Source organism: Argopecten irradians, chromosome 1 (genome assembly GCF_041381155.1).
Source record: "Argopecten irradians isolate NY chromosome 1, Ai_NY, whole genome shotgun sequence".
NCBI classification, from domain to species: domain Eukaryota; kingdom Metazoa; phylum Mollusca; class Bivalvia; order Pectinida; family Pectinidae; genus Argopecten; species Argopecten irradians.
In genome coordinates this window covers 1946595-2018683 of record NC_091134.1, presented here as the reverse complement: position 1 = coordinate 2018683, position 72089 = coordinate 1946595, and the positions used below count along the sequence as shown (strand labels likewise).

The 72089-nt window shown below is 33.2% G+C and overlaps 3 protein-coding genes and 3 long non-coding RNA genes across 6 annotated transcripts in view; 4 read left to right on the top strand and 2 right to left on the bottom strand.

The window, feature by feature from the left end:
- LOC138309318 (uncharacterized) overlaps nt 1–5212 on the top strand; it is a 9329-nt gene extending 4117 nt beyond the window's left edge. The window contains exons 2-3 of the long non-coding RNA XR_011206249.1: nt 1221–1397; nt 4867–5212. This is a non-coding gene — a long non-coding RNA (uncharacterized lncRNA). The remainder of the gene's footprint in view (nt 1–1220; nt 1398–4866) is intronic.
- A 10574-nt stretch (nt 5213–15786) lies between these two features.
- On the top strand, nt 15787–16842 carry LOC138309312 (uncharacterized). Its single transcript, XR_011206247.1, has 3 exons — nt 15787–15894; nt 16231–16280; nt 16746–16842. It is a non-coding gene; the product is annotated as an uncharacterized lncRNA (long non-coding RNA).
- Nucleotides 16843–18275: 1433 nt separating this feature from the next.
- LOC138309304 (uncharacterized) lies at nt 18276–24052 on the top strand. The gene is made up of 5 exons (XR_011206239.1): nt 18276–18301; nt 21292–21318; nt 21884–21958; nt 23247–23297; nt 24029–24052. It is a non-coding gene; the product is annotated as an uncharacterized lncRNA (long non-coding RNA).
- Nucleotides 24053–28308: 4256 nt separating this feature from the next.
- LOC138309294 (excitatory amino acid transporter 1-like) lies at nt 28309–32109 on the bottom strand. Its single transcript, XM_069250475.1, has 5 exons — nt 31949–32109; nt 31110–31343; nt 30166–30360; nt 29770–29904; nt 28309–28618 (listed from the first exon to the last, which is right to left on the bottom strand). The coding sequence occupies exons 1-5, from the start codon at nt 32080–32082 to the stop codon at nt 28459–28461; spliced, it is 858 nt and encodes a 285-aa protein (XP_069106576.1). The 5' UTR covers nt 32083–32109; the 3' UTR covers nt 28309–28458.
- A 9664-nt stretch (nt 32110–41773) lies between these two features.
- On the top strand, nt 41774–43432 carry LOC138308683 (uncharacterized). Its single transcript, XM_069249720.1, has 2 exons — nt 41774–42210; nt 42966–43432. The coding sequence occupies exons 1-2, from the start codon at nt 42111–42113 to the stop codon at nt 43430–43432; spliced, it is 567 nt and encodes a 188-aa protein (XP_069105821.1). The 5' UTR covers nt 41774–42110.
- A 2023-nt stretch (nt 43433–45455) lies between these two features.
- LOC138314878 (receptor-transporting protein 3-like) lies at nt 45456–71752 on the bottom strand. Its single transcript, XM_069255481.1, has 4 exons — nt 70776–71752; nt 56543–56687; nt 48364–48534; nt 45456–48006 (listed from the first exon to the last, which is right to left on the bottom strand). The coding sequence occupies exons 1-4, from the start codon at nt 71135–71137 to the stop codon at nt 47842–47844; spliced, it is 843 nt and encodes a 280-aa protein (XP_069111582.1). The 5' UTR covers nt 71138–71752; the 3' UTR covers nt 45456–47841.
- Between the last annotated feature and the right edge of the window lie 337 nt (nt 71753–72089).

Genomic DNA, 72089 nt, shown 5'->3' with positions numbered 1-72089 from the left:
CTCTATGATTAGCAAAATACCAGGTATCATAATAAAAAGAAGATTGGCAATAATTTACACCTAACCGTCAATTTATACATCAGTTACGACGTCGATTTAAAATATCGTATATATCGTATTTTGATAAGTTAAAAAAATTACTACAAAACAATTACTTAGAATCCCAACTTAATGTCGCTCTTCTAGTGCTAGACGGTGATACAAAGGGTCACATGTATGTGTATTGGAGGACACTAAAACATAAACATAAATAAACAGCAGATTGAAAAAAGTATTGTTTAAAGAATTAGAAATGATACTAAAATAAAATGTATATTTCAAACAAAGTGAAAAGTACAATCTTTATATGAATACTAAGTGGACCAAAAAATTGATCATTTTGGGTGATTAAATATGAAAAATAAAAAAAATGTTTTGATCTAAACATAAATTATGCACCATATGGATTCTCGAGAGTTTACTTACACATGATTAAACAATTTATTGAAATACATTCCTCAGGCAATAGAAAAAGTGAGATCTGTAGTATCCAATGCAGAAATACATTTATAACCTAAATCAATAAATATAAATGCCTAGAAACTGCTCATTCGTTTGATTAACTGACCAATGCAACGCCATGACCGAAATATTTACTTATATAGCTGCGTGTAAATGTCAATCAAAATTCAGATCTTGAATAGCGAACTTGTATGAACCGAGAAAAATATGTATCCCTGTCCGGTGGTGTTGATAAAAACCCCTTGGTTATACAGACAGACAAGGTTAGTGGTATTAACCTATTTAGGTAGGGCCACTCCCGTTATCTTCATTAACGCAATCAACCAAAAAGACATTGGCTTGTTTGTTGTTCGCAATTAATGTCCACTTTGGTTTTTTTTTCCTGTGTCCACTACCTCATGGTCACTATCAATGATGACCGATTGATAGCTGATATGACCACTCTTTTACAATAGAAATACATAACAAGTGAGAGGCTCCAATCAGGGTAAACCTACTACAATATACAATAACAAACAAAACTTACACATTCATACAACGTTCTAAAATTAAATACAAAATATTAAAATCTTTCTTACAATTTTGCAAAAAAGTTAAAGCAATACTTTTCAATAGTTTTCAAAAAGAAGAAGAAGAAAAAAAAATTTTAGCACGAAGAATTAGAATTTCCCCTGTTTGGAACCCTTATTATGGAAAGTATTTTTGTGTGATTTTTTCAGAAGCTATAATAAGAGGGTGATTTGGTGTTTTGTCGACATTTGAACACCAGGACGGCGATATGAAACACTTGCTGGCGTGCAGCTTGCTGTTGGTGACAGTTCTGTCCCTAGCCACAGCTAGACTTGTACACATGAGTGAAGTATTCGTTCTCATGTCCATCATGGACCCTGACTGGGGTAAGTCTTGTCAACTTTATTGTTATATTGCCTACACATATTATATATGTATTCAGGAGCAACATAACAATACTTAATACATTGTCATTGATGAGCTAAAACTGTCTTTTCAAACGCAGCATAATCTGCCGCTAGTAGTAACTTTGTATTAGTCTATTTTCTGAGTAGCTTCATATACAAAGGAGAAAACGACGTCATTTTCTCAAAGAATGTAATGATGCTATAGTAGATACTTATGTATCTCTTTTGTCAAAAACCATAGCTAAAGAAACGCATCCTAGAAGTCATTTTCTGCTCGTTTCCTTTAAAGATGCTCCACCGTTGACAAACGGTATTTATTCCTATCAAAAACAGGAGTAGAAGAATTAGTATTTTTCTTCAGTTACAAAAGTTACTTACTTTATACCATTACCACCATTGGAAAGTTTGAGCATATTATTTTACTTCAAGTTAAAATTACAAAAAATGATTATTTGCATCCCGACCAAATTCAGTGGCACTATATTCTAAATGGAATGAATTACTGACTGCGCATGCACTTAAGGCAAAATAAATTACTTTATATTATTTTTTGTGCTAATTAGACACATATATACACGATTAAACACCAATTGTTCAAGTGATTGATATAATTTATGCTCTGTCGGCGGTGGAGCATCTTCAACATTTCCACATACCTGTGCTCACAAAATTTGACTTTAGAATTAAACGATGTCGTTAATGGATGTAACAACACGTAGAAAGTCATGTGCCACTAAGGGAAAGGAACTAGCTTCAAAATAAGTAAAGAAGGAATCTTGTATTTTTTCTTTGCTATTAAATATTTGGAGTATGATAATCCTTCTACAGTTGTATATCCGTTTTCGTTAATAAATGACCAATTAGTCAAATACTTGTAGAAGATTAGTTACATTCCTCATACTAAAGTCAGATCAGAATGTAAAGGCATGGATTCAGTCCGCCTTAAAAATAGAAGATTTACCTATCTGGATTTAAACATTTCTCAAAATGTTCCTAAAAAATCTATATGTATTTTAAATATTTGCATATTCCTGTCTGTCTTTCTCTATAAGAGTATAAAATCACCAGTAAACAATTTCACATTTAAACAAAACTTTTCACTAATATCGTTATACACAATATAAAGACACCCACCATTGAACCTTGCGGTACACCTGCCTGAATGGTTATCCATGGAGATCTAAACCCACCGATAACCACTCGGTATCCTATCCTGTTAAAAATTTTTGTTTCCCGCTAATACCACACCCATGTTTACCAGTAAATTATTTGTTTTCTGTTATCCTACTGCCAATGGTTTTCTACGTGAACACATTTACCAATAACTTCTTCATTCGTTGTTCTGTATTCTATAATGTGATGTAGTTGATATACGCTTAGTATATACTACCGCGTATTTAAGTTCATCTTGAGTTCTTTTATTGTACACAATTTTTTGTTTTTATAATTTTTTTTCTGTGTTGTATAAGTCTTGTTCTGTTTATGAAAAATGTTTGCTGTTTAGAGACCACCATCTAACATATAGTAAAACATGAAATGGTCGTGTATAATTTTTTGCGTGGTTCGGAGCTTTGAAAATATTTCTTGCTTAGAACTATTTGTGGTCAGCTGATGAAGCAAATTAAATTGACTATAATGTATAAAACAAAATTCGTTTCCACGAAAGAACGAAAATTGACGTTACCTAATAATACTAACACAAAACTCTTCTTTACACAACACTAGCAAGATACAAAAATAAAACGTGTTTGCGAAGAATGAAAATAGATTCGCTCTATATTCATTCTTCGCAAATATTTTTTATTTTTGTATCTTGCTAGTGTTGTGTAAAGTATGAGTTTACATTAATTTACGTTATTAAGATCTTTTATTTATTAAGATCTTTTATTTATTAATAATCGCTCTATTTTTTTTTATTTGTATTCACTCTTTATAATATCCGACATCAAAGTTATGAATGAAAACGCGTTTACTACTTGAAGTCTATCACGCCTTACCCGATCCTGCCATTCTAATTTCCTGTAGTTGTAATGGGAAATACCTTACCTAATCTTTCTATTAATTGACCTGATTTCAAGGTAGAAAATGTTTCAAAATCGAATGACAAAATTACGTCTGTTCCTATCGGTACACAGGCAATATTTTTTCACATGAATTTCACGTGAACCGGGGCAAAAAAGTGAATTTTACGTCAAAAATGTGAAGAAATATTGTCTGTGTAATACATAAACTTCTAGCCCGAAAGGAGCAATGCAATAGTTGTTGTTTAATACCATTAAATACGTAGCTGTTTTTACAGTCTATTGGTCTTTATTATTCTCTTCATTGGACCCTATGTGTGCTAGGACATGGCTTTGCAAAGGTGAAGTGTTGATGATTTCTCATGTTCCATTTTTTTATCATCTTACGCGTGACTGATTGAAGGTGTGGCTCGTTTACTTGTCAGCCTAGCATTGTGACGGTTCGATGACCACCAAGGAATAACACCACGATGCTAGTGATATGTATTTTTATTCTGGCTATATCAAGGATTTATAAGTGATATATACGTCCTTGGGCTATATCTATGAATTCAATATTTTGATACGCTTGTTCTGTAGAGTTTGATCCATGACATAAGGTTTTGTATCCACTATTTAATTGCTGACATGAATGTAACTGGTACATATAAGGATATAATTTATGGCAGCTGGAAGTTGCTGTTGTTGCTGTTTTTGTTGTATTAATTAACTGATAGTCAGATAGCTGTACCACACCACCGTGCTCGGCTATAATGACAATTATAATTACATACGACAATATCATAATTATAATTAAATACGACAAAACGTTGACTTTAATCATTATATACATGTACAATATCATAATTATAATTACATACGACAAAACGTTGACTTTAATCATTATATACATGTACAATATCATAATTATAATTAAATACGACAAAACGTTGACTTTAATCATTATATACATGTACAATATCATAATTATAATTACATACGACAAAACGTTGACTTTAATCATTATATACATGTACAATATCATAATTATAATTAAATACGACAAAACGTTGACTTTAATCATTATATACATGTACAATATCATAATTATAATTACATACGACAAAACGTTGACTTTAATCATTATATACATGTACAATATCATAATTATAATTAAATACGACAAAACGTTGACTTTAATCATTATATACATGTACAATATCATAATTATAATTACATACGACAAAACGTTGACTTTAATTACCATATACATGTACAATATCATGAAGATGAAGCAATGTTGAAAAAGACGTTTCTGGAACTCAGCCACAGTATACTACCTATAAAATAACTCACTAATGAGCACGCCGCAGCATTGCTGTTTATAGGAAATCGTAGGGGAACTGTGCAAATGATAACGTTGGAAATTCAATATTTTTTCTCTTCAGGTAATCGGACCAATTCTAACGAGGTGGCCTGTAAGGTGTGTCTAGAGGAGGATAACTTTATGTGTTTCAACCAATACTGTTTCCAAGGCAACAACTGACCGACTACACCCTGAACGAACCAACGATTCAAACCACTCATATATTTCTATTTAGTCTGTGGTGGGAATCTCATGCCGATTTAATGCAACTACGAAGAACAACGAGAAACTACGTACAGATTATTGTTGTTTAATACCAAATGAAACAATTGAACCGGTTTCGGGAAAATCTCGATTAATTGGTTGAAATTTCTTTGTCTATAATTGTTTGAAATATAATTTCATTTGAATAAATGTTTTGTTTATTACTGTTTGTTTTAGACATGTGTCAAATTGGTAACGATTATAAGGCCATTCTTCACCCTAAACATTCCTATGGTTCATTTGTTACTGTCTTGTGACATACAATAAAATGCGTCGAAATAAGAGAAGTGATCATGTGTGTGATTCCAATTGGAAAAATACAATCTATGTGTAAAAGTATTAACAAGACATCTTAAAAGTACACAGTTGATGAGACAATATGTTGCGGAAGAGCAAGCGCGCTCTGCCTCATCGACGATAACTCCGATCAAAGTTCGGTGAAATCTAGATTATCATTTGTCACCAATGAACCAAGAAGTAATTAATCGTCAAGGATTGTTTTTTTATCGCGTACAATATTTATCAAAATATGTCACATGCTGAATTTTATTTTTTGTTCAGGCACCGCAAAGGTTATTTAATATTGTAATACCTATATACTTGATGATATACTGAATCAAAGATTCGTCTCCCATTTGGTTAAGTAAAATATACAGCATTTACAATTATAGGGTGGAAAAAGGATAACGTAGAAACTTTATGATAAAATATGTTAGATGAAGGATTGCAATTAATAGCCTATCACAGTTCATGGGCTGATGGGCTTTGTTGAGTCGTCACAAAACATAAAGATATCCTTCAGCGTAAGAAATAGATAAAGCGAGCTAACTCTAAGGGCTATTCACAGTTGCATATTTCTATAACATGTAATTTAATCCATGGATACTTCAATATTACCGATACTTTCTACAGTTCATTTATAAAAAAAACATTTATTATAAAAGTGATAGTTAACTTAAATAATCAAGCTCCAATAAGTAAATAAATAGAAGATCTAAAATATCAATACATTTTGACTACATTTAATGGCAATGAACGGGAATAAGCCGCACATGCAGTGCACCCTTTCCATTTTTTTTGTTTCAGTAAACGCTTGAAGAATGATTTCCTTTGTATGACTAATGCACATTGCTCGACAGTGAGAAAGAACGAAAGAAAAAACCCGACAGCTTGTCGGATGATATTTTGATCAATTGCATCAAGCTACCTAAAAGCAGACAGATAATAATATACTTATAAAACTGCGATATTGAGTGACCATAAAATAGAGAAAGCTGCCAACGTTTCATGTTATTCCGTAAAGGACAAGCTGTAACTAGTACACACTAACCTACGCCTTAGTCACCTAACCTCAGGCATGCGCGCCAAACTGATAACAATTTGTTAGATGACTAAACGAAAGCCGTCAGATATATATATTATTGTCAACTAAAATAATAATTAGAAATGTACACCTCCCAGTGGACAGCACCATGTAACGCTTGATCCAGATGACTAGATTAATGAATAAAATAGGTTTTGTTTATTATAATAAGATCATATTAAGTCACATTGGTCATTTAAGGACGGTCTCCAATATGCATGTATATGGTGTCTTGCGTATGTGTGAAGTGCGAAGTGCGTATTTTGGGGGACTGTGATATATTTAATTCATGCTGTGTCGTCTTGTATAATGGAGCTCTTGCCCTTTTTATAGTGGTATATCACTGAAGCTCCTTTGATGCCTATGTAGGAGCAGAAACTGCCACTTTTTAAGACTATGGTGTGTCTCGGCCAGGGGTCAGAACCTAGAGCATACTCACAGGGGTGAACGCTCAACCGAAGGCCAAACGTGAGGCGGTGTTACGGGATACGGAGGGGAATAATAATGTAAGTTAGGAAGAAGAGAAACGCACTACCTACAGGGCCATATGTTAAATAGAGATTCTGTATATATATGTATTGTTAATGACATCCAATATCAATATGAACTTTTGAATGTTAATGTGCAAGCACATATCAAATACAGATATATAACATTATACGGTAGTATTGCTATGCGCGGTATTTAAGGATTAACTTGAATATATTTTTTATGTTATGGAGATATAACACAAAATCTGAGTGTACTCTAAATAAACCGCGAAGCGGTTTATGATGAGAGTACACTCAGAGTTTTGTGTTATATCTCCATAACATAAAAATATATTCAAATTAATCCTTATAATTCAATTTATCAAAGATAATCTCTTCAATATTCAAAATTCCTTTTAGGACTATTTTGTCTATCGAATCATTAAGTCGTCATCTCAGCCAATCAGAAGCAACGTTACAAATGGCGACGCCATTTTTTCCTTTATGGGCTGATAAAGTAAATTTTTAAGCCAATGAAAATGCTCGTAACAAGCAAAATTGAATTATAAATTGATCATCACAAATAATCAAACTTCGAGTTATTTGAAATCATGGACGAGTTGAATTTAAAGGATGGTTTCAAGTTATAGGTTATGCCCATTTTGATTATTTATAGGAATATAAAGAAGGCATTGTATCAATCCAACATAAAAAAATAAAATAATGAAAATAATGATAATAAAAAAATATATAAACATGTACATTGCATATTGATGTGACATTCGGAATACTACGCATAATATAATTACACAATAGATATCTATAATCTTGACAAACGGACCTATATTGTAAAATAAGCTTACTTTTATCAAGTATTTTGACATGCCTTCAATTAATGGACCCGACTTTAGTATTCAATCAGTATTATAAAAAATCACAAGCTTGTATACAGTCTTATTGCATCTTATCAACATGCAATAATGAAAATATGACATAAAAACACATTCTGCATGCCTATAGATAAATCCATTGGAAAATGAATCACTTGAAAACATAAAATTTGAGTTTTTTTGTAAGAATAAGATATTTGGAACACGATTTCAGTTTCCTATTTGATATATTTGTATGATCAAATTCTAACTTTTCTTAACCCCCAACCTCCGACTTACGTAATTTAAGTGCTTTAGATTTGGTTGTTTAATCGTTAATCGTTATCTCACACATTCTATTTCAAGTCAAGGGTGATAATTTATTACTCTAAAATCTAAACCCAACCGTTGCCCAAAAGATGTTTGTTTTACAAAAATCTTCAAGACAATATGTAAGTATAGAAATCAAATTACCATGACTAGTTAATTGTACTTGGGATTGTAATGTTACATACACGCAATATGTCGCGTATTATAACAAAATCACTAGAAATATAACAAATGGAATATTTAATATTTTTCATTAATTATACGTTGCGTTAAGAATCTGATTTATATAAGTTGACTGCACTATAGATCCAGGGTATCAGTAGGTCGTATACATGTCAGGCATCATAAACAATGTATATCTTTTTTTATTTATAAAACAGCGTTTAAATCAATCACAAATGGAGTATAGTTTCCCTGGATTGCCGTGAGTTTTCATGTCTTGTTCTTACGCTTTGTGCAAATAAAACGTCTCAATGATATATGGATGCTTACAATGAAGTGAATCTGCGTGCTGTCATTTTGAACTATTGCATTACTGTCTTATAAACAACATGTTATTTACAAAGGAAAGTGCGAAATGTCTTTTAATTCAGTATTGGTATATTTATTTAACTTTTTCGAACCTTTGTGATATCCACTTGTAAGACAAATATCATCTATTGGTATTATCGGTATTGAAGTATCATGAGTAACCTGGCACACACCCTCTCTCATTCTACTGGGATTACTGACGAAAACACTCATAGAGAAAAGGAATAGTCATTGCTATCATTAAGCTATACATACATTTATATATATATTACTTTGAATAGGCGAATATTGCGATTGATTTGGCTAGACTCTGGGGGGGGGACTCTTTTTAAGCATTTTGAAATAATGAGCTAGATATGGATAGTATAATTAAGACGCGGTAAAACCATTACATTATTACACTATGATTCGTTTTCCTACAAAGATGAATAACTATTTTTCTAATATTGATTTTTTAATAGGATTTCATTGTAATGTTGAAAATGGAATAAAAATAATATTTTGGTGTGCATTGATTTTTTGGGTTATTGTGACCCAATGATAACTATTTGTGATGTTACCCGAATTTCATTGACTTGAACATCCACACGACAAACTAAAGCAATAAATATGAAATTCGCAGAATTGCCAAAACAATATTTTCTTTTCTTAAATTATCACTCAACCAACATATTATTTATGCTCAGAATAGCAATAAATGATACCCTACCCACTGCATTTTGAAGAAAAAAACCCACCTTTTTTTTTAAATTTTCACATAAGTCCCCATTACTAACTTTTTCAAATATTTTGAAGTTCAAGAGAAAAAAAGGTTGTTGTTTGTAAAACTGTCGTAAAATAGGGTGTCGGTGTGCTTATTTTTTGTCCTGTTACAAAATGTGTTATTTTTCAGCATTTCTTGCTAAAATTTCCAATAACTTTAATTTTACTGAATCGTAAAATAAAGATAAAAGGCTATAATTTCACACTTAAATGCTTAATATTTTCATCAGAGTGAACCTTGAAAAAAAGATCTACAGAAAACAAAAAACCTAATATAGCTTAAATTTCGTCACACGGACAATCTAAGTGAAAATTATGAAGTTAAAAAGGCAAAATTTTGCCTCTCAACTTGTTATAAATAGAAAAAAAAATTCTTTGAAAATCACGAAAACTCATAGACATCTGAGAGTGTAATATGACCAGAGCACACCATTAACTAACTCTATAAATAAATATCAGTTCCATAGAAATAGAAAAAGATAATTACTGCTGTCGAAAGATAGGTTCAATAATACAAAAAATGTATAACATAGCAGGACAGAAATACAAAATACTTCCGTCACTGCAAAATATATTGTTTGTTTCCAATAAATTGTGCTTGCATTTTCATTGGCTTATAATCACTTCAATCAGTATATGAAGGAAATCTAACGTTGGCGTTTTTCATTGATAGATCAATTTGGTCAGAATTTTATTTTATGGGGGCAGCGCACAAGAATCTGTGTGTACTCTATTGTAAATGGGGTTATAAATCCATTCACCCACATTTACCCACACAACCATAAGTCAATCCATCGATATTCATCGTGATATATGCAGACATAGTGGGTATAATGTGACCAGGAGTGGAAAAAAAATACAAATTCCCCTTTGTCATTCTTGTTAACGTAGAAAAATTACAAAAGACGAAAGTTTACGCTAATTACGCGGAAACTATTCCAAATACTGCGAAAAATTTAACTACAGGTAAATATAAGGTGCAAGTATCTTAAAAAGAAGGAAGGGATATACTTTTATAAATTGTAAATAAGCCGGTGTCCCTGAGGTAAGACGTTAGATTTGTACCTGATTCCCCTATTTTGTATGGTCGTTAAAGGCAACCGACAGATTGCACTGCCCCCAACATTCTACTCATGGCATATTAATTTGTGTTACATATAACATTACATTGTATGTACATAAACTGTATGTATCAAGACCTGATGCAGGTAGAAGTTAGAGGGTCACATGTCCCCAATCATATGTATATATAGTTACAATGTTCTCTAATAAATTAATATAACTAAATCCTTACTCTTAATCTCAAGATAAATTATTTAAGCAGTCCGTTCCATGCGATGTTTTTTGTATGACTTAAGATCCTTAGTTCGTTATCAAATATTGTTTTTGCATTAATATTTTTACGTTTTTGATCACTGGTATGAAATGCCTTATAAATTGAGTATCCTATTAAGGTTAATAATAAATTGGTTTCGTAGTGTGCTGATTAGTTAATTTTATATTCAGTTATGATGTATTTAAATTTCTTCCAATTTACTGTGTATCCAAATCCGATTGTTTTAATTGTGTTTTAGATGGTATTATGTTATGATATAGTTTCCATCTAAATATTTTATGTTGATTATCTTTTAATTGACTGAAAACAAATTTCATAAGATCTATACATTGTTGTGTATATTCAATATCAAAGTCCCTTTTCTATAATTCATTAGTTATAGGGAGGATGAATTTGTTTGAAATTCCTATTTCATGTATTTCTTTATTTTTTTAGAAATGAAATTTCGAAGAGGCATGGATATTTTTTTTGAAACAAGGAATATTTTGCTTGATGATTTACCGCTGTTTTTACTGGGTTTTTACTAATTAATTTTCTTTTCCATTTTGTTTGAATTGCTGTTTTTATTTGTGTTATTTCACTAATGCAGTTTCGTTTATCCAATAATTTAGTGTTTAAATAATAACTTTATCTATCTTCATTTCTTCATTAATGACGTCGTCAACTGTTTTATCTGCCCAAAATTTGTTAATTAGTACTTTATTATTTATTTTGATATTTTTGTTCCCCCAAATAATCTCTGTTCGAATATCTGTATAGTTTAAGCACTGTTTTTTACTACCTCCTCCTAATTTCAACCACGAATACAAAATTGATAGAAGTCAGGAATATTATTCATATGTTTAGGAATAATACCTATGTTTCCTATATTCATTTTAAATATGAGTAAATTTTGTTCGAATGTGTTATCGAATGTGTTATAAATTGCTTTGGGTTTCCAGTTCTCGTTAGAATCACTTGTTAATCGTTTAACACAAATGTTTTGTTGTAAAATTTTAACATATCTATGGTATTATTTAGACGTAAATTTTAACAGTTCTCACATGTTAGTATTTTTTTTGCCCGCCTCTTGGCGCCAATTGGGTTTTCTGTGCAAGTGAACTTAACTCTCAATAGACATGCGCGAATTCATCACTACTCTAATCTGTTCAAAAACTTGTTCAGATGTGATTTTGTAAATTTAAAAATATATATTTTTTTCAACATTTTAGACTGTGGACTTTTGAAAAATGATTTATGATCAGAGATAAATCTGCCGAAGAATGATTTTGTAAATATTGTGCAAACTCTTTTGACTGGTTCGCCCGTTGTTGATATAATGTAACTGGATGGGGTGTAATCGGTTAATTATATCTAACACATACTCTAAAAGGTATCGTCTCCGATTTTACTGAATAAAAACGAGTTTTTAGGATCATTTATATTGATGTCACTACACATCCAAATGCTAGTAACATGTTTTATGTTTAACTCCTAGACACAAGCAGGGAGTAAATCAATCGACACAATGTTCAAAAACATTGACAATGTATCGAAACATGATCTACTTCAGATGATATTTCCATCTATAAATTTTGAATTGTCTAGGTGATACTTGTGTTGAATACCCTCCATACGATCATTAATCAAACACCTGTATTGACTCGGCACCTTTTTTCCAAAAAACATGTTAAACATATCCAGAATTTGATTTAGTAGAGTCTTACGTTAAGTATACCGCACAGGAAGGTGTAAAATACCCATAATTCAAAATCAAAAGATAAGTTGTATACAATAAAATGTGGCTTTAAGGTTTTCGTTTAAGAGACGACCGGAGTTCTGAAATAAAAAAAAAAATATCATAAGCACAGGTGGCTACAAGAAATGTAATGAATGCTTTCCGACCGTTTGTCTTTCTTTTTTTTTAATTTGGAAAAATGTATATTTCTATTTCATCAAGAAGATCGCCGGAAAAAGTTGTTTGTGAGCACAAAGCTAAAGCTCATCAATTATTACAAAAGTACGATTCCAAAAAGAAAGAAATTCTTGCATTTACTAGAGGATGCCAATGATACCATTTCAGTGACATAATTCTTCTAACCTACTACAAATGTATCTGGGATACCAAGTAGCGATTTATGAATAAAAATACTTGCATCTTCACGATTCTTAAAAGTCCCTATTTGAAAGACGATTTGTTGAAGTTATTTCTACGGTATTAGGCTGATGACGGGTTGGTTATATTAAAATATCTGTTGAATTTTTATTCCGATTATAAGAACATTTACGTTATTCATATATTCTTCATTATGTCTTCAAACATTTTGACAGTTATCTTTAAATCAAACATCGTATAGAATATCACCTCGAATCGCATTGTGTGAATTGACTTAAATTGACATGTACGATATGTATTATGCCCTGTTAAATGAGGATAAAGTCACAGGATGAATAATACTTGAATCAGCCTATCCTTGTAAACGTCTCTTCTACCTTTGTCTGTATTGTAACATGATATGATGCCACAGAGAAAACGTACAGGTCTTAAACAAGAATTACGTACTATTGATCTCAATCGTCTTTTTAATAATGACATAAAAAAGAAACAAATATCAAAATTTGTTTTCCATAACGAGGAAGATGACTGCAGACAGTCATAAACACTCAAATTTTTGTTATCTAATTTGTCTGCAAATCACAACACAGACCAGACTTGTATTCAATACTTACACACTTACGAAATGTAGTTATTTCATACATTATTGTTTTGTTATCTAGATATAGGAAAGCATTTTTGATCTTTATAAATATATTGTGTGCTGGTGAAAATATTTTTTCATTTAAAAATAAAAACATTTTCAACGGCGTTTACACATTTTATATTACTATTACAATTTGAACCAAGTAATCTAGTTCATTCGTATAGAGTCCTTTAGCGCTTCAAACCCAAATGATTTTTATATAAAAAAAATAACAATATATTATATGAATTTCTTTGGTGTGGCAAAACAGACAAAATTAGACGTGATGTTATCATTAAGTCATATTAAAGAAGGTGGGTTAATAATGATAAATTAAAATCATTTATAACAGGTCTCAAAGGCAACATGGGTAAGGCTGATTTATAAAGATGATGCTAGTTGGATGCACATTGCAGATAAATATATGGATAAATTGTCATTAACGAATTGTGGACTTCAAAAACTCAAAATCAGTTTGAAAAAATGTACAAAATTGTTTCGGAAAGATGTTCTTGAAGCATGGTATAATGCAATAGATAGGTCTAATACTTACAATGATAAAATATGTGAAAATCCTTTGTAGTATAATAATAACATCAAAACAAACAACAAACCTGTTTTTTTTTTACAAAGAATGGTCCAGGAAAGGAGTAATGTATATGTATGATATTGTCAAAAAAGATGGAACTTTTTATAGTTTTGAAGAAATTTCAACAAAAATATGATAAAAGATCCAACTTTTTTTACATTTCATGGTATTATTAGAGCAGTAAAACACTTTATAAATAGTAAACATGAAACTTTCTCTTCAGTAATCTGTTGACCAAACATACCATTAAGTTTGAAAGTTATATCAAGAAATACAAACGGGACGCAGGACATTTACAGAATCTTGTGTATAATCACACAAAACCCACATCACAAAGAAAATGGTCTTTAACTTTTAATATCCAGGAAAATCAATGGAAAAAATGTATGTAAATGTCTTTAAAACCACTAATTGTACAAAGCTAAGATGGCTCCAATACAGAATCAACCATAGAATTTTAACTACAAATACGATATTACATAAAATGGGAATTAAACCAGACAATAGATGTATATTCTGTAGAAATTTTCCAGAAACATTTGACTATTTGTTTTGGGATTGTGACAAAGTTACTAATCTTTATAGTGATTTAAAACATTTAATTAATGCTAATAACATTTTTGTTGATTTTATTAAACAGGAATTTATATTTGGAAAATTCTGTTTTTTTATGCAGACTTAATAGTAGATAACCTTATTTTACTATTGATCAAGTAATATTTGTTTAAAATGAAATGTTTAGAAAAAGATATCAATTTAATAAGTTTAAAAAATCATATACAATTTGAACATAAAGCTCATAAGCAGATGATAGTTAAGCATAAGGCTTACCATAACAACATTGAGCTACAAAATAATCTTGAAAACTGGCTTAACATATGGTCTTAATATCTCTATGATGTTGTTTTGTTTTACTAATTTGAATTGGCCAATGTTCAAGTAAACTCTGTTATAATTAGCCCGTGTTGAAGTTTTCGCGTAACTCCATATTGAAGTGAATTTCTTTTGAACTATCAAAATTCAGTTCTCATGATGCTGATTTGATAGTAGATAACCTTATTTTACTATTAATTAAACAGTACTTGTTTAAACCTACAACCATTGTAACATTAATGACGAGTGAAACTTGGGATAAACTTGTGTCAAAATAAAACTTGGGATATATATACTTGCATCTATATTTGAGACATATATATATGCATGTACATAATTACACGGAATATAAAATGAAACCTTTGTGTGCTGCTAAATAAACTCCATGTTCAAACTGTTAACTATTTAACCATGTGACAGAACAGTGAAATATATAGCCCCCTCCCCATTGTGGATGTGTTGTCCTTATAAATGTGTTTGAGAGCGAGTAAGTAAAGGCATATAAAAAAGCCAACCCAATACTAATGTTGAGTTGTCAAATTCTATACAAATGGATATGGTTGCATGCTTATAAGTTTGAATGTACATGCATTGTACATGTAATGTGTTGTTGATAAAATTGAAATTGAATAAAAAATTGTTAAAAAAATATGTCCTTTAGGATATCGAATATTTATATGAAAACCGCTGAAGAGTGTTATGCCAATGGTTTGTTAAAGTATAATCATAAACACAGAAGCAAGCATGGTTACTACGACATGGAATGTAAACGTGTTAAATCTGAATCTTACAATACCATTGTAAAACACGTGGTACTATAAAAGTGCGTCTTCAAGTGCACAAAGCCTGGCTACAATAAATTCATTTCTGTCACGTGGATGCGTCGCTATAGGTACAATAAACACAACTTTCGTCAAAAACCCTATAAAACGTCCCTTACCAACCTCCAGGACAGAGCGTAGGAACCATTCGTTCGACAACATACAACCGCTCCCAGAAAGAGGTAAGTCTAGCAGCATTTTTGCACTTTGAAAAAAAAAGTTGAAAAAAGTAAAGTACAACATTGTACCTTATTAAATAACTTTGATTTTACATGCGCATGAGTTGTAACATAGGACTACTGAATTTTTAATACGAGTGTTTCTGAGCAAAGATGAAATCTCGAAACACATCCATTGTCATACAAAAATAATAAAACAAGTTTTGGATCCATTACATTAAACATTGGAATAAGAATTAATATAAAAAGCAAGAAAAATGTTTTAGTATCAGTTTTGTTATCTATATAATTACATATTCAAAATGATACAATAATATTTATATGAATTTTTTTTATCAGGATGAAGATTATTCCTTCGGTTTTGTTGGTGGCGTTAACCTATGGCCATGGTTCGTATACATTTTAATAATCATCAATAAAATAATTAGTGTTATTTATCTAGTGCATTACGTGATTTTCTCATTTGTTCGGGACGAGGATAATTGATAAATTATTACTTTTCCTAAAAAAATCACTTAATTCTTTTATTAGATTTGTTCATTTTCGGTGACGTGAACTATATCGCATGTTGATCTACTGATTGTATAACAATAAATCATTGATTTTACATTATTACTTGAAAATAAAACTTTCTGATTGTTTGATCGAGTTAGAGTTAAATTGCCACTGCTTGAATATCCAAGCCGTAAAATGGCATTTCATGCAAATTTAATAAAATTATTCTACTCTCTGTTTCTGTAAGGAATCGTATCAATCTTCCTTTAAATTGTAACGTATGTTGTAATGAAAAGACTGTGCTGATTCATACATTGTTTTTATATTTGACATATTTATCAAGATAGTATTTTTCATAGTCAATGGATACATCTGCTTAACCAGCAAGGACTGCCAAAACGGTCAAACATGTCAACGCGGATGTATCAAAGGCACAGGTAAGATTATATTACATCATGAAACAAAGGCGTACACATTTTGTCAGTGCAGATATTATATATCATCAACATATACATTGTACATGCTTTTTGAGAATTTTGAAATTTATAGTTCTTTTAAAGGCCCATTACCTTTCCGGAGCAAAATATAAAGATTTCTTAAAAAACATTAATAACATCAGAAAAATGCGTTACTGATGACCTAAAATAAGGTTACGACACCAAACATATGCAAGATTTCCTGCGTAATATATGAAAACAGTGGAGAGTCAATATGCTGTTTTGCCGTCTGGCGCAGTGATAGTCAACTACCGCGCGGTATTTAGGACGACGGCGGGAAACATAAGACGACCCGCGTTATGAAAATAAACATTTTATTTATTTTGATAAAATCGTTCACAAGATAATGATAAAAGTGGTGTTAACGGTAAGTTAATAATTTATAAGACTCTACTAAATTATCGATCTTGTTTTACATTCCCATTTTAAAAAATTAAAAGCCGTTTCGGAAAGGTAGTGGGCCTTTAATCAATTGATTTTAATTTTACAAGTACAAATAAGAGCTGAAAATGATTTTTCGCAGTACTGCCTAAAATCATTATACTAACACATATAGTGAAGTGAAATGAGTACATACGGTGAGACCATGAAAACAAATTGTGGTCTACAAATTCACTTTACATTTTTAAAGTCTTATTAGTAATTGTAAAGTGATTTCTGATTATATATTTCCATCTTAACATATATATAAGTCATAAAAAAAGCAACAATTTCATAGTACATGATAAGGCATTTGAAGACATTTGAATGAATTTCACGGCTTACTTCATCAAACCTTATTGTTTTCAATAGATTAATGAAGAAAACTATACAGGCATATATAACTTAAACGTCAATTCGTGATATTAACATACTTTGGTATTAACATAAGTATGCAACAATAAACGTAATCTGTAAATACATTTTGAGTATGAAAGTAAATGATTATCAGAGAAGGAACGGTTTACCTTTTAATAATGATACTCACTTGGAGCTACATGAATGTAGTTTATAACTCATAAGTGCACATATGCAAATAACCATTTACAAATTAAGTGTGATTTAAGATTTTATTTTTTCCTATAAACCTGCTAAATATATCAGTTTTTAAATCTAATATTTACATTGCAAAATTCACTTCACAATCCCCAGAGTGTGAATCTATTCGACGATACATGGTACTTAACCAACGTCATTTTTGTGTTCTCGAAATCGACGTATTATAACCCTCTTGATTTAGGTCATTACATGATTATATCGACAACGAAAAACATCGTATCGTCCTCTTATTGGTATAACCATGTATTGCATCATAAAAATACATTGAATAGAAGTATAGATTTTTACTCTCTTGTGTTGCATTTTGAGCACCTGACAACCGACAACGTGCACTGGTAATTGCCCAGATCCAGGGAAAGAGTGTGGCTGGTCATGCAAAGGTAAGCTGTGTTTCCAAGCAATTGTTTGATCCTCCCTTATAGTTCAAAGGGGTAAAAAGTCTATTTGATACTTTTAACCGGAGAAATTATTGTTTTAGTCCCCCATCGATTTTTAAAATTTTGTATCGGTGAAATATTTTATCCTGCACCATAATATTATTCAAAAGCATAGTGTTCTAAACAGAGTGCAGGCAATTTAAAATCATACTGGTAATTATTCATCACAGTTTTTTTCCAATGGTTCACTTGAACTTTTTAATTCAGAATTCAAATGAACATGCTTTTAGATAGATCACTTTTAGTTAACCTTCATAATGTCAACATTTATGTATTTCATGTACATGTATTTCATTTGTGACATTTCCACATTATTTAACATATTTGTACATGTACATTGATATATAAGCAATTTGCATATTAATTTTAATTACTGTGATATTTATATGTTGAAATGTTAATTTAAATTTCATTGATTCGATCAAGCCTGTAAGTGGACCCATTGGTCTACTGAATTAAAAACAAATAAATTAAAAGTACAAGAAGGTTTTCAGTACATAGGCAAAATTTACCAGAAATTGACCTCAAAACGAGCAGAATAGTCAATTACAGATTAAAAACTAATCTGAATTTCACCATAAATTGACCTGAATATCACATTCGCTGTGATTTAACTATGGTCAATTTGTGGTCAATTTCTATCTATATATTTACATAAATGGTGTTCTTTTGCATTTCCGTTGTCAAATTAAAAAAAACAGTGTTGGTTGCTTAGTTTTGTAACTACGGTAGTCAAAAGGACCTAAAATACAGTTCAAATTATTGCGATTGATTAGAAATATGCCAACGACATCTTTGAAATATGTTAAAATAAGTTTTGGTAATTTCAAATTTGATCATATATCAATAGCTAAGGTGGAGCGACTCAGTATCGTTGAGTGAGTAATAAAAATAATATAACAGTCGCGGATTCGAAATTGGAGTTATTGCCATTTGCAATAATAACACTATTGGACCTTGTGACCATATTTGAGTAAATATTGCAAATGAAACTTTGTATGGCTTATATGGTTCCCATACAACTTTAATAGAAACTTATTTGAAACTTAAGTATGCAAAAATGGGTGTAAACAGACTTTATAATAAATAACTATAGTAAATATTTTCTAAATATTTGAAACTTTGTATACAACCTATTTTTAGTAAGATTACAGACAAGAAGATCAGAACTATTGGACAGTAGTGTAAGAGTTATTGCCTTTTCCAAAAATAGACAATATTTACCGAACTAATGAAACTTTCATTAGCAGTCTAATGTCTTATATTAATATGGAAATTATCTGATATTAACCTACATGGGTATTGCCCTTTGTAATGATGTTCTAAGTTGTCAACAAAATAGCTTGTGTAGACATTCACTGATGCTGGACGGGACTGTGTGCCCCCAACACCTATAATGTCATAGAAGAGTTTGAAATTGGTGAGGGTTTGGCAGTATCCCATAAAAAATTGAGGAAACAATTTTGATGACAGTATTGTATAATATGTCAAGATATGAGGTCACCGTGAAGACCCATAGATCTCTTGTTATCCCCCCATAGATCCATTAGATTGTCAGTTGCATTCGTATTGAGAAGAGACCAACTTGATAATGTTAATAAGGGCATCAAGGTTTAAAGAATTGTACGTATTTTGGCAGATTGTTTGTATTGATGCAGAAAGATGTTATGCGCACTCATGGCTGTTTAATATTTAAACTGATTTATAGATGCAAAAGACATTTGCCAAAGCTTGTTTGTTTGTTTGTTTGTTTGAGTTTTACGACCCATCGACAACTAAGGTCATTTAGGGCCAAACTACAAGTCAGACATTAATATCAGGATAAAAGATCAGGGTAAGAAAAGGCAAGTAAGGATTAAAACACAGACTGTAAACGTTTATTTGATAAAAAAAGGTTTGCATGGGATAAAATAGTTTTGGCTAAAACACACGAGATAACTCATGCACAATGTTGATGAAACGATGAAATGTTAAGTTGATACGATGACATGATGAGAAAACGTTCATATTTTATCTAAAATACCGATTTCTTCGAGTTAATTAAAATACGATTATGTCTCACGACATTGAACAAAGTGTACATGTCGGAGACATCGTAGTACTTATCTCGTATGTGCTTAAAATTAAATACAGTGCACTAAAATATGCTCCACTGTGAGAGGAGAATCACATGCATTGCATGTGGGAGGATTCTCCCCTCTCAATAGATAGGAATGTGTAAAATATGTGTGTTCAGTTCGGAGCCGAGAGAGAACAACTTCCTCTCTGCGGTCTCTCCGACTGAACAGTTTAGGATTAAGTGTAGGTTGAATTTAAACAGTTTATTGTTTGTTTTGGTAGACCACCTTTGTTTGCCAATGGTGCTTGATGGCTAACTGAATTGAAGGTTTGATGTCGGTGTATGGTAGTTTCAAATCTGTTTGTGCTAGGCGAAGAGCAGTCCTTAGCTGCTTTAATCAGGCCTGTTCATTCCCCTTTATATACCCATATGACTGGGAATCCAGAGATAAGTAATTTGAGTTTTAGAAGATAATCGAAATGTTCGGATTAAAAATTTTTGAATTAGAGTATTTCTAGGGTTTCTTGATTTCAAAGCCTGAAGAACCGAAAGAGAGTCTCGTGTTCTTCGATGTGGTCAAAGAGCCAGACCGATAGCACAAGCTTCCGCAGAGAAAAATGGAGGCAACATCCGGGAGTCGGATAGAGGAGCAGTGATTAGATGTACAGCATGCTGCCGCAACATTATCACCATCTTTTGATCCGTCAGTGTAGATCTGAACATGGTCAGGGAAAGCCCTAATGCACTCCCGAAAAGCACATGTCTTGATATTTTTAAAACAATTCACTCGAGTGAAAATAAATTCCATATCCAACGAACATTCGTTATTTAACATCCATACCCATCCTTCAGAATTACATATATTTGTTTACAGCCACTACAGACAATCAAGCTATTGCCGGTGAGTACGACGATTTATCAACAAGCATAGGACAAACTAGTTATGTATGTGATGCTATTTTTTGTTTTTTATGACCGAGCTTCATATATATGCAATTGCTGTCGTATAGTCTGCAGATTCTATGGAGTTTGGAAAACATTGAGTTAGATAGCTCGCTTCTGTTTAGATTTTTTAGATCAATTAGCCTGCGGGAAATATACAAAGATAGTTCCTTTTCACGTTATGTGATATTTACATTTTATATGGAAATATTGATATCACACACTTACTGTCAGATAAAAAAATGAACGACCTTGTTTTTCATTCTGTCTTTCAATATCTAAAATCATTTTCTCTCTCTTTCTCTCTGAACAAAGTGTTATCATTGATATTTTATCACAATGGTTGTACTAATATCTAAATACTAAATTAACTTAGCGATAAAATATGTTTGAATCAGGGAATGGCAATCGATGTTAGTCTAAAACATATGTATGTTTTACATTTAATGTCTTTTTCTTCATCACAAACAAATTATGTCCAATAATGTTTAATACAATGTAAATTGATTTGAATGTACACCCAGGTGGTACAGCAACTTGTACTGATGTTAATGATGATTGTGGAACGGGAGGAAAGTGTCAAGCAGAATGTGTCACAGGTATGTACACTTCTGAGGCTGAAACGAAATATATGTAATAAATTGTAAAATGATATGCATGTTTATATAAGATGATCCCGGTTTGACACGTGAACAGTAATTAACTGTACTTTAGCTTTCGAGTTTAATTATTCGACATCTAACCAATGCTATAGAACCATCAACTTAATATGTTTAAAATGTTTGGACATATGTGTAACACAGGTAGCAAGGGATATATTGCACGTAGTGAATAAAAGTAACGCAATAAGAGACTAAATGCACGCTTCTTAACCTCGACCAAATGGACAAAACGTAAAAATCAACAACAATACCCACTTTCCAATTGTTTTTTTTTCATTTGTCTGAACCTATAACTTAGCTGTTAAATAGAGCCTGTTATTTCCCATCGTGATTACCACATGGACTATTTCTTTGACTGTGGGTTATCAGGTTGCAATACTAATGCAGATATAGTTAGTGCCTATTTTTCGACAGTAAGACAGTGTATAAAACAAATTGAAGATGCTCCATTGCTGACGAATGTTATTTTTTCTCTATCAAAAATAAGAGCAAACGAATAAGTAATTTTCTTCAGTTATAAAAGTTACTTACTTTACACCAACACCACCTTTGAAAAGGTTGAGCTTCTAATTTTACTTCAAAATAAAAATACAACAATAATTAATTGCATTCTGAAAAAATTCTGCGGCACTTTGTCCTATATAGAATGAAGCACTGATTGCGCATGCACCAAAATCAAAATAAAATATTTGATATTATTTTTTGTGTTAATTAGACATATATATACACAATTAAACACCAATTACTGTTGAAATGATGAGTGTCGTTTATGCTCTGTCGGCGGTGGAGCATCTTTAATATAAAGAAAACTGTAAATATAATGAATCGTCTAATTATTTGAGTTACGGCAAAGGTAATTTCTGAATAAATTTAAATGTAATTTTATTGAAGAATTGTTTAAAATAAATGAAGTTTTTGATTAAAAAAGGACAATTTAGATTAAAGGTGTTTTGAAATTAGGGTTTATAACGAAATTAAACTGGTTCTTATGAAAGTGAAAGTGATTGATACCGCTTTTTCTAGCACCCAAACGTTCACTGCAGTCAGCTTGTGCAATATTAATAATGACCCATCTCCGTCCTACACGTGGTTGGTTGCTATTTGTAGTATGAACCCAAACTCGCATCTGTAATCAAGTAATTTTGTTGTTCCATTATTCAATATTCCAGAGTGTAGTTCACACTCACTGAGATTTTCAATCAAGTATAGTATATTGATCTTCCAGAATGTGAACAAAGTTGTAATACTGGTGAAATTTGCGGGAAGACATGTCAAGGTAAGATGAGTAGGAATATAGAAATAATAGTAGAAAAATATTAGAGCATTTTTTCGAGATCACAGTATGGAATGTCATTATCGAAACGAATTCGTATTTATTAGGCTTAATGCTGTAATATTAAACATACATATTAATTAATCAACATGTGGCTTGTTTGTCAAAATGCATAGGTCCAGTAAATGCAAATTTTGTTAAAATATTTTTTTCAATCTTAATACTAAATATGTTTTAACCGCGTTTAAGAAAAATGGGAACTATTTTGTATGTCCACCGAGTATAAGTGTGCATTAGCTTATCTCCAGCAAGAAATTTCACCAACCAGATTTGGGTCTATCCGTGATGTTGCTTATAGTTTCTAAGTGCTATAGTTGTATGTGATGAAATAAGTTACCGATCTGTAATGGTCCCACCCATTAGTCGTCGCGATCTTAATTTCAACATCGGGCATTTGCAGTTATTTATTAGACATAAATGTACACGAGTATGCATAAAGTATTGTTTAAATGAAGAATATCTTTTATGCTCTGTCTGATGGAGCATATTTTAAGAGTACAACATTCTTCTTAATATTTTCACAAATCTATTTAATTAATATAATTAACCGTATATTTAAACAGTGCAATATCATTTTAGTTTTGCGAATAGAACTGATTTACTTGCGACATGTTTCTTTCAGATAATGTTTTCCAATAGTTTTAATTATTTTAATAACCAATATTTTGATATAGATCCCCCTGAAGGAAACACTCCCGGTAAGAATTTTTTTATTACCCTCTCCTATAATTTTCCGCCGAATTGCCAAATTTGCTTACTCTTATAAAGATTTAAAAAAAAAATAAAAAAATGCTTGGTGATGATAAAGTCGTATGTTTGTTGTTAGAATTTAATTTCTCTCTTGAAAACATGAATATTTTCTCATTTAAGTATAATATATAGATTTCATTGAAAGTGGTCTCTCGCGTTAATGTATAATCATGATTAATGAGCAAATTATATAGAGGAACTTTGACATTTAAAAGTAAAAATTTTCAGTACTAATGATTTAATCTCTGGTTTGACTGCAGATATTTCTTTTTCAAAGCAAAAATGACAAAACTATTCTTAGATTGTAAATTTGCAGAACTGAAATTTAGATTTTTTTTAGACATAAGTGAAAACATTTTCAAACTAGAATTTAATACTAAGCCTTACCAGGTCGTGAATATATCCTATTTTGCTTGCGTCCATAGCTTACAGAAAAAAAACCCTGCCTCCAAATTCTAAGAATCAAGTATTGTGACTTTATGACTGGAATATTAAAGTTGATAATACAAATTAAAAACATTCGTTCTGAGTTTATAAAAAAAAAACATTCTAATGCACAGTGATGAAGCAAAAAATGTTTAGCAAGACTGCTCCATTACATATCTATAAATAATATCCATATATACCGACAGGAGAAAAATGTCTATCAACTTCCTTAGAAACCAAGGCTGATATATAGGGATCAGTTATATACAAACCAGTTAAATTTTTTTTTTTATCTAAACACGAATGTTTTTAACTTGCATTGACATCTTTCATGATTTATTACAGAACCCGAAACTACAACGGCTACACCACCTGGTGGTTTGTATCTTTTACATATTCGTGACTTTATCGTTTATTCTAGATTAACATCTTTGAAATCTGAATGATTTTTTTCTTTCTCTTTTCAATAGTTTCAAAGTAGTTGTAATGAAATAAATTACATAGTAAAGTACCTTTTGTTTATTAACTTAAGATACATATTTTTAATAACGTTGCACTTGCCGATGAATACAACCATGCTAACCATGAAATAAATAAATTATGATCTACTTTCAGATAATGGATCAACAAAGATTGGATTGTTTTCACCACTTGTGCTTCTCTCGGGACTGTAGCCATGATATCTTTCCGCCTCTGATCGAAATGCCTATGGACAATGAACTTTGACAACCGGAAAAAATATCGTGAATTGTAACGAAACAAATGATGGATGTCATTTTGTTGTATTATGCAAGCATTGATTCACTTTATCGTGAGGAGCTGCATCTACTTGTGTGAAGTATTATATTTATTGCTTTTTAGTATTACCAGATACATTACAATTGATAGATGACTAAACTACTTTAGTATGTTTTACCCGGCAATGCAGGCGTTGAATCACATTCAATGTGAGGAGCTGCACTGGTAAAATAAATGAGTGTCTATGACATAATTTATTATTTTAATGTTCAATAATTCATCAATATTTATAATTATTGTTATTGAAAGTAAAAGGCTTAAATTTAAAAAAATGCGTTTTTATTGACTTTTAGAAATACAACAAATAGCGTTAAAAGGGAAGAAACTCAAATATTTGGATCAGTGCTATAAAGGGAACAACCATCTAAATGAAAAATAGGCTTTGGATATGGCCCCTATTTATAGAAAATTGAGTCCAGGATAGAATTTTGACTCGGCCTCTGATTGGCTGGTTAATTGGGAATTTCAAAAGTGAAATGTTTTCTGACAATCAGATAGTCAGATGGTCTCTATGAAAGCAGTGCGAGTAACACTGACACTCCAATAGAGAAAACTCATTTGCTGTCAAATACAAAACTCCATACCTATTTCCTAAGAGGAAATAACCGCTACCTGGAATTTGCGTTTGAATAATATTATATAGATTTAAATGTTTGAGATAATTCACTTGCAAAACCGTTGTGTAATTTTACTTATTTCAACGAATTGTTTTGGGATGTGTAAATGGATCGAATAGCAGAAAGGCTTTTATATTTGTTGACATTGGTAGTTGAATTTTTGACAGAATACTATGATAAGCTAAGTACGTGTGACATGTTGACAAGACATCTCTACAAATACAAAGTAATGGGCGGTAACTCCTGATGACATCAAAAAAGAAAATACAATATATATAAATATAGTGTGTAAATAACAGCAACAATCTAAAAAAAAAAATGGAATTACATTTTTGGAGTTAGATAATAAAATTTGGTAAAAAATTTTCTTTTTTCCCTTTATCTTCGTGCATTAAAATAAAAAAATACGTTATATTATGATTGCATTATCGTGTAAATATTTATAAGATAAATAAAGAGTAACTTGTCCATAAATGAAAGCAATTCAAATGGTCATATTACATGGCTAGATAATAATGATAATGTTTATAGGTAAACATTGATCTTCCTCAACAACGCCGTTTCTATGAATAATCATTACTCTATTGTTCAAATGTGAAACTGCAACTGTGACATTATTCTATGAACACAGTTTTGATTAAATAACAAGTTGACAATTTTCATGACTACAGAACGTTCAACAGAACTCTGCCTAAGCTACTTGTTAGAAAATCATATCATTCATTTGACATAAGACCCCCCAAAAAAAATCCTGCATTTATCGTTGATGAATATTTTCTCCTTTGATTTTTTTTTCATTTAAAATATGCGGACTTTACACACAATCACTTAACTTCTTTTTCAAAATTTAAGGAGCATGCATTTTGTATTTCTGCTTTTCCAACACAAAACTAAAAAGTTATACACGTGAAATATCATGCTTTTTTAGTCTCATTGTTTTCAGTTATTTCCAAAATGGAGTATCCACAGCAATGGTAAATAAGAAACCACCCATTTTTTAAGATCCCGGAGTTTTTTGAAATATAGAAATATAAATATCAAAGATGGCCCCACTATCATCAGATTTTATAAAACGACGCATAATGCAAACTTCAAGTAAGTCACTGATAAAAAGTTGTTCCATGAACTTCAGAGATCATGATGGTGACATGTATGTGGTGAGTGCATACTCTGTGATTATATTCTAATTTCGATAACCTTGATACGAGGGTTCTTCGCGTGAAAGCTGAAATCTTAATGATAGGCCATGTTTGATATATATATTTATTCAAGGCAATGGCTTTCGTTCTTCTTTTGTCTTATGAATATTTATAGTTTCGTTACAAACGATTCAACATGTTTCGCTACATATTGATTATTATACACAAAGTCACATCCCTGTGTGTTTGTAATATTTATAGACAAGTATTAAGTATCTAAAAATTTCGTAACTAATTGACTGAATAAAACTGAAATATACATATGACAATCAATCATTACAAATTGAAAGATCTATTTTTACAGATAAAATATCTGTGATGTTTAAAATTATATCTTTCATTTAATGTCAGGGGAGAGTAGTCTTGTTATACTTAAAAGCAAGTTAATAAAATTCTTGAGAGTTATCTCCTTTATGCAGCAAAGTTATGAAATAATTTTTAAAATAACATTTCTTTCACACTTTTACAGTTCCGTCATGGCTATCTTCGAGTATCATAATACTTAAGATATGTATTAATCATCAAAATGAAAAACAGACGAAATGTTGTTGCACATAACAATTACATCTTTGTAAATAAAACATGAAAACTCTCGATTAAAACATTCAACATGTAACGGGGTGCAGGATTGACAATACATTTAATACCCGCCTCTGCCAGGGATCGATCTCGGGACCTATTATGGATTACCAGTCTGACGCTCAACCGAACGAGCTAAATAGAAGTTCTCCTAAGCCGAGCGTTATATTGCGGCTAGTATTGACCAGGGTTACATTCTTCCGCTCAAGGAGTCACCTTATCATCAAGTTTTCAGAGGTCACAACGATTCCTTTACAGGTATTGTTCAGTATTATTCCCGAGTCCCGACGTGGGCGCCAACGTAACAGGGTGCAGGATTCACAATATATTTAATACCTTCTTCTGTCAGGGATCGAACTCGGGACCTCTGGGTTACTAATCTGACGCTCAACTGATCGAGCTGAAGAGGAGTTCTCTCTAGCCGAACGTTATATTGTGGCTAGTATTGAACAGGGTTACAAACATATCATCAAAGAACAGAACATCAGTTGTTTCTCTAGAATATTTATTTCACAATTCATTTATTGACATTTACAGGTTTCGTAAAACAACATGCTTTAACTATAAAATTATCTCTGATTTAATTCATTTTCTTTGGCGAGGTCAAATGTATTAACAGTGGTCATTTTCGGGCTTTTGATTACTCAAGCACAAACTATATTGCTTGATTTACTCTCAACCACTACTAATTATGAAGTTATAAAGTAGCTCATAGTTAAAAAGCTTATATCCTTATCAAACTAAATTAATTTTCTCTTCAGGTTCTTCAAATACATCATCTGTGTTAATCGCCAGTACGTTCTTGTCCTGTGATAACACTGGGTAAGTCAGGTGATGAATAATGCCAGCTCCGAAGGAGTCACCCGACACGTTGATCATTGTCCGGAATTGTGCACTGTGTAGAGAATAATTTAAATCTCTTTTACTATTGAGCTATGCATTGGTATCATTAATTCTAAATACACTTTACATTCAGTGTTTCTAATCCATCTGGATGCTTGCAATGGCACGCTTTAGTAATGTAGTATTATAAAAAGGGTAAGACTTCCACTATACAAGAAGACACAAACGAATATATTGCAGTCTCACAAAAAACACTATACACTCTACACACCTTCATGCTACATACATAGAAGGCCGTCCTTACATGTGTCTGTTAAAGGGACAATTTACTCAGGCTAATTCTTTTACATAACCAAGAAGCAAAATATGGCATAAATGTATTGTTCTACATTTCTTATGAAACATATAACATGAAATATTGACAAATTCCACGTTATTGTTTAGTATTTTAATTAATATCGTTGAAATATCAAATAGTTGATCAATACGATTAAGCAGGTACACTATGGACGCTGTACCCATACCCGAGTCAAAGTCACGCACTTTAAACAAATAAACTACATAACCACTGAGAAGGTGATAAAATGATTTTTAGGCAAGACAATTCACCTAATAAGGTAAACATACTACTGCCAGAGCGATTTGAGCAGTTCTAGACAAAAGTTTCATTACTCTACGAGCAAGGGACAGGGTTCGGCATACAAGAAGTTCGACCACAATGTGAAATGGCGGACAGCGAGCGAGTTTGAACATCTACACACATGTCAGAACCATGGGCTTTTCAGCAATGAAACCGACTGATCTAATTTCCATTTGAACTGGGTTTTTTCCCGATATATGTACAAATTTTAATGTTCTCTTGGACTGAATTGTCCCTTTAATAGGATGTAATTTTAATCAACAAATAAACAAACGAACAACCGGAAAAAAAAATAATTTGACGCCATGTATTGAATGACGGTAAAAGTTCATGGTCAAGTTAGAAAAAAAGTTCCGTCAGATGTGGAACAAATTCACGTGAATCGAATTGATGAATGAAGAATTTAGCATAGGTTTATATAAGGCAATAGTTATCGGTCAGTATGTGCGCCAGTGGCATTAATGTGAATATTTTGCTAGATGACGGAAGTTAGGAGGCGATTTTGACCTTGGCGTCATATCATTGTGAAGAATGGCTGAGACTTTAGCTAATGAACGACTTACAAAATCCAATCGAAAGGAGCAGTGATGAGAACCTGATCTGGAGGTAGACCGACCGCCACAGCAGCCACTGACATATACATCAGACCAGCACCAGGGATACCTGCCGCCCCAATAGACACACCAATAGCCGACAATCTAAAAAAATCGACAAACAGTTAGCTAATTATAGTTTCATATGATGAAGGCTACTTACCTAAGAAGTTTCAAAACACATCTACCGACTCAAACATTGATATCGTTTCCAATGTATACTATATCTGACTTTCAGTGTAACGGATGAGGTTGATTAACGAGTAGATGCTGTAAGTTGGCGATATGATTTATTCTATGGCGTATTAATTGATGATATTAACCTAATGTATTTTACGTCCTAATAGGATTTATTATTATACGTACCCAATTATAACATAGCGTGTAAAATCTAACGTCAACCCTAAGCGATGAGATATAAAGATGATCATCATAGGGATGTATAGAGCGACCCCGTCCATGTTGATGGTCGCCCCTATCGGAGCGATGAAGTTCACCACACGTTTGTCGATCTTGTTTTTCCTTATAAGACATTCCATTGTAAAGGGGAGAGCAGAAGCACTGCAGTAAAACATTATTACTTTGATAATGGCCATTCACCAATGTTCAACTGAAGTTGTTGTAAGAAATATATAGCAATACTTAATAACTGTGAAAATGGTCATTCAACAATTTTCAACTGATTTGACATTGTTGTTGTAAGAAATATAAAACAATTCTTTGTTACTTTGGTAATGTCCATTCAATAATGTTCAACTGAAGTTGTTGTAAGAAATATAAAGCAATTCTTTTAGAGGAAACAATATTGTAACGGTTTTTTCATTTTTTATTTTTCACAATAATTTAACCGAAAATTTGATTGGACCAGGTTGTAAGTTCCCGCCACTTTTCAAAGGGTCAGAATAACAAAGACCCTTATTAAGGGTGTTTTCATTATCAAACAACTCATTAAGATATTATGTCTTTAATTCATTGGTATGTGGTCAAAATGACAAAACCGCCATTAAATCCAATCGTTTGTTGAATAGGTATCATTAAGTGGCAAAAGCTCAACAACGAGCACATGAGCACATGTTTATAGTCCATTTCATTCTATGGTATAAACTCTTATTTCTAAAACCAAGTTCAAAACAGGGAAGTTTTGACTTACCAGAGGTGAACAACCTTAAGATCAAAGAAATCGTATAAATCATGCCTACTAGCAAATAATTACCTTAGCATGTAAATCAATAATGTAATTTTATATGGCCTCAGATGGATACTTTAAAAGATAAAATATAAAATATTCAAAGTAGTAAGGTCTTGGTTACCTTGAAGTTGATCCAAAAGCTGTCAATAATGCTTTCGACATGTTTCTTAGAAATGAATAAGGATTTTTCCTTGTCACAATAAAATACATTATAGGAACGGTGCCAAAGCCGTGTAGAAGAAAACAAAATATAACAGTTGATATAAAAACAGCAAACTCTTTCAAGGCTTCGGATGGCTTTTCTACTTGTACTATCGCTGTGGCTACCAGGAATGTCAGCCCGACTGGGGTAAACCTGTAAAAACGATAAGGATCATTGGACTTGATAATGTCAGTTGAATAAGGGTGTGTATGCAGAATAGCTGGAACGAGAATTTTAACTGAGGAATTCGAGCAATAATATTATTTTTATATACTAGACTAAAAACGCATTTTCAACACACCACACAATCATAGCCTGTGTTACACACTAGGTGATGTCAATAACGCAACAGTCACATCTACAAAAGTGATAGTATCTGCAACTGTTTACGCTCTGTATTAAGGGAGTGGGACGACTGGTTCGTCCGATGTCAGTATAATGTGACCGGGTGAGGTGTGTTGCTTGGTGTCTTCGGCGGCATGCTTCAGTGATATAGTACGATAAAAAGGGCAAGAGTTGAACTATACAAGAAGACATAACGCATACATCAGTCTCCCAAAACACGCACCACGCATTTCACACATGCATCCTTATACATGGGAGGCCATCCTAATGGCTATTAATAGTAAGTTAATATATAGTTAACCTAACAAAACAAACCAAAAGGGTAAAACAATTGTTATGTCTTTTTATTTTTTTAAATTAATTATTATCAAAAATCAATATAGTCATGGTGGTAAGGAAAAGACAATGTTTACCAAATAAATATTAAAACCAGTTTCATCATCGTATGATACAGGCTCTGAAAAAAGTCAATAAGTGGCCTGGTCTTGTCCCCCGAACTGGACAGTATACAGCCGATGAAAATTGAAGCTACAATTAATCCGAGCATATTGGTCCCGGGTATTGATATAACCGTAGGTACGACGCCAAAGGATGTTAGACTACCTGAAATGTAATCAAGTGCAGTTATTATATATGCGACCTTTAAAAGCAGAAAGTTAATATGACATGAACATAATTTTGATACCTTTTAATCTAGTAACAACAAAAGTCTACATTCTGGAGAATTTCAAAGTATTGCAAATATTACCAGTAACGTTTCGTGACGTTATCCTCGAATTAATTTTTATATATTTAGTAACGATGTTTAAAGTCAATGTAGAAATAGATAACAAAAAGATTATATGGTAAAGAGATACATAAAATACTTTACTTGTCGACATATTTCCTCCAGTAACATCGTTCATTTGGTTTGCATCTTCTACTGTATTTAACACCGATTGTTTCTGAAACAATGGTAAAACTCCCGTTAGTCTTCGTTTGTAATAACTAATTGTAGAATTTTACACATTATCGCTTTGTAAACATCTAAAATTGCATTCAATTTAAAACAAGTGTTAACTTTGTGATTAACGAAACATCTAAAAAGGGATAAAACCTAATGAATCTTTTGTGATTGAAGAATATTACGGTGACAAATGGAACACACGTCTTTCAATGTGCTTTGATCCTGGTCATATATCAATCTATCTACATAATTATGGTAAGGAGCAGTAAGCGCCTTGTGTTATATGTATTTTTGAAATATCTTACATAGAATATTTATATTTGGTATTACCTTCGAAAGAGTCGCTTTAACAAGGTTAGCGGGAAAAGCATTTCTGAAAGGGAAAAAAATATGCAAGGTTATTTTGCCAACATGAGGAACCAGTTTCATCTTCTATCAGTTTTATTTTGTAATCTTACATACACATCATTATATTAATCAATTCCAATTGCGAAGGTTGCTTCAGAACATTGTAATTGCAACATGTAACCATTATTTTCAGTTAAGAATCATACGGCATCGCGCACTCTACCTTATCATATCCAAAAGTGAATCTAGCTGACTTGTCCCTGCTGAGGTTGTTTCTCTTTGTTCTGTTGTTTCCTTGGAAGAAGAAATAATAACGATCGCCACAGTGCCGGTAATGACCCCACATACAGTAGTGGATATGTAGTAGATCAGTGCCTTCAGCCCTATACTACCGGAAGTCTTCATCGGCAACGAGGCTAGGGAAGAAATGATACTCGAAACCACGAGAGGTACAGACACCATCTGTAGGGTGCTCAGCATAATTTCCCCTGGGAACTTTAAGTAGAAAATGTTCCGTTTATCTGAGGTGGACCATGATTTTCTTACCACGCACCCTAGTCCGACTCCAATGAATATTGACAACATCATTAGCAACACAAGCATGTTTCGTCGTAGGAAGGTAACCAAATCGTGCATTCTTGAATCCTTTGAGGCCATCTGAAATAGATGATAGATCTGTGTAAATCCACCTACTTATTTTGCATGTGAAATTCAATAACAAATAATAGCACTTATGGCAATAAACCACATAGTGCGGTTATCGGAGGGTACCTATTGATTTGGTAACGCGATACCTTAAAAAGTTGTGTCAGAATTGCTGACGAGTTATTCCCCCTTTTTAAATGAAGACATCTTGGTAAAACGACAGCTTTGATAGAGGCTAAGTTTATGTGAAAAAATATTAGTTTGAACCCTCAACTTCTTCACTTTCGATGCATTTTTTTGTTTAATATCTGAGTTATATTTTTAATCTGAATTTGGATTGATTTCTCAAATGTATTCTGTTAGATGGGAATGGATTTATTTTCCTGTCGCTGACTTCATAATCCGGCATGGCGAGGGCGTGGTCGATAGTTTGGCAAAGTATTAAAAGTAAAGTCATTCTTTTTGTGATACATAATGAATTCATTGAAATTAATAATTTGTATATTTCATTTTTTGAATTCGTTTCACTATAGGATATATCCTATGATATTCGACTAGGAATACATTTCACAATCGTGAATATACTTGGGCCGAGTTTTACTTTGTTGTCGAGATCGCACATAAATGTAGGCTATCATGAAAGTGATCGATCATTTAAATATTAAACAATTAATTGTAACCGTTAAACATTTCATTGGAGACGATTGCGATCGTATTGATTCACTTTACCCATTCGGAGCGAGATTCCCTTTTAGGTCTGTATACAAGTAGTGTAGGGAATTGCAAATTAGGTTGTGGTACCTGTTGGGGAAGTAATTTAATAGCTTTCAGGTGGCCAAGTGATTGGTAGGATAAATCCATCATGAGAGACTTTCTTAGAATTGGTGCCAATAGTTTGAATTGGTGCCAATAAATTTTGGCAGTCCAAGTTTGGTCTTATGAGTTTGGTCTTAAAAGAGCATATTTTTTATGTAGACAATATTAGCTCAGTAACTATAGTTTACTATACTGAATAACAAAACACCAAAGACACATCAAGTAATGCGATATATTGCATATATATGTCTGTTAAAAGCTACTCGCACTCTACAGTTCAAACTTTTATTGGTTTGAGTTTTAATTGCACAAAAGGATCGACAATGAATAGGCTATTTCAAGGATTTTGAAATAATGATTTTTTTTTAAAATCTACACTTATACTGTAATTTAAAACATATATCAGAAATATCATTGACGTATTTCTGCTTTTTAGTATACGTTATAGTATCCAATATCACATAACTGAAAAATTGCAACCGTCCACATTTTATTTTTACTCAAAACTGTGCCGTGTTTGCATCGTTATGACAGAAGTTGAAATAAAAACACACATTCTAGATATATTCATGCTTATTTTTGTGATTTTACTCGTAACAAGATAGTGTTACATTATAATGTTTTTTTTATTACACAGAGATTTACATAAAATGCTATCTAAATCTCAGTACAGACTGATCCGAACATCACTTTGATATCGCTATCAAATTGGACTGATTATCTAAATCTAAAGTTAGATATAAAGTAAGATATATGCTTGTTTGAATGTTTGAAATGGTGTAAATGGAACGTTTTGAAACTGAAAATATCTACATCATAAAGCTAGAATAACCGTTCTAACGTATCTGTATATGTGCTGTATAGATGTATAGTACTAGGCTTACCGTGTGTAGCCACGGACTACTGTGACATCACAAGACCACGTGACCGCCTAGCTCATTATCCTTTAAGTCAGCTATGCATATTATACATTCTTGTACTTGTAAGGTCTTTACAATACAATTTTTACAACTGTACAGAAATGATACGGGATGTGAGACTTTTGTATGCCTTAAATATTTCATACATATTCTCATAAACTGGCCTTGCTTGAACAAGATAATCATGTATATAATCATATAATCTAAACGTTTTCCTCCATCATTTAAATAATTCTATTTTAGTATTTTTATTTCTACTAAACCAAATATTCGCTGGGAAGGTATAATGTACTACGCCAAACCGACACCTTCTGCATCCTAGAAAATGCAACCATTTTCGGGAGGCTGAAGTTGGTTCCGAGTTCCGAGTTCCGTTTAAGCTAAACGGAACTGGGAAATGGGAGTTGACCGAAAACTAAATTAAAGTGGATTGAACAATATTAATCCATTAAAAAAGCCAACAGGCAACATTTCTCATATGTGCAAAGCACATTGACAACTTTTATCTAAAATGATAGAGAATTTCCTTAAACGGAACTCGGAACTGGTTCCGAGTTCCGTTTTACTTAAACGGAACTGGGAAATGGGAGTTGATCGAAAACTAAATTAAAGTGGATTTACCAATATTAATCCATTTAAAAAGCCAACAGGCAACATTTCTAATATGTGCAAAGCACATTGACAACTTTTATCTAAAATGATAGAGAACTTCCTTAAACGGAACTCGGAACTGGTTCCGAGTTCCGTTTAGCTTAAACGGAACTCGGAACTCGGAACTCGGAACCAACTTCAGCCTCCCACCATTTTCACGTTGTTTTATCAGAAACTAGAATAGAAAAAATGTGAATCTTTGTGTCATGCTACAGGGTCAATTTCATTCTAACATGGTAAAAGACCCAGCGTGAACTACAGAAAACCTTTGAATCTAACTATAAATTATTAAGAAGAGGCGGTACGACGTTTTCTTCTAGATCGGTTTCTTTGTGTGGTATTTGTTTTGAATCATCGCCCTATCAATAGCCACAGAAAACAATGATACAGAAAATAGTCATTATGTTAATTGGTGTAAAGTATAGCAAATTATTTTACTTTGACATATATCTATCCTTGTAAATATGAAAGAATGAATACAAATAAAACTGTTTCAGGTTAAGAATAAAGACAAACTTACTCTGCCAACGAGAAGTGTTGCGGATCCTATTCAGCGACAAACTGCGAAAGAGCCAAATCATGGGTATTTATGCGATCAATATGTTTGAAGCGATAAGATCATCCATTCTAGAGAAACCAATGGTAATATAATATTAGCGCCTGTGTAGTATCTAAAATTGAAATTCATACACATATCAATATTCATGACGTAACATATGCATACATTGGATCAATCAGAGCTAATGTTTATCCAAATATGTCAAGAGGCAAAGAATCTGTTCGGAAATACCCCAATTAAGCCTAAATGCAAAAACGTTTTGTGGATTCAAAGTTACATCGACACATAAACTTCGGCCTAAGGGCATTTTTAGCTCTTCAGGTTCAAAACGTAAATAATGTTTGTCATCTGAAAGGCCGCGATTAAAATAGTAAAATTGTGATATTTAAATATTTGGATCTTTTTACTGGAGAAATATGCCAGAGCTGTGTCCCCATTTTACTTTCATTAATAGAAGTATCTATCAGATATTGTATGATCGTTGTGTATTTTGTCACACTGCACTCACGCGTGTAGGAATTACACGTAGACCATCTATTTCTGTGATTGCACACTAAAAGGGAAATAACAAGAAATTACATCATGGAAACATGTTTGCATTATAAAATTACAGAATAGGTATTGCTATGAAATTATATGATGGTGTTACATAACACGATAATATTCGTTATTTAGCTGTGTGTTCATGACCCCCCCCTATATTTAAAATGGCGGTACTTAACCCTACATTTCTGCTTGCTTTGGTTTAATATGTTAACGTTCTGTTAGCATCAAGGGTCATTCAAGGACCCAATGAGTGTACTGTGTACCTGTGTGTAACTGTAAGTTTTGGAAGACTGCAGTTTTTATAGTACTATCCCACTGTAATATGCCACTGATGACAACGAACAAGCGCATCAAATCCTCTCGTATTATACTGAAACGGGCAAACCAGTCATCCGATTAAGCTCATTATACTGAACGCTAAGCAGGACCAGAAACTAACACATTTTAAACAATGGTGTGTCTTTGCCATAGGACAGAGCCTCGATCTTTCCTCAAACGGTCAAACGCTCACTTTCAGATCAAAAGTAAGACGGTGGCAAGGGAGACGTTATGAAGAATAAAATAAATTAGGATGAAGCGAAAATATAATATTCTAAATTTAGTAGACTTTTACAATCATGCAATAGGGATAGCAGGTACAATTCTAACATCAGCTTAGCAGGAGCAGGGCTGATATTTAAACTGCGTGTTGAATTGTGATCGTTTTTTTACAATGGTCAACTAACGCTTTTTTTCCTTTTCAACAGTTTTCTTATCTCTGAACTTTGTAAAACAATAAAATCAGGAAGTTGACCAGCAGCCTATCCTGTACTATATTGGATCAAAACCACTTAATAGTGTGACTGGGTTGCAGAGATTACCTAATTCAAAGATTAAACTGTTAAACATTAGCTATGTATTGATAGATCAATTTTGACATTCTTAATGTTCCAACAGTTTTGACAAAGATTTGAATATGTACCAAGTAAGGTAAACATACCATTTTCTCCTAAGCAATCATTTACCTGGATATGCAATCTTGCATCCTCTATAGACAAAGGTAGATAGCGTTTTGCAATTTAGAACACAAATGCATCATACGGTATTACATTTGTTGATATCAAAGGGGAAATAAAAGGTCTATATGACTTTACATAATGATAACTCCAGCCTTGTTTTCTATGGGCCTTATCAAATTTGTATTTTTGTTTGATTCCCCTTATGTGACAATGACATCGTCTTTCATCGCTTGTTTAAGTTTACATAATAACGAGAATCGTCAGCTTGTGGCGACATGCTATAATAAAACTTCAAACAATTCATTCATAAAATAATTTTTGTATTCTGCTATTATGATACAATCTTCCGATGACAACACATTGATTTTAGAGATTACTTTTACTTGTGACATAAAACTGTAATTTCGAAAAAACTGATGACGTGAACGTTATCAATGAATAAAGAATACTACAGGTAAATTCAAATAAAGAATACTACAGGTAAATTCAAGTAAAGAATACTACAGGTAAATTCAAATAAAGAATACTACGGGTAATTTCAAATACAGAATACTACAGGTAAATTCAAATAAAGAATACTACAGGTAAATTCAAATAAAGAATACTAAAAGTAAATTCAAATAAAAAATACTACAGGTAAATTCAAATAAAGAATACTACAGGTAAATTCAAATAAAGAATACTACAGGTAAATTCAAATAAAGAATACTAAAAGTAAATTCAAATAAAAAATACTACAGGTAAATTCAAATAAAGAATACTACAGGTAAATTCAAATACAGAATACTACAGGTAAATTCAAATACAGAATACTACAGGTAAATTCAAATAAAGAATATTACAGGTAAATTCAAATAAAGAATACTACAGGTAAATTCACACATGAGCTCGACGTTGCAACGGATGTTCTACACGACGTCCAACACGCAGGTAGTGCCTTAGAATGGTATCTCTGTTCTCCTGTAAATACTATTGTTAAAAGTGAATACATTATTTTGTTCAATGTGGATTTACTTTTATGAGTGACGATACTTGCATGCTTAATCCATTACACACCGAGTATCTGCGAAACATATCCTTAACGGCCTTCTATATCAAACAAATATGTAATTTCTTTTCATAATTATGAGAATAACGTTCTAATTTATTTGATATTTCTTTTGTTGGGAAATTTGATGCTCCCCTTTTCCGCAACTTTTGATCATAGACTTTTAGTGATAAGTTATATTTGTATTTCAAAGCAATTGTTATAATCTAAACAAATGCTACCAGTGTTTAGACACAAAGGTATCATGCTCACTTTATAACGTTAACGTCCTATTACCAGCCAGGGTAAGGATGGCCTCTCATGTATGTGGTGTCTTGTGTGTGTGGAGTGCGAGGTGTGGTTTTGGAATATTTGTCTTTTTGAATAGTGCTATAAAGTGCTAGTACTGAAGCATGCTTCCGAAAACACCAAGCAACACACCCCGCCCGGTCACATTATACCAACAAGGAGACACAACATAAATAAACCGCAGTCCCTCAAAACATACCGACATCTACGAAGGCGTTCTTAAAGATGCTCCACCGCTGACAAATGGTATTTTTCACTATTAAAAACAGGAGCAGACGATTTAGTATTTTTCTTCAGTTACAAAATTTTCTTACTTTAGACCATTACCACCATTGAAAAGTTTGAGATTCTAATTTTACTTCAAGTTGAAAATATAAAAAACAATTAATTGCATTCCGATAAAAATCCGTGGTACTATATCCCATATTGAATGATGTACTGATTGCTCATGCACCAAAGGCAAAATAAATTATCTTATATTATTTTTTGTGCTAATTAGACATATATATATACACGATTAATCACCAAATATTGTTCAATTGATGAATATCATTTATGCTCTGTCGGCGGTGGAGCATCTTCATTAAAATTCAAATTCAAATTAAAAAATACAAATTCATTAATGCTACAATCCGAAAATTGCATAATGAATTCAATTTCTTGAATCTTTATTATAGTATTACATTAATGTTACATATGATTTGATCCGTAAAATTACCGTTCACTGCAAATGATTTCTTTCAGATTCCTTTACGTAATTCCACAGCTTCATTTTGTACGGATGACATCTATTACCTCTAGTTACGTACAGCCATAACCCCTAGTTACGTACAGCCATTATCCGTAGTTACGCACAGCCATTACTCCTAGTAACGTACATCTATTACCCCTAGTTACGCACAGGCATTATCCCAAATTACGTACAGTCATTATCCCAAATTACGTACAGTCATTCCCCCTAGTTACGTACAGCCATTAACCCTAGTTACGAACAACCATTACCCCTTGTTACGTACAGCCATTACCCCTAGTTACATAAACCATTACCCCTAATTACGTACAGTCATTACCACTATTATGTACAGCCATTACCCTTTGTTACGTACAACCATTACCCCTAGTTACGTAGAGCCATTACCCCTAGTTACGTAGAGCCATTACCACTAGTTACGTACAGCCATTATCTATAGTTACGCACAGCCATTATCCCTAGTTACGTACAGCCATTATCCCTGGTTACGTACAGCCATTATCCCTGGTTACGTACAGCCATTATCCCTGGTTACGTACAGTCATTATCCCTGGTTACGTACAGCCATTATCCCTGGTTACGTACAGCCATTACCCCTAGTTACGTGCAGCCATTACCCCTAGTTACGTACAGTCTTTCCCCCTAGTAACGTACAGCCATTGGAATTTCTCTAACCGTTAGTTGTGGGCATACAGTCAGATTCTCACTAGTGTTAACCTCTGGTGGTGTCTGAAAAGTTATATACAGAATAGAAACTGATTTAAAAATGATTTAAGTAAGATTTGAACAGCTAAACATCAAACATCAAAGATCGGTGATGTTGTGTCGATTTCATTACACTCTTTAAACGGTAATGAAAAAACAAGCTAAACCGCATTATATCCTTCATTGCTCCTTAGGCGAACTGGTCGTTTGTTGCAATGTCATAACGGCCTCATGCCTAATGCCTTCTGCTGTCCTATACCATGTAAACACTCATCAAATCTGGTCATAAAAGAAGAAACTGCAGTAATTGACAGGAAACACCAGGTGATTAACATGTTTGACCTCTGACACAGGGTTTTCCTGCCATGTTAGCTTAACGTATCGCGAGGGAATGTGTATCGATGACCGTGCGATGACTAGGAGCATTATTTCTTAGATTATAAAGTCGTATATCATGTTAATTGCTAGATAATCCATTGTCCCATTCCAATGTTTCATTCCAATGTTTCATATCATTATGCAATGTAAATCATCGTCTTTGGATTTTATAGTAAGCGTGTTATACACTATGTCAACAGTAGCCTTCCCATTAGAGTGGTCGATGCTTATACAATGGAATCCTATAAAATAGGTGACGTGTGCATTTTCACTTTTGGACTTTAAACATCAGGACAAAGGTAAGCAAGATTAGAATCACACGCTCATGACTTATATATGAAAGTTTTACTTTAAATAATACTAGCTGATGAAGTGACATTCAGATTTTTTTATGTATTTGTTTTTCATTTGTGCTCTCACAGAAATGGCTATTTGCATAACAATAACCATCGACGTTTAAAATACTTTTGCAAATGCATCACTGTTCTTGCAACGAAAAAATTATCATATATTTGCATTAAACGTCTGAATGTAAATGTTTGGTGATGTATAAGTCTTATTATTATCAAAATCTGAAATATCACTGTCGGGTCCAACCATACAAACGCGAGTAGTCCACATCATGACACAGGCAAAAAACAAGTAAAAGAAGCATATTTCCTTATTTTGTGGTGATGTATAAGTCTTATTATTATCAAAATCTGAAATATCACTGTCGGGTCCAACCATACAAACGCGAGTAGTCCACATCATGACACAGGCAAAAAACAAGTAAAAGAAGCATATTTCCTTATGCTGGAAGTCAAAACGACATATTGTATGGATTTGAAATCTACTGCAGATAAACCCATGACAATGATGATATTGGTATACCGGTAATACGGTTTCCATTATTTATCTAGCCTTTCAAGGCTGATGTTTTGTGGTTTTAGAGATTCGTGTTGACTTCAAGCCTGGCAGGAACAAATTTTGCAAAATGGATGCTATATCACATCTGATGCTAGCAGTATGTTGCTGCCTGTTTGTCTTATCCGTTGAGGAAGTGGACGCTCTCAAATTCAGACCAAAATTAACAGGTAAATGTTTGATGATTTTTGTTAAATGTTAACATTTACCTTTTGATAAAACGCAAGATTCTATCAAGATTACAATGTTTTGTATTATAATTTTACATTTATATATATTCTTGATCATTTGATGTAACTTGTTTGGTTTCTTATGCTAAATACCGGTATTTCTCCTAAACTTAAAATACAGTAGTTAATTATATATTTTTCAATAAATTCTTTTGCTTTCTTTTGAATTCAAGACTTTAGTGTCGATTCATGCAAAGACCATAGGCATACAAACATTGTAAAATTGATAAATAATAAAAAATTCATATGAAATTGTTGTCATATATTCATCATTTAAGTCATATTTATACTTTTGTTACCCCGTATCACTGTGACAAAGGTGGCGAACATATTAATGATTATTCATTTTTATAATTATGTTTTGTTTCTTTACGAGAAAATGTGAAAACACAGAGCAACAGTAATGTGTGAAGAACATTGTGAAATTGAACTTAGCATTAGCGGAAGCCTTTGAAATAGTTTGTGAATATTTCCTTTTGTGTAGATTATTCAGTTGGGAGGTTTATACATCTGAACTTGGAATTGGATGTTTTGGAGCAAGATGTTTCCAAACTATTATGGTAATGTGATTAGTAATGAACGGCTGCAAATGGGTTGGAACAAGTGTGATAATAAACGCACTCTTGATTTATTTTATTGTTTTTGTCATGATATGATTTTTCACTTATAATATTTATACATCTTCTAATATTCAGCAGGTGCATCAAGGCCCAATGGATTGTCCTTCACTCCTACAAGAGAAAGGATGGGTGGCTTCGGAGGATTTGGGATGGACGCCATGTGTGCTTTGTGTATACGGTTGGGTGACTATCAGTGCTATCTGAGATACTGTACCGGCGGTAGCTTCAGAGGCATGGGTGGTTTTGCCGGGCGGGGTGGTATTGCCGGGAGGGGTGGCTTCGCCGGACGGGGCGGTGTCCCTTTGCCCGCACCTTTTGTGCCATGGAATCCATCCTGTGCCGCGTGCCAGACAGACTCTTGCAGAAGACTGTGGTGTGCAAGTGGATTAGGAGGATTTACCGCAGGAGCAGCTGGCAGGGGTGGAGCTTTTGGACCTTATTCATATTATAGGACACCTAGTGTATATAATACCGCAAATAGGTACACTGCCTCCATATCGTATAACAAACCATTCAATTATGGTAGAAGTTATAAAAAGTGAATTTTGAAATAAAAGTTTGATTCTAAACCATCTGGTTGTCTTTCTATATGGAAAATATCTAAACCATATATAGTTTTTAACAACAGCTCTCCGATTTCTTCCAACGCCTTCATGTGTTAAAGATCCCTTCCCTCACTCATCTACGCCTTCACGTGTGTTTCAAGTCCCTACCTTCACTCATCGACGCTTCATTACTACATGTGTATTGCCCTCATTCACCTGCATTCAATTAGAAGCCTGTTAAGGTGGCCTTCAGGGTTCTCCTTTAAAATCATAACTTTCACATTCTAGAACGTTGATTGTAGATGCTCGAAATTTTCTACAGATTTTGTATATTACTTGTAGTAATTGCGCTTGTCTTGAGTCAGTTCTTGACTAGTTTCGAAAGAGATAACCTGCGTGGTCTGGAATAAATAGTTCTCCATATCTGGTGTACGAATACGCATTAAACAGCGGGCACAACATTCACTCAAACGTTCCCTTTGTAAGTACATGTCAGGTAACATACTGGGTAAAATGATATCCAGTATAAAATGGAGAAAGAAATTTTTTTTGCATACAGTGAGAGTTACAAAAAACAAATTCTCTCTTATTTTAGAATTTTTTGTATTTTGACAAACACTGATATGCCTTGAAGTTTGAAATGGAAAAACCCGTTTTTTTCATTGTTTTAACAAATACATAAACGTTAAATCATGATAAAATAGTTGTGACAGTTATTTCCCTTTTGTCGTTACAATATTACGAATATCTTTATCATATATATCTGTGTGACATGTGGGTAAAATGTTGAGACACTTGAGAAACATTCATTGAAATACTATAACACGCGAAATGGAGTAAAATGTTAGAAGGCAAAGGTCTCTAGACATTTATATCGAGTTAATTCATGTTGAATGGGAAGGAAATAAGATGCCATTTTTCTTTAAAAAAAGCGAGAATAACTTATTATGTTGTTAATTTACTTGATAGCTGACATCGAACTTTGTCTGACACAACTTTTATCGTTAAGAACGTAACGCGAAATATACTGTTGCAAAACTGGTTTTGGCTAACAGAAAACTAAAACTATTATTTTATTTGAGATCGATAGCCATATTTTCTCACAGACCGTGGTCACGCTTACACACTGTAAGCCGACTTGTACCCCGACTTTGTATTTTCATGCGAAGTTGGATAGATATAAGCGATGCTTATGCAATAAGACAAACAATCAATAAGTTTAACAAAGTTGTCTTTATCAATGTCTTGTTTAAAAAATTGAAGTAAAGAATGCTGCAAATGCTATCAATGTGAAATTCGGTATTATTGATATTTAGATATCGACTCTGGAAAAATTGGGCCCGAGAGATATAGCAATTTTGAAGCGTCTCTTATAATATTGCACTTTAAAAATCCTACGAGAGGATTTTTTATTTATCAATAAAATATTCAGTAACATATATCCGTCCAAGTGATGTCAGATTATCTTCATAAGTAATTGTTGAAGGTTTTTAATAGTTTTATCCTTGAAATACATAAGTATGGTGCAAATCTTGGCTTGTTTATCAGGTATGGGCATCGACGAGATGTAACCGCTCTGAAACAGACGTATTGATTATAATGTACAACGGTTATCTTTGAGTAAGAGAGGTGAACTTTTTTAATACAAAAACCTGATAACTGAACCCATACCTATGAAAACACCTTTAAATTAACATGAAAGACGTGTAAAATTGTTTTAGTGAAAATTGCAACAAAATAATTATTACACGTTTTCTGATTGAAACTGTTTCAAATAGGAATTGACAACAACATATTCATGGCATTGTTTTTCTGGCTTGATTAAGAAATGCACTCTGAAGCACTATAGTAAATATTGTATATAATTTATGATAATTAATGTGGAAAGGAATAAAATGTCGTAGCCAAATTTTCGATCAGTGAAATCTATATAAAACCAAAACTATCTTAATGAATCTAAATGCATATGTAGTGGACATATAAAATGTGCCATGTGGCGAATAATAATAACACATGTACATTTTAAATGCTTGAAAGATTTTATTCAATTCAAATAGACAATATAAAATTGATATTGCAAACATACAATCAAACAAATATGTGCTTAAAACTTCACATTAGCACGTAAATAAAGATGTGATGCATTTACATATTTAAATTGTTAGCACTATATTCACTTTTCATTAATTAAGTTTTGAGAAAATAGAAATGAAGTTTGTCCCCCATCAAATTTTTTTTGGCTAAAAGCAGCCTTTTGTGATTGCAGTTAATATTACATTTGCTTGATCTGAATCAAAAATTCAATTTTACCCATTTCTTCATAATGTTCAAGACATTTGCTTTTAATATATTAAAATTTTTTAGACACAATTTATAATAGATGAATACCAAGAAATTTTGATTGAACATTGATTGACTATCTATGTGAAATCTAATACAATAGTTTGATACTTGTGAAAAAAGGCAGAGTTTTGTATCACAACTAGACATTTAAACAGGTCTATGATACAGAACAAACTTAATGAGCAATTATATACTGGGTCTCGGTACCAACAACCTTCAAATGTGCCTTAGTTTATTTCGTTGACGTGTCCTTTTTGACGTTCAAAAATACAAATATTTAGAAAATAAAGCATTTTGTATTATTAGAAATAAATAATTCGTAAAAACAACATTAGGGATGATAATCCCAATGAAAACAAGGCTTTGATACAAGACCCACTATGATATGACATAACCAGAATTTGACAGTAGGTTTATTTTCAATAAGACCTCTACTGCGATTTAAAACAATAAAAATAACGCACACACAAGTAATATACATATATAATGGAAATATATTATGATATATAATAAATTTATGTACAAATAAGGCACAATTTAATTTCAAGCAGAAACATATATTCTTAAAAATATCGTGATATGATAATTTGAATTTGATAAAACTTTAGAAAAAAATCTTAATTTGTATATATTGCATTTGTTATCTTATACTTTATAAAATTATGTGTGGTTTTTATTTACCACAAAATGTTTTTAGAAAAAGGATTAAAAAAGTGATTTCTTGAAAAATTCGATAAAAAATTCCTAACCATTTTGAATTAGTAATTTTCATGCCGTCTTCATCTTTATTTGATCGTATTTGGTATTACGTAGAAATTACAAAAAAGATAAATTAAATAACTGATACTGAGATATGGGACTTGAATCAAAATACTGTTTTAAACCTGTAGATATAATACCGTTTTAACACTGGGGAGTGCAGGTGTGTTGTGGCAATCATACAATACTAAAGGAAGGTAATATATATATATATATAATTATCGCCATTTTCTTGTTCATTAACCTGGTTCTGTCAAGGTATGAGTAAAATAAATGACACCTGCATTGACGTTACAATAGGTTCATTACAAATATATATACAATTTCAATAATGAGACAACTTATAAATACATGTGTATATAACATGTGATGTTTTTCTCGCAGTCAAATGAGATATTTTGTATAGACTACGTATTTGGCATGTGGTATTATTTCAAATCATTTTAATTTGGCTAGTATTGTGAAAAGAAAGCATTTAATTTAAAATCATTTTTCCGATAAAGATATTGCAATTTTAACGGATATATAAACACATTTATCTCAGAATATGGCTTATATGATATTATAAAGTTAGTATTAGTTTAAACATGAAAATAAAAGCTATTTTTATCATAAACATACTATGTACAAATATAAATGCACAGTTACATAAAAAACGCAAAGTTATGCTTATTAAAATCAAATGCTGGCAAAAGTATTAGTGACCATACTGTACAGTTTGCACCATATACATCATCATCATGTTTATATCTATTTTGCAAACTTAGTATATCAGCTTATTGAGCTTCGCTCGCAAATTAAGAGACAATGCCATTTTGGTAGAACAATAGCAAAAATGCTGAATTTATGTTCTGCAGATCTAGTCATAAGAAAAAAAGCAATATGATGATTCATGTATGACCATTGCCTTGTAATGTACGCTGAACACAATTTATGAAGCTTTTAATTATTCTAAACTAAACATGTCAATCGAGAACAACAATCTCTTATGCACATTTTGTGCAGAACTAAACATTTAACAATACAAGGAATTTTAAAATATACATGCAAAACATACAATTTAGAATTAAAAAAAAACACTGAGCACACAATTGCTACTAAAACAGCACATTGTTTTTTTTCAAATAATGATATTATGTCATCACATCTAACAACAAATGTTCGACAGTAAAGCTTTCATCGTTTCATTGGTCACCGTATCGTCTGTTCGCTTCTCGCTTCCAGGCACGGTCTATGTTTTAGTAGGTGGTAAAACAGAGTTACCTCGCTTGATATGCTTGTATCCGTTACAGATGGCGTTGTTCTCACGAAAAAGACCATTCCTCCCGACACAGACCCTCTTTACAGGCCTGGCACAGCTCCGCATTGTGTTGGTTCCTTGGCTTCCCCGCTCGTCGGTCTATCCGTAGGGGTGGTCGTATAAATCCATAATATATCTGACCCACTCGGTTATACACGTTGCCGAGGACCTAAAAGTATACACAGACAATGTAGGGACACAATTAGAAGATAAAAAAACACAAAATATAAATCATCGACACCTGTTTATTTCACTAACTTGTAGCTTAAAACAAACTGTTTTAACTTGTTTACACATTTGTTCATTCAAACTGTAATAAGACGATTAAAAGTCTAGATGCATCGACATCTATAAAACAAATGAACTAGCCCCGATTTCTCGAAACACGTGTGCAGACCTAAATTAAATTTTTTTTGTCCTTACGTAACTTATATGAAATTTTATGACTAATGTCAGTTTTTGACTTAGGTTTGTTTCGAGTAATCAGGGCCTGATTTCGTAAGAATGCATGCGCGACTATCGTTACCTTGACAACCTCCTCCGGGTACCACATCGCGTGTTCATATGTTCCATTTTTACACCTCTGGCATTGCTGACCGTACAACTTAAACATGACGTAACCCGTGTTTGTAACGTAGTTAAGTTGGAACCAAAATATCACTCGGCCCTTCATCGAGGTCCATCCATGTCCGCAACTCTGTAGGATAAAACAAAACATAAAAATCATTGAGCTCCATCCGTGTACATGCCTTTTAAGACGGGAACAAAACAAATTGTTAAAGTCTATGGTTGTTAAAAGTTTAGCCAAATGAAATATTTATCAATTTGGAATCCATCCATGCCTCTTATTCTCTGGCATGAAATATAGTCCGTTTGAGTGTCCTTCATGACTGTCGATACATTTAAATTGGACCATAATCGAAAATAAGAAATAAAGTTATCAATTCGTTTGAATGTCTTTCATGACTGTTGATACATTTAAATTGGACCATAATCGGAAATAAGAATTGAATGTTATCAATGATACAAAGATACTTTTACGAGAAGATATGTATTATTGCTCTAAACAATGTCCCAATATATCAGTGTCAGATTTTATCTTAAGCGCACAACATACGGCAACATAGACAACTAAATGGATCTCTTTATTTAAAATGGTGAATATATATTACGCCATGTAAACAAACTTTCCGTTTCAAAGTGAGAATATATGGGTGACATTCTCTTCAAGCGCTCGATATCCATTCGGTACAGACATTTCAAGTACGCAGTAAATGAAATGAATCAGTGATATTAGGTGCATAACTAAGGCGAGGTAGACCAATCTCCTGTGATCAGAATCAAAGGGAACTCGCTGTAAGTATACACTTCTTCTAATCATTCAGCGATTCCATACCTTTGTTCCTGCATGCCCTTGTCATCTTTGACATTCACGTTTTTCCTCACGTGATAGGGCAGCATGTGCTTTTTGTGGGACATCGAACTGAGCAAGTGTTTACACAAGCTTTACGACCCCTTATCCAGGCTATCTAAGGTGCCCCTTCTGTCTTAAATATCCCAGCTTTACAAATATTTCAGAGTTTGTCACTTGTCATCAGTGTACCGACTATCATAGTGTATTTTCCTTTCCTTGATACCTTACATTGATCTAATAAATATAACATGCCTAATCGTCATTTTAAGGAAGGTTATTGGTGTTTTTTTCATCTATTATATGTTACTAGAAGTGTAAATTTCACATGTTTGAAATTTGACATGTTTATGCATGAAAAAAACGCAGGTTGAACAACTATCTGTAGTAGTATAAAATATGACCATGTTGACCCTTATTTTCACGTGCGCCGTCATGTCTCATTGTGGCAACAGTTATGTCGGTATGAACAAGATTTTCCATAGGACTGTTGTCAGGATGAATTGGTCGCTTCTACTTAAAGTAAAAGTAAAATGTTAAAGGCAAATGGCAATTTTTTAAATCATGGCGATGATTTTTGTAACTTATCAAAATTAATCGAGATAAAGTTGGTCTCGATGAACCTTATCATATCACCGTGTGACATTATGCCCAGAAGTCTCCATGAATTATATCAATGATGATGGAGACTGCTTGAGACTCTGTGAAACACTGTAGACTGAAAGTCCGTGCCAGGTGACTACGCAACCTTAGCTCCGAAATTGCAATCGACAGTTTAAGATTTAGTGACGCTAAGCAATGCTTGAGTAGACAGTCCCATTTAGGCCATGAATACAACTAAAGTCATACATATAATATCTTAATTAAGGTAAGCGAACAACTATGGGTCATTTAAGGACGACTGCCCCTATATGTGGTGTCTTAAGTGTGTGAGGTGCGTGTTTTGGAAGGCTGTGGCATATTTGTGTCGTGTGTTTTATAGTCGAAGCTATGCCACTGAAATATGCCGCCGAAGACACCAAGCAAAACATTCCACGCGATAACATTATACTGACAACGGGCGAACCAGTCGTTCTTAGGAACATAAACTACCACTTTCATAGACTTTGGTGTGTCTCGGCCATGGGACAGAATCCAGAGCCTGCATGAGAGGAGCGAGCCCTCAACAGAAGGCGAAAAGTGAGGCGATGTCAAGGAAGACGTAAAGAAGAATAAACTCAACTAGGAAGAAGGGAAAGGAAAATATACTAAACTTAGTCGTCTTTTTCGATCATTCAATAGGGATAGTAGGTGTAATTATTATGTCCTACCTACAAGTAGAAAGTTGTTTTCGTACGAGTATTTTTCGAAATGGTTGTCATTTGTTAATACAACAGTATCACATCACTTCTTCTATCACTCTCAGCACGATTAAAATATATATACCAAAAGTATGGCATATGTACATTCAACAGAAATCTTTATTTCTAGATGCTAGTCAAAACATGTTTCAAGCACCTGTGGCGATCATTTCTTAGCTAAACTCAATTAAAAATTCAATTAACTCAGGTTAATTAACATTAATGATACGGAAATCTTAAAATGTTTGCTAGTTTAATTAAAAAATTGCTATTTTCACCATTTGTTTACATTTAAATGAAAAACTTTAAAATATTGATTCATCTGATAAATGTGTTTTTACAACCGAAGGCTATCCTAAACTACTGTCGGGTACCCGGTGATGTTCAAGTATTGAGATAGCATGATAGTTTCCTTCATACTTAGGTAATAAAGCAACGCACTACGACTGTTTTCAATCCAAGAAAAAACTCCTCTACATAATGGATGTCCATTACACCGAGTAAATGCTTCGATCTCCATTGCACATTGCACAGATACGATATATGTCGTATTTATCTTACTTTTTATTTCATATATGTTATTGCTGCCTGTATATACTTTTATCTGAATTGGTTTAGTTTATTAGGCTAAATTTCCTATTAAGAGATAGGGTTCATTTAAGGGTAGCCTTGTGCAATGCGTTGTGTGTGTGAATGTTTACATGTTTTGGGAAACTGTGGCATATTCGAGTTGTGGTTTGTGAACGCTAACATGCTTTAAAATCAAAATTATTCAGTCAACCGTAAAAGGATTAGGGTCATTATTCAGTCAACCGTAAAAGGATTAGGGTCATGTATATAAAAAAATAAATGTTTTCATGTTAGGTACTAGAAATTCCGACTTAACAACTCGAAATTTCGAAATAAGTCGAATTTCGAGTTAATATCTCGAAATGTCAAGTTACTAACATGAAAAAAACGAATTTAGTTTTTTATACATGTGGTACTAATCCTCTTCCTTATATATCATATAAATCATAACGGAACAAATAATTGCTGTTTCTCACACAAGATATACTACTATTAGGACTACTGGGCATCATATGGTACAAAAGTATTTAATCTTATGCTAACAATAATAATTTTAAGGCCGAAAAGAAGCCAACTTAAATTATCTGCTTAAAGATAAATATCGATACTTGACATTTCGCAATTTAATTAAAATTCAATTTGTGATGAGCTTAGAAGAAAGTATAAAAGATCGCAATGGATAAACTTTGGGGACGTTTTTTATCATTAATGGGCGATGTAATGATGCGGTGATTTTCTGATGGTATTTAGAGATACCGGACAGTAAAATGTAATAGGAGCTCAAACCACATATCACCGTATCGCAAACAAGCCCTGGCTGTCGACACAGAACACCCATGTGTCCCCGACACACGTGGGATGTAACAAGGGTTGAGAGATGTTACATGACGGCGCTACCAGGTGAGGCTTGAGTAGGCCTCCGAACATTCCTCAGTATGCCACAGTTCAGGCATGTCGTGTGCCGGTTAGTCGACACACGCACTTTGTATGCTAAACAATTTCCCATTGACCATTTTCATTAAATATTGTTTACACTACATATTTTATACAAATACGGATAGCTTTGTTTCCAAAACCTGTTGTTCCATTTCTAAAAGTACTATTTTACCTGTAACTATCACCTTGCCTATTGCAGATATGATTGCATTTTAATAAGAATTAAACACTGCCTAAACCAGCGATACTTTTGTGACGAAAATGTTTTGTATTTCCTGACGGAGGCACTAGGGCTTATATACATTTATCGCTATGACAAAAGACTTTTTATCTGTGATATTATAAATTATTATGAATGAAACCTTGTCTACTTGTTTCGCGACATCGTCAGACTCCCAGTCAGGTCATTGTCTTTTACGAGTTGGTGGCAATTTGAGTAATTTACGCGAGACAGACGTGCTACTTGACACACGTAATGGATTAAGTAGAGGCAGCACACATGTATTCACATGTACTGTAATTTCCTGCTATATATTAGACTAATTGTATAATTTGTTCGCTGTAACCTGGTGTGTCTGAGATATATAAACTTTACAATTAACAGATATGTGTCCGCAAGTTCCTGCTTTATGTTAAAACGTATAATAACCTGCAATGCTACATGTACATTATATACTGTATCATGTATGTATTTATTGTACGAGTCCAGTGTAGAGGACCTCAATCCTGTACTGGAAAATAAACTTAACTTAAACTTAACTTATAATGTAATATTACGTTCATAAACAGCTATGAACGTCGGAGTTTCGAGAGAAATTCCATCGACCTACGCCATGGAGATTGCGATAATCAAAAAAACACATGAAGTCCACGAATCAGAAGATAGGAAAAGTGGCCATAGCAGATCCTATAGCACTTAGTTTATTATTATCTAATATAATTAATTAAAAGATATTTCGCATGGTATTCAATTAGGAATTGGTATCACTAGTTTTAATTCCATAGTAGTTTTGAAATATTTTTGCTTGCTAATTGTGTGAAAGGTAGCGGATTCTCACGAAAAAATGTAACTGAACTGTTCAAATGTCATCATGACATGAAGGGAACGGACAGGTTTAATAATGAGCAAGTGGTGTATCATTAGAATACATGTACTGGCAATTTGTACGAGTGTAAGATATATTAACGAGTCATTCCATCAAACTTTTGAAGAGGATATTCTAAAGTTTTACGCTGAGAATGTTTTGATATTTTTAAATGTAATTAGAAAACACGTTTATGGCCTATTTCACACTAAAACACATTGCTAACCTTTATCACGAATAAGATGTTCAAGGTTGACTAGCTATGTAAAAAACAGCCCGGTACCAATGGTCCCCACTTCTAGAAGAAACACGATACAAAAGACTACCGATTTAATATGCACTCATGCATGTCGTGTAAGTAATGTCTGACCCCATTGCTGACTTTGCTAATTTTAGAATGTATCTTTTACAATAAGTATTATTTTCAACGTTTAATACCATTTCTAAGTAGAAACAGTGCAGACAGTCAACAGAATGTGCAGACAGTCAACAGAATCACCGACCAAAATTAGTGATTATAGAATTCCGAAGATTTAAGGGTTTTGTACGCTTCACGATAACAATGGCGACTCGTGCTCATTACTGAAGATAACAAAAATCACCACTCTTTAATGACAACAAACAATACATAGCGGTGTGTCCAACACAATCTCATCTTTGAGGTAAAACTTAGACCTGTCTTTTTGTGCAATTACTCACAAATCGACATCCAATGATGGTTTTGTTCTAGTTAGCACACGTTAATATTTTTGCCCATTTGACTCTGTGACCTTGAACCTCGGGAGGCAAGAGAGTGGCTACAGTATATAATCAAGCAGCAAGTCAAAATTATGTTGACAACAAGTCAACCAGTTGTTCTGCTCCCGTTATAACGAGTGCTAAATTTATATAGACTATTGTGTGTCACAGCCAGGGGACATAACCAATACCTTTCCTCCCAAATTTATTCCCCTTTGGTGCCAAATTCCATGGAGGACAGCTCTTGAAAAACCTAACAAGTATATATAATGACTTTCACCTGAAACAATCGGTGTCTCTGTATTCTGTTCCCAATTCAGTTATTGCTGTGTGAATCAGTGTCGCCTTGTAATTTACAACATCACATTTTATACACCGGCTGTTGTTACTAGATCGTAAAACCCCGTCCAGATACAGGGTGATATGGTGATATGGAAATCAACATTTAATTAGTTGTATTATACATTTATGAATACACAGTTGAAGTAAACGTTGTTTCGAAATAGCAGACATTTCATTCGCTAGGTGTTAAAATATCACAGATTTATCATGTACTGCTTGGCACAATAGTGTGAGCGTGCGTGATTTGACTATATGATGTACCCGTTTCACGTTACCATGGGAACAAAACAGAAGCTACGTCATGCGATCCTATCTTTATCTTCTGTGGGGTCACAGGTCAAGGCCAGTACTTATGCTTGATAGGCGTAACGTGTAATCCGTGTTTATTGTCATACTATAACACAAGAAATGGATGAAGTACTTATTTATCTTTTTTCTTTAGCACTCAGAAATAATTTACGATCAGCTTAGTTTTGACTGCGACATGGAACATTTTCGGACATTTTTTTTATTCTAATTTTCTAAAAAACGAAATTATATAAATATCAATGAGAGGTAGTGTCAAAGTAATTGTAATTACCAATTAGACATGGCAGGAGAGAAAGAGAGAAAGTAAGAACAGAGAGGCTGAGTTTGTTATAGGGACCGCAGAATCAAACCAAAAATAGATTCCTGGAAATCCCCTTTTGCGTACAAGATTTCATAGAGAGGTGAATGTTTCGGAGCCTGCTGATTGGGTATCAGGCGCATTAGTTTCAAATGTTTAATGTGTGGGTTGGGCAATACATGTAGATGTAAAGTATATAAAGAAGTTTTAAAATTCTGTCAAGTGTGTGTCTGACAGGGGGAGGTAATCAACATTGGAAATTCATGAATATTTTGTTGAATTCCGTATTGTAGCAGTAAAGATGACAGCGAGAAGGGGAGGATATAATTTAGGGTACTTGTTGATTGCATTAAAGAAATAGAGATTCAATAAAATGAAAAAAACCAACCTTACTCTATGTATTAATGGATTGATTAACTTTGTATAAAGAAATAAACTTTTTTATCAACAAAATTTCAAAACTAGAAACTAAAGACATATGAAACATCAATAACCTGTTTTTCATAATGTTATATAAATTCTTAACTGTTGTGTGATTTCTTGAAATTATTTTTCGTATAAGTGTATATGACCGGTATAAATCTACATTGAGATTATGTTTACATAAAACTACGCATTCTTATCATGTTGAATGTATATACAGTTAGTGGCAGGAAGCTAGAACTCTGGAGAAAAAAAATCGGCGACCTTCGGAAAGTAGTTTGCGGCACACTGTTCATTTATTTGTACAATTTTTATGAACAAGCGACATTAAGTTTAATTTTTTTTAACTTTTCGTATGTTGTCTGAATATCTTTCCTAAAGTCTTTCGAAAGTTATAAACAGTAGGTTATGTAAATACCTTTATGAGTAGGACACAGTGATAAATTAACAAATCAAGCATGGATAGATATTTTGGTTAACAACTGCCTGAAAATATCATAAAATCACGATATACTTAAGTAATATCACTCATTTTATTCGGTCCATTCATTCAGAAAAGTCGTTCTTCAGTAACGACTATCTAAATGCATTATCTTCGTGTAATCTTAACGATGAAAAACTTGTTTTGTATATTTTCAAGGTCATTGTGCAAGCCTTATCTAACATTGGCCTAGTTAATCCTGTACCTCTGAGCTTAGGTCATTTTCTAGGACGATTAATTATTTTTTTCCTTTAGCATTAAGTCCCATAAACAGGTCGTTCGGTTTTGTTCGCTTCGTCTTTTGTTCGATTTGTTAGTACGCTTAACAGCCCTAACGATGTCCATTTTTAGGTTCATTGCCATTTTGCCAACATACATTTAATTGACTTCTAACTAAACTATATCATATTTCCCGTCAATAAATAGAAAGATCAACAATCAACATAGTTAAGCTGACCTAGCATAGAAAACATGTCACTTTTACCAGAATTGTGATTGATCTCTCTTAGTATTGTCATCTTCGTCTGTCAGGTTGTCATCCGTAACCCTTATTTTAAACATGTATTAGATGACGTCCATCAAAGAAAATCACTAATGCCGGTAGAGTTAAGTCATATGTGGTATGACCGAGTTCTATGTATCTTTGTGAAAGGCTTTGAAATACATGTACATTTATTATCTTATTTTGATGTTCCGTTGTTTACATGGGTAGTTTCGTAAAACCAGTTTCTTCAATTATTAATCATTAAAAGCCTTTGTCTTCTAATCTTACCTGACACGAAAATCGAACTTTGGCACTGTCTTTGAATGTCCTCCATCTATCATTGGGCGGGTTGAAGGTGGGCACAAGGTACCACATGTGAGGGAAATATTGACTAAAAAGACGATCGAATTCCCCATGCCATACCAACTCCATCCTGGAAAAAATAAAATACGTTTGTTTTACTTCTAAATAATCACATGTATTTATTTCTTAAGATTGAACATAATATAAAAAATCAACAGGAAAAAGCATCATTTGTTATTGGTCAGTTTTAATAACTACATAAATATTAACTGCTTGTTATGATAAGATTTTTATTTTATAATTTGCCCTTTGCATGATTTTTATTTTCACTGCCTTACGGTATTTTGTGGATTTTTAACGTTCAAATGGGTTAATCACAAACTTATCATAAATTAACGATTGTGCCTGATTTATCTTTTGTGCAGGAGATACCATCAAAACTCATCACATTTGCCACTCTGACACTGCATCTCTAATTAGTTTATTATCATAAAACTGATAAGCGAGCAAAGAAATTATTAAAAATAAAATTAATCTACTTGCATATATTTACTTGCGGCTATATTTTCCTGATACATCATCTTGTGTTATGGAACATGTAATAGGACAGAGGGCCTATTATGTGGTACTGTACGATACAAAACAGTTCTTCACCATTAAAAAGCACACAATTAACAGCGCAAATTCTGTAACTATTATAAATGGCTTGTTATACATACATTCAAATTTAATTTTCGTAAGTCGCATCTACAGTCAAATTGAAGTGAAGCATATATCATACAAAATAATCGGGCTGAACTATTTAGGTGTCATATATCATAATGCGGAAATATCCATAGGAATGATCTCGGCCTTATATCAATATCAGATCAAACTTAAATGGTCTGTCCTGGACATTGACATAACCTGACCACTTTAGAAATTTACTAACGTAAAGGCATTGGATTAGGTTCGTTATAAGGGTTATCAAACACATATAACGTAGTGAGATCCATCTCCGTTGTAAATAAATTGATAACGTTAAATATTTGCCTAATTAATTATTAAAAAGCGAATAATATCATCTAATATCGTCGTAATACCAAAAATCTAATTTAGTTTGATTAAAATTGATCTACATGTAACGAAAACACTGGCGCCATGCAATGTTATAAATACCACAATACATTTTAGGATTTGTTGTGTAAGACATTCTGTTAATACACTCTAAGTCTCTGCCATAAACTATTCTATCTAGCTACACTTTATACGAAAGACAATTCAATGCCTTCTAAGTAGAATGTAAAACTGTATATGATTAACATAACACTCCGCTCTATTGTGTTTGATGAAGAGTTTTCCCCATCGAAATATCAAGAGCAGCATTTATAACCTGTTACACACATAAATATCAAGTAATAAAACACAAATTTATATGTATTTGTGATACCAAACATCTGCTTCATCTAGGATAATTATGCTGGCCAACGCAGGGAGTGTCACAATGTTGATTTCATAACGATTAGTATCGATTTTTCAAGTGAAAATATGTTACTTTCCTTCCGAATGGCGTTTATGATGGAGTGACAGCCAGGTAAATTAAAATATCCTCTGTCGTTTAAAGAGGTCTTATTTTAACTTGTTCATTTTTGCTCCAGACTAAACGTTCTATATGCTATTTCGTAGACGGATGTTACCTATGTGGTAAAACCACTGTTTAATGTGGGATTCGTAGGTTGTTATGGTAACCATGAAGTGACATAAGGAAAGCCTTTGACTGTGACGTTGAAATTCCTCTAAGTATAGGTCTTGAAAGTCGTGTGATGAAAATCATTTCATATTTATTTTTAATGAGTTCCTATGACTCATTTTGAAAAAAATGCTTATAATTGATTTTCATTGTGCTACTATATAATACGCCTAGCTACTACAGTAATATCGGTCCAGCAATACCATACATTATAAAAATATACAGTAGGTACAATTTGATCAGAAATATCATTCTATCGGTTTCTATCTTTCCACTTTGTATACGGCGTGTTATGTGCTACAGTATACCTGTTTACAGCACTTTGGTAAAGGGTTGTACATATGTCGTTTGTTTTTTGCTAAATTGATGCTGGGATGCTCGACAGTCAATGGCGATATTCGCAAATACAATGTAGATACATCTACAATAGATAAATTCACAAGAAAATGACGGGTATGGCTAATTGTGCTGACGACAACGTGTGTAATCACATTAATAATGACACTCGAGGGCTTTTAATTACTCACGGTGTAAATGACGCCAAAACATGACGACAACAGAAGCTTCCAAAGCTCTGAGTGGATGGTTACTATATGACGACGAATCAGTATTTATTTATCACTAATTCAAGCATTTAATTCGTCATGTCGCCGAGTTGATTTTGTTTGTTTTATTAATTAACGTCCTATAAACAGCTATGGTCATGTAAGGACGGCCTCCCGTGTATGCGATGTGTTGCATGTATGTTGTACGAGGTGCGTGTTTTGGGAGACTGCGATATATTCATGTTGTGTATTCTTATATAGTGGAACTGTTGCCTAGTCAGTGCTATATCAGGGGACAAAACCAAGAGACTTCCGAATAGTCCAGTTGATTAAATCACCTAAACAGAACAGTCGCAAAGTTCGGTTTGATCCGTACTTTAGAGGTGAAAAAGTACTCATATACCAGTATATCTCTATATTTAGGTCACAATTTCCTTGTCATAAGGGTCCTGCAATTGTTTTAATATGTTACGTGTTAAACTTCTTGTGCCGCAGTTCTCTCCGGATCAGGTTGTCATTTACTTGCTTATAGTAAGGTTATTTTTTTCAACCGTAGTTGACTTTGAAATAGGGATCAGTGCATTGTGTTGATGATATACGATAAGGTGTGACGAGCCCGAAATCCACATATAAAAGAGAAATACATGCAAATATTTGTACAATTATATTGTTATGCGTTACATCATTCTTTTAAGTCTTTTGGAAGAAGCCAAGCGCGCTTAGATCATACTTAGGTTTCAGTAACTACAACCGAATACTACAGTAACATTATACATGATTGTCAAATATCATAGTTGTTTTAACTTTTGATTGGGGTTTTTCTTACGTCAGATTTATAATTTTCAAATTAAATAACATCTGATATTCACATATTTATGCAGATTTAGAGCATCCCAGCTGTGTACGACAATAGATGTATAAATCACAGGCATACGAAACATAAAGCTTCTATAGAACGGATATAAGGATCGGAAAACACTCATTTGAATCTCTCTAAATCTACTCAACTGCTTCATCACTCGAGCTGGACGCGCGTAATCTTTTTGTAATCATGAATGCATTCTTAAATTATGCTTATTTCGGAATCAGATTTGTTACTTTGTGAACAGATACGAAATACCGACATGTCATAGATGATTAACTGGAGTAAACCTTATATAATACTTTTTACTTCAACGTCTGCCACATTGTAATCAAATGTTAACGACATGAATGGATACATCGATAAGAATCATAGGGTTTGCTGCACTGAAAACAATCTTTTTATGTCGCTTTCTTTTTAATTCTAAACTAATTTTTTTAGTTATTATGAACTTTTATTATAGTAAAAAGAAAATCTGACAAAAGAAATCAATGAATAGTTTACCTATACCAGGTAAAGATTAAAGAAAATCCTTGCGTATTGCAAATAGAGTCGACACATATTTTGAATAATCGAATATCGGAATCAGTCATCGATATTTATATGTTATTTCAAGTGTGATGAGAATATTGTTACTTCCAAAATAACTAAGATATATAATATGCCTGGAAATATAGATATAAGATACCTGCAATATACTAAGTTACGACGAAAAGCGTTTATGACTCCATTCAAGAGCGTTAAATACCGTAAGTGAAATTCTATTGAATTATTGCCAAGGTTAATATGCTCAGAAGACATACTGTTTAACTATAGTAAGGCAGGTCGGCATTGAACCGTAGTATACGATCATGACTCCGTCACGAAGTAAAGTTAACATGTATCTAAAACTCACATACATTAAACCTGACTAAACACCCCTAGGTCGGCTGTAAATTGGTGTGATGGACGTTTGATATGCATTAAGGAATTTCTAGTGTACAACAGACTATCGACATGTACAGGAGTCCATTTCGTTGGTGGTAATGGCCATAAAAACCCTGAGTTTTGGTCTCTTTATCTGGTTCGATTGGGAGGTGTTGAAGCGCATCTAAATAATGTTCTACCCGGAGATACACAGTTAACCATGAAATGTCAATACACCCTAAGGCTAAAGATGTTATAACTATCTTCAGGTATAGTTTGTATTATAAACAAACTTTGCATCTTCAAGAGGCGATTTCTTGCAACATATCAAACCCTGAAATGTTTATTTTGTATTCGTATGGGTATTTGCTTTTTGATGGTTATGTCACATATGATGCATATGATACTTTGATTAAGAGTACCGATCGAAAGCTAAGCCGATAATTTTCAGCAAGAGCCAAACTTTCCACTGCAATTGTGGGGCTTTCCAGTTTGTTATTTTGTCGTGTTGCTTAATTTCATAAACACAATTTTTAGTAGATCAATAGCATAGTAAGTTAAATATATTGATCAAGTCCTGTTCAACCATTTTTATTGTTTCAATATTGTCCCCCGGAACACCTAAACTGACTCTAAAATCCATGTTTTTATTCTCATCAGGACCGTCATGATTGCTTCCTGGGTTAAGGGACACTTCTGCTGACCCAGAAACCCCTTTCGAACCTCGCAGCTCCTGTGAGAACAATCACGCCCCACAAGTGGATGTCTGCTTACAATAAGTCAATAAAACCGAAGGGAAATTGTCAGTTAACATGTTAATATTTAGTTAGTCACTGGAGATGCAAACTCGTGACACGAATTGAAATTAGAAAATAAGCAGGGTTACAAGAGACATCCCTGCAGCCTCTATTGAACAATATCCAATTAGTTTCAGCATATATTACTCAGGCTTTGCGTTCAAAGTTTCTTGTCTGTTCGACGTACGTATATGTATGTATTTTTTTCTGAGGAATTGAATTTGTGTAAGAAACAAAAACCATAGTAACTACCGTTGAATGTTTTTATTAAAAATCAAGTACATTTTAAGAACCTTTTTTGAACTATAATAATAATCATATTTCAAAGTAGTCACAACGTGATTATCTATAATAACAAATCACAAAGTTGTTTATGGGCTTATCTCGGCGACATATATACATATGTGAATACCGGTGTTAACAAATTAGGCATTATTTTACTACGCCTGGTCAGAAAGGATAACTGTATTAAAATTATAATTGAGCATGAGACCGTCAAATCCATAGCTCTACGTGTAATCACTTAACTAGTGTTTATAACACTTCTTTTTGTAGCTAGTGTCTCTAGGAGGCGGTACTAAACAGTGCGAGGTAGATATTACATTTCAAGGTAGATATGAAATGTTAAATGTATCATTAGACGGGTGACCAGTAACCATAACCTATGGTAAGTCGATAGACACTTCAAACGTCTGTACAGACTGAATACGTCACGGGTATTGTTCCTTTAGATAGGCTATATCAATTTGTGTCACATTAATCTGTAGACACAACCTGTCCCTGTATACATTCCCACATGTAGAACAGGGATGGAATACCTTCTTTGCATACTTAAGTTTTATTTTCAGCTTCATTAGTTGTATGCATACTTAAGGTTTATTTTCAGCTTCATTAGTTGTATTAAAAATTCTAATATATATATGGTTAAGAAATTAAACCCCGTGCGATTAATCTTTCTTCTCACGTAATTTAGTCTTTTGGAATCCGACCTTGAAACGGGATAATGTTTTTGGTTTTTTCACCTGAGTATTATATAATGATAATTGTATTTATGTTTGTATTGTTATATTGACGAAACATACTTTATCGGTGGTGACCTGCTCTGGTGATATACTAAGTATAATAGTTGTATACGGTGCCTCAATTGCATGCTAGGAGGAAACGACTAACATACATTTCCTCCTTGGTTTTTATTTACTAACTGGTATACGTGATGTTTTCATCTGAATAGAGTATTCGTTCTTGATGGGTGTTTATTAGTCTCCCTGTTTGAGACATATTGAAGCCAGGAGATATTAACCACACACACATGGAAAAATGGCAGAGAGAGTAAAGATGTGCATGAAAGATAATTTTATATTTATTCATATCTCATTATTATGTGATTCAAAATAAATGTAAAACTGATGCATTTTTGTTTATTGTTTGATATAATAAAAATGACATTTATAAAGCCGCACACAGCATATTACATAATGGAAATGCTATCCTGTTTTTTTGACGGTAACTGTTAATATAACAATATGAAAACCAAGAACTATTTTAGTTATCGATAGTAGTTTTGACCTTTGACGTTCTGAGCTGTATCAATCACTATGTGATCTGAGTTTTATCTCCGATTAACTAAAGGGAATTCAAGTAATTGTACGTAATCATATATGAGAATAACGCTGACTATTGACTCATGAGGATGCATTATTTGTATATTACATTGGAAAAAATATCTTTAAATAAATTCAAATCATCTTCGTTTCTAAATACAATAAATTTAATTTTACTGAAGTTTCGCAAATTCATAAGTTCCCTAATGTTGGCCTCCTAGATGTCGTGCATGTAATGAGAGCCGTTTGGTATTTATGTTTTTTGCAAACTTTTGTGAATTCATTATCAAAGCAGGTCGTTGATGAAGCGATATCATCCTTTGTGAGTATAGGAGTTAGTAGGAGATATCATCAGTGTTAGAGAATAGCTAGCATATTTATAAATGTATGAAGAATATTTATGTTATAAATGACAAGAGATCAGATTCACTCTACAAAAGGTCTTCTTGGGAAAATCGACGACGATGAATTTGTTCTGTCGCAGTTAAGTTCAGGAACACGAACACAAAATAGCGCGTGGAGGGATATCACTTCTTTAAGTAACCATAGCAGGTACTATATTTTCGCTTTCACTTGATCAGCTGTGCGTTTCACTAAGAAAACGGTTCCGGTTTACGAAGAAATATGTCACGCCACATTATTTAATCGAACTCAAATATGCCCTTAAATTGGTTGCATGAAGTGATTATTATATCAATAATATTAATATAATATTTATGATATAAAATTGTAAAGTATTGTAATTTATGGTCGCCATTCTAGCTATGCCTGTGTATTCAGGAGCTGCTTATTGGTGTTGTGTTTGTGTTACAGTGCTAGCCCAATGAAAACACCCTATTGAAGGAAAACAATAAGCAGATAAATAAATCCTGTTATCAGTATCCCTTTGTGTCAATCACTAGGCAGAAACTACCGTTTTACTGCAATTCAGCATGTTTCCCTGGTTACGTAATCAAGCGTCTTCGTGACGAGGACGAACATTTAACTAATTAAAGGTAAATGCGATTCTATTTGAAGAAGTGATCTCTCACGATTTTACTGGAAATTCAGTAAACCTACAATTTTCCATAGAAAATAGAAGTCTATTGCAATAATTGAAAAACATGCCGATACAAAACAAGGTCACACGTAAGATGATACAGATTTCTGTCTGTTGGAAATGCCTATCAGAATCACAAAGAATGAGGCATTCGATGACTTTACAATCCTGTTGCTATTTTTTTATCATATGTATTCTATTTTATCTTGTCTGTTCTATGCTTTAGATATGTATCACATGACTTCAACGTGTTCGCTGATAATGTGTAAATAACGGTTTATCAGATTTCAAAAACAAGGCATAAGATATGAATGATTATCTCCGATGAATGAACTTAACTTAAAGTGTATTCAGAATATCAAATAGACAATGGTGGTAACATCAACACGTCTTGTGGTTCAAGGTTCGGTTTCCTAGATTTATTAATTCAGTATGACAGAAACCTACATTTATGTATTGAAATATGTGTATGGTGTATAAATGAATGAGGCACGCACCATTGAGTCAAACATAAATTCAATGTTTGGTTCACTAATTGTTATACACTGTCTCATTAATAATTGTGTTGGACTTAAGTTTTTTTGGTCATGAAACATCATCTTTTTTAAATGGTTTATTTCGTGAATGATGGTTTAACAAACAACAAAGCATTATATACACAACTTTAAATAGTTTGGAAGAAGCTGTTATTCAATATTATATAAGTTTATGTATCTTACCATAAAAGAGAGGGACATAAAACTAAGCGGAGAAGATTTATGTTTAGACTAAGCCGTATAACTAGCTAGATGTGTGTACATATGTAAACTGGGTACATATTCAGAAATACCTAGCAACTACTCGGGTGTGCGAGTCGTGATGGTAAAGTACACTATTCCGGGTAGTGACAGCTATTTTTAAACATTGCTTTTTGTTGACAATCAGGATTATTTAAACATCATGATGATCTCACTTTATGATTAGACGTCGGTTTCGAAATACACTTAAATTTGACTAATGCCTTCACAAATATCAAGATTGAGGGAGCAATTTGGTTCGTGGCTTTCAATAGGATGAGAATACGTCAACTATAAAGATTTTAATATCGATAGTAATTACAAAAATATAAAGAAATAGGTTAACAGCAGGCTGTGAACGTTTTATAATAGGTTATAAATTGATAAAAGTAAACAAGATATATATTTCAGTTCAAGTAAGCATTTATAATTGGTTGCAAATGTATCTTTTAAGAAAAATCCTTGACTTTGTCATCTAAAACAAAGTCAAAATCCTGATGTCAGAGGGCAGAATTAAAAATATATATGCAAAATACCGTTATTAAAAGACTCCTAAACATACTTTACCCAAAAATATAAGTATCTTGTTCCATAAGACTAAGCATTTATCCTTTGGAATCTGAATCAATACCTGAAGTTGCAATATAATTCAAGGTATAACAATCCTATTGTCTAAGTATTAAATGAAATAGTAGAGAGATTAGTATTTTCAGGTAAAGGACAATTACATTTTGTATGGATTAAGATTATCAATTAAAGGTGTATATTTAGCTAGGATAAGATAATTCCTCTTTATTTAACCTATATGTATACTATATATTGCAACTGTCTTCGATATGGTCAGGACGATATACATCTTATAAAGCGTTGTCTCCCTCGTTTACGAAGACTTATCAATTTATTTTCTAATGAAAGTCTACGTCAACTAAACATCACCTTGAATGAAAGAGATTAAATTATTGTATTTCTCAGTTTTGTATAATCTCGAAACTATGGCCATGTTAAATCTGATAATTAGGAATCTTTTATCTCTTGCCTCATTTTGGAAGAACATGAATTTAATTGCACCAGTAATTTAAATAAACTTAATTAAATTGTAACAGTCATATCATGTGTCAAATTAAGATAGAGCAACACTGATTTTGTATTTGTTATGTAAATCTAGGAGAGAAAGTGTCAGACATTGTGCACCTCTCCCTTACCAAACAGTAGTTTCCTCCGACAACCAAAATTAAATAAAAATAATGGATAAGTTATCCTTTTTTCTCTCCTTGAATGTCCTATATCCTGACCTTGAAATAGGTCTATTTATAGCTGGTTTTCCTTAAATATTACGGCTGTCAGTGAATCATAAGTCACGTGCATATCTACATCTCTAATTAATTGAAATACGTTTTTATCAGACAGTGCACTTCCTTACTGAGCATTAAATTCATAGATCAGAGATAAGAAATCAGACTGATTGTCAATGTGTTCACTTAGCATGCGAGGTCATACTACTGCAGTTAGTCATTGCATCACCTAAATAATTATTTTTCACCTTTTTGAGTGACGTGCTGACGTTTCATTTACATAAGTTTTTGACGATACGTTGTCATGTTATAAAGAAACATATATTGTCATGTAAGAAAGAAATATACAAGCTAGGACAGCCGAGATATTTTATCCTTCCCAAAATTATCAATGATGGTTCCTGAAACAGCTTTTACTCCTGGATCAATCCCAATCAGTCATCTGGTACAATTCAAAATAAGTTCATTGATACATATTTTTATGCGACTAGTATATAATTTTTAAAATTATTAAGGCACCAAAATGATGTTTATGTGTCCATCAAAGTTTGCATAAGCCTTCCAAGACATATATATATCCCCACGTCGGAACACGTGGTACACAAGGGATGTCGTCCTTAAATGACCCTGGATGTTAAAAGTGCGTTAAACTTGTTTGTTTGTTTGATTCATTAACGTCCTATTAACAGCTATGGTCATGTAAGGACGGCCTCCCATGTATGCGGAGTGTTGCGTGTATGTTGTGCGAATTGCGTGTTTTTGGGGACTGCGGTATGTTCGTGTTGTGTCTTCTTGTATAGTGGAACTGTTGCCCTTTTTATAATGCTATATCACTGAAGCCTGCCGCCGAAGACACCATGCAACACACCCCACCCGGTCGCATTATACTGACAACGGGCGAACCAGTCGTCCCACTCCCTGTAGGCTGAGCACTAAGCAGGGGCAGAAACTACCACTTTTATAGACTTTGGTGTGTCTCGGCCAGGGGACAGGACCCAGAGTCTTCCTCACAGGGGCGAACGCTCAACCCAAGGCCAAAAGTGAGGCGGTGCCAAGGGAGGCATTAGGAGTGATAAAGTCAGTTAGGAAAACGAGAAAAGATAAGATCCTCAATTTAGTCGCCTTTTACATGTACGAGGAGCAATAGGGGCAGAAGGAACAATTCTAACGTTCGTGCTGCAGGGTCTGTGCGTTAAACCTAATTAATCAAACGTTTACTCAATTATATACATTACAAACGATTTTCAAATGTTTAAGTTTCACAGGAATATCAATTGTAATTCAATAATAACAATTCATGTGTATCATTCTCTCATTGCTAATGACAGATATAAACAGTTTTGTCATGAACTATTCGTTAGAATCAAGGACTACTACGTAGAAACAGCACCATCATGTCGACAGTATACGACGGCGATGCCTCGTCTTACACACAGTCATGTAAATATGAATTTGTAAGTGTTGCTTAGGTACAGCACACAGGGGACGACTTGAGGTCGACAAACGGCTCGACTACTGAATTTCAAACGTAAGGCGACACCTAGGCTTTTTAACGAAGGACAAAGTACGTTACTGGCAGAGGTCAAAGGACAAGCGATGCTGTTTTCACCTTGAATGACTTTGCAAGTGATAGATAAAGCATTAGTTTGGTACAATGACCTTAGTCTGACTTCAAACTTAATCATTGAACTTCACGTTACTTTAACAATAACGATTTATTTCTTTTATATCATACCAATATATGTTAATGTATAATTAATATAAGATAAATCTTTATTTTAAAAGATATTAAAATCAATTGCTGACTTGCCGTAGGCGTCAGTGAAAGTAAGTTGTTTTTTTATAGCGATACATGGCTATTTTCCATCCACATGTAGATATGTATCACTGTATGTCAGGCCCAGCGAAGACATGCAGTTGACGTTACAGCATACGTATTATGCGCCGCGTTAATAATTAGAAAATGACACATACTTTATAATCTGCCTGTAGATTCATTAAGGACGAACCGACAGGGAAATATCATAAATTTACGTTTCTGAATTAATGTTATGCAGCATGTCAAAATGACGACTACGGTGTCCTCCGACTTGTAATGTATTTTTGTTTCGTCGTTTTCATCGTCTTGCCAAGTGTCGGAATGCATGTTTTTGACAGCCAGACAGTAGCATGGCGTAACCCCGGAACTTGCTTAGACAGCGAATTTTGAAACAATGAATTTCGGTCCTATATTTCTTTTAGCCGTTTTTTTTTAATTATTTTCATCCTACTATACTTAAAGGTGAACTTAAATAAACTAAACTTAAAAAAAAAAAAAACAAAAAAAACCCACAAATCTTCACGTACTTGGGATATGAATGGAAAGTCTTGAGTAAAAAAAAAGTTCATTTATAGTTTTGTGTTAAAGTGTTACACCTGACCTGTTCTAGTATAGCTGTATATAGGCTTTATAGCGTATAGTGCTACCTTGTCAGGGTCGTAGATGTGTATAATAACCCTTAAGTGGAATACTCTTGACAGCGAAATAACAGTGTTAGATTAATTAAGTTTTCGTCAAGGCCTGTTGGACATTGATGTAGGGGTTAGTTTGGGTGAGTTTTATCAGTCGTGATGTGTTTGCCACGTGTACAGGACAAAACGATATGCATATTTTATTTTGGTAAAGTAACCTAAATGTCTTACAAGTTTACACATGCATGTGTTATTAATGTGATTTATATAACTATGTGCTATGTCTGCTTTTAACATTAATTGATATGTTTAAATTAACTCGCCTGATTAAAATACATTTTAATTCATTACCTCTTTCTTAAATTAAAACCTTAGACCAGATATTCTGTTAATATTTGTTACAATTATCATAAATATCTGGTAATGCACGGATGGATAGTTTCAAAGTGATTTTTTTCACTAGGTACATTTAAAATAGGAAAAATTAGTTAACTTTGGTTTTAACGTAATTTTAAATAACATGTAATAATATCGTCCACATTTTGTAACGTACCATGGCATCAATCGAAGCTAATTGACGAATGATTTGTTTTTGAGATGTACATAGGTACAATATACATCGGTTTTCCTCATGAAAATAATTTCTATAAAGTCTAGAATATTTGTATTGCCTTCATATATATGCATTATATCCCTTCTGTGTAATAGACAAAAAGAAGAGAATAACGAAGAAAACGTTTGTTTCAGAAGTGCACCCTATCTTAAACCATTGTTTGTGTGAATATCAACACATGATTTCAGAGTGGAGTGCCCTGTCTGTTTCAGCACCTATAGTTAACCTTTATTATGCAGAATCTTAAAAAACATATTTATCTTAATAAATTTGGTAATTTGAAGTTATTGTTGGCCAGTATTTAAAACCAAACACTATAAAGATAAAACAGGTGAAGGCATTGCAGTAGACACCAAATAAGTTATATCAAAATCCTTTGATTTGGTAAATAGAACTGCATAAACTTATAGCTCCATGTAATTTCAGAAGTCGACTGGAGACTACATTGTATTTGTTTTTCAATACGGAGTTATCGCCCTTTGCGTGGTTAAGTGGAGCTAATCCGTATTTCATGTCCATAAATGAGGAAGTAAGTTGAAAAATTACGTTTTGCTATGTACTTGTAAAGAAAATACACAGGTAGTTCCTAGGTACTCAAATGTTACTAAAGGTAAGCGTAACGATGACATACGGGAGCAATAAAGATATTGTACGAGTGCAGACGAATTAGGGCCTTGTCATATATCAGCCCCGTTATCTGTGTGTGCCTACCCTGTGTCAATACCCCTCAAGTAGGGGAGGCTACTTATCCTGGTGATAACATGGACACCCTAAACATGATACCCTTACACGGCAAGCGGGCATGGAGGGAGCACCGAGCAACATCAGTCCTCCAGAAATTAAATTGTATACATGTCTATCTTTTCATACAGTTTTCACACTTGTTGATTGTGTCAGTTGACGCGTATTCGTGTGTCGTCCTTTCTCATGTTAATGCGTACATTTGTACCAACGTGAATAACGTAATAGACAAGTTCAAAAGATTTAAAAGCCACTTAATGCGGATACGTGTTATAAAGGATTAGCAGTTTAAAAAACGTTATTGTCATGCGTTTTGCAATAAACTTTCCTTTTTTTATTTAGATTGAACGTCTGATACACACTGAATTATTGTTTAAACCAAATTAAGTTAATTCAAAACCCGAAAACCAGTAGTGTCAATATTAGCTTGACTAGCTGTTTGCCATAACGGTACATCGTCTGCTGATCGAGTTTAAATATTTGATCATCTCATTATGGGTCCTGTGTTGAAGAAATGTTTACCTGGGTGTAGAATGAGATAAGCATTGTCATCTTTCAACCTGTCATTGCAATGTCAATATTGGTTTAACAAATCCGTCATCGCGAGATAATTATGAGAAATTCTGTTGAGATTTCGGTTCTCGAATCTCAAACAAGGGAATAATCTTGTCATATTTGGTCTAATCACCAAAGAACATCAGCTGATATATGGATAGTGAGTTTTAGAACCTGCTCATGCAAGTCAGAAATACTCGCTTGCAAATGTCGTTATTTTTTCAAACATTAAATTTGAGCATGAACTTATAACATAAATAAACATTTCTAATAATTTTTTAGATTCTTTTGAAGAATTTTAAAAAGTTTACCTTTGAGAAAGTAGAAGTCCAAGGTCTTTGTCCCCATAGTTTATAAGATGCATTATCCCGGGTTGTAATGACATTGGTGCCACAGGGGTTATTGGACTGACCCCCGGGCTACCGGCACTGACCAACTGTCCATTAGTACCATTTAGACCTGGGCTAAGACCCGGGGGTGTCACAACGGGGCTGAGACCGGAGGGACTGACTCCCGGGCTGAGCCCGGGACTGACGGGCTGTTGTGAAAGTTGCGTTGTAATATGTTGTGTAACGCCCTGCGATAGGGGCTGTGTGATCCCTTGACTGAATACCGGGGCCAGGGGCTGTGTCAGCCCCGGATTGATAGGCTGCTGGGTGAGCGTGTAAATCATCGTCTCTGCTAAAGTCGCCGCCAGTTGGACAGTGAAGTTCAATCCACCTCACGGTGAATTGAGTCTGAAAGTATTACGTAACCTTATCCAGGATGTCCCTTACTCCATCAAATACACCTCCTCCAAAAATGCTTTCTCAGAATCCGTCAGTCCAATCGTATAATTCGTTAGTGGAGTATCTCACAAGAATATATTTATAACCTTATCATAAATGTCTTCGTTGTCCTCGATGGAACTGAATTCTGATGGATTTGATCACGAGTGATTTTGGATATAGTATAAATCCTGCCTTGGTTTACCACGTCCACTTCTTATTGATATGACGTAGCTGATGTGTACATGGGTGACAATTTTTTTAAGTAAAGTTTTTATGACTTTCTGTGGTAAACCAAACACGGATATATTGCACAATAGTAGACTCCACGTGTTGACGAATGCAAGGTCCACTTTCTGTTACTGTAGTTTACAGGTAATGCCCTTGTAAACACGTTAACCAGGTAAAACAAAATCTCACAAAAGCTTGAATACAGGCACAGGTATCTTCTGTCTCCTCTGATACCCTTATATTACCTGTGCCGATTTCTCAGGTACGCTTAGGTATATTCGTTCAGGTGAGTTCATTTACTCCAGGTAGGTATATCAAGCCACTGATGCGGTTCCCCGAAGACCTAGCTAGTCGTAGATAAATAAAGTGATGAGTGGCGTATATCGCGACATATAAAGTGGACTCGCTAATTTAAGTACGGCCTGCAAATATTATACGCTGTATTTGCATTCATATTAATTCTTAAATATGATAATTTAGGATTCAGATAATGAATATTCCTCCTGCTTACTCTGCATGCTATTTATAAGCTGTATGCGACATTGCATGGCAGCTGTAACACGTGGCTTGATACGGGCCTAGCTAAATCAGATTTTATTTCAATGAAAATTCAACTATAAATGACTT

Bases quoted from the DNA above. Each gene is read 5' to 3' on its own strand.
- LOC138309294 (XM_069250475.1), bottom strand. From the start codon at position 32,082: ATGCTCGGATTAATTGTAGCTTCAATTTTCATCGGCTGTATACTGTCC. The intron at 31,344-31,948 runs GTAAACATTGTC...TCGTTTTTACAG, and splicing joins CTGGTTTTAATATTTATTTG to GTTTACCCCAGTCGGGCTGA. The intron at 29,905-30,165 runs GTACGTATAATA...CGATTTTTTTAG, and splicing joins ACACGCTATGTTATAATTGG to ATTGTCGGCTATTGGTGTGT.
- LOC138308683 (XM_069249720.1), top strand. From the start codon at position 42,111: ATGGATGCTATATCACATCTGATGCTAGCAGTATGTTGCTGCCTGTTT. The intron at 42,211-42,965 runs GTAAATGTTTGA...TCTAATATTCAG, and splicing joins ATTCAGACCAAAATTAACAG to CAGGTGCATCAAGGCCCAAT.
- LOC138314878 (XM_069255481.1), bottom strand. From the start codon at position 71,137: ATGATTTACACGCTCACCCAGCAGCCTATCAATCCGGGGCTGACACAG. The intron at 48,535-56,542 runs GTAAGATTAGAA...TTTATCCTACAG, and splicing joins AAGTTCGATTTTCGTGTCAG to AGTTGCGGACATGGATGGAC. The intron at 48,007-48,363 runs GTAACGATAGTC...GTATACTTTTAG, and splicing joins ACCCGGAGGAGGTTGTCAAG to GTCCTCGGCAACGTGTATAA.